Below are 72,089 nucleotides of genomic sequence, written 5' to 3'. Positions count from 1 at the left end.
GACATGACTTGCATCATATTCTTTGAGATGCCCGTGAGGTATTCGCGATGATTTACATCATCTTCTCGGCTGCGCAGATCGCAAAGAGGAGAGGCGGGCCCTGCACACTTTTCTCAAGAAGGGAGGGGCGCCAAACAGTCTTATGCAAAACATCGCTTAGCCTTCAGGACACTTAAGTGGTTTACACATGGTGACGGCAGCTGCTTGAGACATTTGAGTACTTCTTGTACGAGTGGTGACAAAGGAGAGCTAGCTCACAGGACTGTGCCACAAATATTCGAGCTTAATTATTATCTAAACGTCGTAATGGTGAAGCACTTTCCGACAGAATTATGCAATTCTAGCCCCACCTCTAGCTTACAGTAATCTCATCCTGAAACTGTGTGTGCGTGTGCGTGCGTGCGTGCGTGTGTGCGCGCGTTGTTTCACCTTTTCTGTTAAGCCACAGCCGAAGTAACTTGGTCGTGGGCTGAAAGCTTATCAGCTTTTTAAATAATTGGGCTCTTGAGCCCCTTAGCGGTGAATAATGAAAGCGACCAAGCAAGATGAAACTTAAACTATCTTTGGTCTGCAGTGTTTGATGCTCAGTCATGTGACCAGTTGACTGCCTTCTGTCGAAAAAGTCAGCATGGCATGTGTTTGGAAAACATGTGAAAAAGGTTCCATCGTTTTGCTGTCATCCCCTTCTCATCTCAACAGCGCCAGTTCGGACAAAAGCGCTCACCTACCCTAATAGTAGGCGACCGGGTGGATAGGCTTTGGAGACTGTTATAGTCTGCATAAACAAGACCAGCCTACTTACTTATAGACGCACCAAAAATAAAGAACCCTTCCGCAAGCTGCAGTGTTCGTGACGATGCTCGCGTGCTGTCCGAGTCGGCAGCAGTGGTTGACTGATATGCAAAACCAATTTCAGGAAATGATTCGAGGGGTAATTTCGTGTCATTTTCGGGAGCTACGGTTGATTCCAAACGAAAGTGTATACATCGCACAATGTCCGGTTAAGGTGCCCTGTAAATCCGGATTTGTTTCCCTAGAGTTTCTTTTTTTTTTTACTTCTTGATTCCAGCAAATATCTGCGGCCTTACCGTCACTTGCACCTTTCAGCCTTATATATTCCCATGATTGAAAAGTGCCAACAAAACTAGGACAAGGGCAGCATAATGGCAGTACTCGTCGTTTTCTTCTGTTACCACATACTCGTTTCTTTTGTTCTGTACATGTAAGAATCGGCAGCACTTAGCTTAATTTGCCATCTCAGCGCTTGCAAGGGAGAAGATTGCATTGTGTTGGTGGGGTGAGGCCAGAATTTGGCACTTAACGTTGTATGTTACTGAGCTTAATAAAGAATGGAAACGAGGCTTTAACGCTTTACTTCGTTCAGTATAGCTTATTAACATCCTGATGTTGTTTTTCCACCCTGCGACAAGCCCTTTGATGGGGTTAGCATGATTTGAAATAAATAATGAATAAATAAAGCCACTCCCTCCATTAGTGAAAAAGCGCCGACACAGAACACCTTTGGCCAGATGGATGCAGTAAGATTCCAGCTTCATTTAATTTATTTTTTCCTTAAACGCCCGAAGGCAGTCCATAAGGGGGGAGCAAAATCAAGATCAAAACAGAGAAAGAATAAATGGATAAAAGAGAACAATAACAAAAAAGAACAGTATGAAACAGTTAAATGATCTTGTGACGCGTATACAATGCAAAGTTGAATGCACGGGATCGAAACAGGAAAAAATTTATACATGCAACACTCAATCAATACATGTCACACTCTCAGCTCTTGCTATTTTGTACAAAACGTTCTTTCTAAAACAAAGAAAAGGCGCCGTCCGTGTGTCCCCCCTTGAAATACATGCCGTGACTTCTATGAGAATGGAAATATGTATCTGTGAGTCTAATTTAGAAAATGTTGATATCGCGCCATTACTCGCAAAACGATTTTTCTTGCGACCATCGAGACATTTACGGAAGTAGCGGCCTTCGTCTCCTTGTGAAATCGGAATGAAGAATGTGTCATTTAATACTTATGCAGCGCAAAAAAAATGGCCGTGGCTTAGCTCGGCTATGCCAGGATATACGTAGCGAAAGCTATGGCATAGCTTGGTTAGCCTTGGTTAATCTTGATTGCAAGTCCAGATTAGTCTGGTTGGTTGTTGTCACGTGGTTAGTCACGCGGTTGGTCACGTGGTGCGGTGCAATCACGCTGGGAATGGTGGGAATGCGAGCACGGCGAAACTGCGAGTTCTTGGCGAATGTAGCTTTCGCTGCAGTGGCTTAACTCGGCTAATCCTGGAATTCAGCGAAAAGCTAGCACACTTGCTAAGCGTCCGAGGCTCGTCCATGGCAGCTCCGCTACACGCTCGCGACAGCCGTTCTATATATACCCACACGACCACCAGGCTGTGAAGTGGTATCACATGGTCTTTCGACACCCCCATCGGACGTCATCACGTTGCTTCACATCACCCCATCGGATGTTCTTAAGGTCAAAGGTCAACCCAATGTCAAAGGTTAACTAAAGGTCATGGTCAAGGGCGTAGTCAAGGGTTCGACACCATAACTGTACCACATATGGTCATACACGGCTAACGTGGTTGGTCTGAAGGTCGTTCAAGCTCGCGCCCTCATCGCACGCGCCTTACATTTTGTCTCGACCCATGGCTCCGCACGCGAAAGCTTAGGAGGACGCGACAGCCATTGCTCCGAATGGGCCTCCTACCGCTTGCAGGCCCTGGCCACTGTTTCGCTCGCCGCGTCCTCCACCCGAGCTTCTGCCCGACGTTTTTCCACCGTGCAACTGACGCGAGCTTCACCCACACATGAAAACTCCGGCACTGGCAGCGAAACTTCAGCCTCCACGGCAATGAAGTTGACCAAGCCAACGCCCTTACACATAGCTTAGCGACCGAATGAAGCCACTCTGAGGCTGCCCGAGAGCGGTGTTGCGACGCCACCTGCCATAACATATATGTTGAGACACGAGCGTCCGTCCCCTGCGGAGACTGCGCTCGTTAGCATAAACCAGTGAGGGACGCTCAGTTCACAGCCTGAGCCTCTGCGTCTGGGTTACTGGTAGTTATAAGAAAAGGCGGAGTGCCAGTGTCACACTGGGTAGGCACCTGGTCTATGCCGTGAAGGAAGGAATCGGAATGGCAGACCATGGTGCAGAACGACACTATGAATCAGGCCTGCTTCTCTCGTCGTGTCCTGGACTCCGGCCGCGAGCAACGCTAGTGCAGCCCCTGCCGCAACTGCCGCGTTTCGATGGAGGCGAAATGCACGGAGATGCCTATGTTCTGTGCGATATGTCCGACCCTCAACTGTAATGTCACAGTTCCCCATGTGAGCGCAAAGCGCAGCTCTCCTTTGGCAGCAACGCGTTCGCTTGTACTGGAATACTTGGAAACAGAGTATGCCTGCCATCTTCAAATTTTCACGGATGGTTCTGTAGACAAGGTCAAACAAGCTAGCGCAGCGGCTTTTTACATTCCTTCTTTGGACTGTAAGTGGTCCGTACGCTGTACTGCTGTCGTATCCTCCACAACGGCTGAAAGTGTTGCTATTGAGGCGGCTTTACGGAAGTTAGGGTCTTGTTCGGCTCAACCTGTTGTCATCCTAACTGATTCAAAATCTGCCCTTCAGAGGTTAGAGCGCGGATTCCCTACTGACGCCTTGTCTCTAAGCTCTCTGCGCTTGGTGCAGAATCTGCACAGCAGAGGCTTTACTCTACATTTCCAGTGGGTGCCCTCTCACATAGGAGTCAACGGTAATGAGGTGGCAGACAGTCTCGCCCATAAAGCTCTCTCAAGGATTCCATCAAAAAAAGTACCTCAAGATGGGAAAAGTCTCTGCAGGAAAACGGTGCTCGGTCACTTCAGTACCCTGTAAAGTGCGTCCCACAAGCCATGTGTGACCAAGGGACTGAGAAGATCTCAGGCGACCCTTCTACAGCGAATTCGCACGGCCTCATCTCGCACTCCTGCATGGATGCATAAGACCGGCATAGCATCGTCTCCACTCTGCTCTTTATGTGGTGTGTGCGGGGATATCGAACATTATATTATGTACTGCCCAGAGTACGATGCGGAAAGGCATGTGATGTTCGCTTCCTTCAAGAAGACAGGAACCCGTCACAGCATAGTGCAGGACATTGTCTACCCGAGTGGAAACCAGACATGCAAAAGGGAGGCTGCACGCCTTCTTTTAACATTTCTGCAGAACACGGATCTTGTTTTTAAATGGTGACAGCAGGAACGGACTATGGCCTACTGTGATTGAATGTGTGCGTAGATGGTGTCTTCCGGAGTGGACTACTTTATACTGTGAGTGAATGTGTGTATGGAGTGTGGCACTACAATGGCCTATGTTCTACTATGACTGAATATGTGCATAGATGGTGACTTCTGGAGTGGACTGTGATGTGAACTGTGTGGATTGATTGTGTGCTTAGATGGTGACTGCGGGAGAGAATGTGTGCTATTAGAAGAGACTGTGCGCTTAGCGGGGTAGATGCGGCATTGTTAATATCGAAGGGACGCTGCGGTGGAGCAATTGCCGGCAGATAAAGCAAGGCTAACCCCACCTGTAGCATTCAACACCTCAACCTCAACCTGTGCGATATGTCAGTGCACGATGAGGAGAAAATCACCTTTGTAGCTCAGCTCGTACAGAGCAGCTCAAGCGACATGTGGATTTTCTTCTGTAGAATAGTAATACGATTCAAAATACCCTTTGTGTTGCTTGGTTTGAAAGGCTGTTCGCTTCTTTCGTGCACGCACTAATGAGTCTCTTATTCTCGTGCAGCTTCCGCTTGGAAACATAAAGAGATTGCAGCTTTTTCTGAGCCCACAATATACCAGTCCCATCAGAGGACATCGCAGAAGAATGCATCATTGTTTCTGTAATACTCCGTATTTGTATTGTTTCAAGTGTTCTTATACCTATGCATACCAGACAGTTCCGTTGCGTGGTTATGAAGAAAGAATGTGCAGGTGTATACGTACTACGACTAACGAGGTGTGACATGCTTTTTTACTCTGTTCGACGCAGGACAAGAAAGTAGTGCGTATTTTTAAAAAATTTTTATTTATAAAATTGCGGCAGAGTGATGGATATTTGTTTTTGTAAGTCGGAGTCGAGCAGCCGTGCCAAGGTGCATTCACTGATTTGTAGTGTAATAGAAATCCCGACGTGCCTTTCTTTCCACGAAAACTAATAGGCACCATCAGGAAATGTGTGCCTCGTGTAATGGAGTGGAAATATGGGGGGACCAGCCTACCGTTCCCCCCCCCCCCCCCGCACTCCCACTCCGCGGATGCAGCGTTCCCGCTCGCTAACCGCGGATGGGGTTCGTGCTCGAGGGAAACAAAGGAAGGGGACGACGAATTGTTAACCCTTATATGCTATTTATTACACTTGCAATTAATACACAGAGCGGGCCAGCTAGCTACAAAACATCAAGGAGGCATTCCTCGGAAGTAGAAGGCAACGTAAGAAGGACTTCCGACTTACCGGCTGGGGCAGCGGCGCGACTTCGGAAGTATCGGCGGCGAACATTTGTATGCGCCGACAATGGCGGCCGGGTTTTCCCGTGCGCGCCGCATTCTTGGGGCAAAGCGATCCCCGAACATTTGCTGGGGAAGGTGACGAGAGCGCGCGTTTGCTGTGCTCGCTTCGCTGCCTGGAACCAGAAGTCTAGCGGCAAGGCACGACGGGTCTCCGTGCGCCTCCCGCGGAAGGTGACGAGAGCGAGCGGCTGCAACCGCTCGTGACGCTGGCCGGATCCCGAAGAGCCTGTCCGGTTTCGCAGAATTCCGCGCAACCTACGAGGTGGCGCTCCTGTCACCGTTTCCTTTCCCCCATGAGGGAGACTTCCCTCCTCGCCTAGCCGGTGCTGTCCTGACGCACGACGATGGAGATGGTCGGCCGCGTCGAAATGGAGGGGGGAAACAGGTTTCCACAATGGGCACTCCATACTGTACTGTCATATCTTAGTAGCCTCTACAGAACCGATGAAATTTTATTTTGAATTTCAGGGCATTCTCTATCCCGTTTCTGCAAAAGTCTTGGCTAAATGTAAACGCCACCACAGAGGCGTTCTTTGTTTTTCCTGCGAGCATCGATTTTTTCAGTGCTGAGTGGTTTACGAACCATGCTTGACAGCGCACCGGGGACATCCGCTTTTCGGAGCCATCCATGGCAATCGGCGGGAAGTGTTCGCGCTCAAACAAGAGTGCGCGATTTCTATGAGATTATTCGAAGTGATTTTCAGGAGATTCGCTGTTACGCTTGCTTCGATCCACCCATTTGCTTCGATGAAAAGCGAGGTGTGCAGCTGGAAGTCAATGCACGCACTGCCGAGCAGCGGGTGTTGTTCTGAGAAGAATTTATAGATTATGTAGTACCACTGTGCACGGGATGCCTCCGGGAACTGGCATTGCAGGCAGTTTCGGCAACCTCTTTTAAAGTGGTCACAGCGCTCAAAAGTTGTTTCGCGAGTAATTTATTGCCATCATGTTCAAGAGCCTTTCACGAGGCGTGCCGTGCGGATTATTATGCTTTAAGTCTTCCTTGCCTTCGGAGTTTTTTGCTGTAGAGGAACTCCGGCGGCTGCAGTGTCATTGTTGCATTTTTTTTCTCTTCCACACCTATTGTGAAAGAGAAGTCTTATTTCTGTAAAAAGAACAACAAAGGAGGCACACCGGTTGATTAATTGGCCCGATAATAAACCTAATGCCTATCTATAAGGAGTGCCGCATGAACTAGTTCAGCGCACGTCGGAACCAAGCGATATGGTCGGGTTCAGCGCTACTCCTACCAGCATAAGCTTTTATCTGACCATGAAAACTTCTCATAAACGGATCGCAAATTTCTTGCACAAATAGCGCGTTTTGGGCCCGTGTTATACGTTTATTGCTCACTAATTACCTCACATGTTGGCAGTGTGAAAAAGTATCTCGAACGTTTAAACTGCTTAAAGAGAGGGTGTGGACGTTGAAGAGAAGATATTTTTGCGAGGTGAGGGTGCTGGAGGGACAAAATTTTAAAAGTGAGGAACCAAAAGCAGAAATGAATGCATTTGCTCACCTGCGGCAGTAAGTCGCGCCCTCGACCTGGACTGGTTACGAACACGACTTTCAAGTGAATGCAAGGAACTAGCTGAGGTCAGTGTGATGACTGCGCGAATAATGTAGAATGGATGCGAGGAAGAAAAAAATGAGTGAAGCTTAAAAATTCGCGAGATGATTCGAAGTTTGAAAAATTTAAATTGCAGAGGATTATCAGTACGTTTTCTATTAGAAACTCCGTACATGAAAAATGCCTTCACCATGAATCCGTTGGGAGTGCCCTCTTGCTTTGAGGTTGAAAGGGCGAAAGGCATACTTGCTTTCAAGGCAACAAATCGAGGTGCATACCTAGAACAACAAACGCCTGCTCTTACTTTTTTATGCTTTTTTTTCAGTGGCCTGTAGAAGATGGTACCCAAGTAACCGAATCTGACAACAGCCTAGTTGTGAAATGCATAGACGGGTAACAATTCATACAGGAGTCGCTTCGAAGCACGGGCAGACAAGAAGCTCTGCTGAGCTACCAAGACGGTGTGTGGGATCCCCCAAAGCCCTGGTGCACCGAAAGTAAGTGGGTGCATCTAATTCATTCTCCTGGCACACGTGCAAATCAGAGCTGATGACGGTGTTTATAGTTTGTGTGCACAGTTGATAAATATTTAAAAAAATCACCTTATGGAAGCCGTGTAACACTTCGTTTGTGAGCAGGTAGTCAAGAACAAGGAATGCCGGAAGTTCAACTTGCACGTTTATGCTTATATGTCTTTATTTTATGCTTATTTCATTAATTTATGTATGTAGTTTTTTTTATTCTGAGGTGCCCAGCAATACAAAGGTTAAATGAAGTGGCGCACGCGGTGACTAATACAGAGAAGAAACATGAGCCGGACCAAACAAGATAACGATAATAATAGTGAATAACAAACAGACAAGTATTGCCGCCTAACGAGGTCGGCAAGCCTCGCTTTGAATTCGGCGAACTCATGATGGAATATATCAAGATTAGCTGCCACCACAGAGGCGTAAAGACACATCATTCGCACAACGGAGCTCAGGTTGCTCTGAGAGGAATTAACCCACTATGAATTGGGGATGCAGCGATGGCGTAGAGGTAGAGCATCCGCCTCGCGTGCAAGAGGACCGGGGCTCGAATCCTGGTGCCGCGCAATTCTCCACCGGCTTTCAAAAAAAAAAAAAAACCGCGTGTCGATTGAATTGCATAACCAGGCCTGGAATCCGGCCTCATCTCGGTGACCACAACCGACAACGCACTCTCTCACCAGAGCAGGATTTGGCCACCCTGGTGTAGTACTTGGCCACAACCTTCTATGATCAAACCAATTAACCCTCGGCCCTCAGTCCCCAGCGGCTGCGGAGCAACTGACAACGGCGGCGGTCAGACCTGTGACGAAGCGGAGGGTGCTAAGAATCTCTGGCTCCGGACAGGCCGCCATTGGAATCTGAACCTGGCAGTGTTTAACGATAGAACTTCATCTAGTGAGGCTAGCCTAGCAGTGCTGTTCGAGGAACTAGCGGGAATTAAATGGGATGGGATAGGGCTTAGCGAGGTTAGGAGGACAGGTGAGGCGTATACAGTACTAAAGGACGGGCACATACTGTGCTATCACGGAATAGAGGATAGACGAGAACTATGTGTGGGATTCCTCATTAATAAGGATATAGCTGGCAACGTAGAGGAGTTCTATAGTATTAACGAGAGGGTAGCAGCTATAGTAATTAGGCTGAATAGGAGGTACAAGCTGAAAGTGGTGCAGGCCTACGCACCCACATCCAGCCATGATGACCAGACCGTTGAAAGTTTCTGAGGACGTAGAATCGGCAATGAACAAAGTAAAATCACAGTACACTGTACTGATGGGCGACTTCAATGCGAAGGTGGGCAAGAAGCAGGCTGACGACCATGTGGTAGGTGACTATGGGATAGGCTCTAGAAATAGCAGGGGAGAGTTATTAGTCGAATTCGCGGATAGAAATAATTTACGGATCATGAATACCTTCTTCCGCAAACGAGAAAACAAGAAGTGGACGTGGAAGATCCCCAATGGGGAAACTAAAAATGAAATCGACTTCATACTATGCGCTAAACCTGGCATCATTCAGGATGTGGGCGTCCTCGGAAAGGTGCGCTATAGCGACCACAGAATGGTAAGGTCTAGAATTAGCTTAGACTTGAAGAGGGAACGGAAGAAGCTAGTGAAGAAGTAGACCATTAACGAGTTAGCCGTAAGAGGGAAAGCACAGGTGTTTAGGATAGCGCTGCAAAACAGATATTCGGCTTTAACTGAGGAAGACGATCTTGATGTTCATACAATGAACGATAATCTGACATCAATAATTACGGAGTGCGCAGTAGAAGTAGGCGGTAGGACAGTGCGACAGAATACCGGGAAGCTATCTCAGGGGACGAAAGATCTGATTAAGAAGCGCCAAAGCATGAGGGCATCTAACCCTACCGACAGAATAGAACTAACAGAGCTATCAAAGTTAATAAATAAGCGCAAGGTAGGCGACATAAGGAAGTTTAATATGGAGAGAATCGAGCATGCTCTAAAGAACGGAGGTAGCCTAAAAGCAGTGAAGAGGAAACTAGGCATAGGTAAAAACCAGATGAATGCATTAAGAGACAAGCAGGGCAATGTCATTAGCAATATGGATAAGATAGTTAACGTAGCCGAAGAGTTCTACACAGACCTGTACAGTAGCCAATGTAATCAGGGCGTTAATGAGAAAGACAGCAGTGCACAACAATGCGTCATCCCGCCAGTAACGAAAGATGAAGTAAAGAAAGCCTTAGAAGCAATGAAAAGGGGAAAAACAGCTGGGGAGGATCAGGTAACAGAAGATCTGTTGAATGATGGAGGGGGCATCGTGCTAGAAAAACTAGCCACCCTGTATACGCAATGCCTTATGACCTCGACTGTACCAGAAGCTTGGAAGAATGCAAACATTATCTTAATTCATAAGAAGGGAGACGCCAAGAACTTGAAAAATTACAGGCCGATCAGCTTACTATCTGTTGCCTACAAAGTATTTACTAAGGTAATCGCTAATAGAGTCAGGGCAACGTTAGACTTTAATCAACCAAATGATCAGGCAGGCTTTCGTAAAGGATATTCCACAATAGATCATATTCAGACTATCAATCAGGTGATAGAGAAATGCGCAGAATATAACCAACCTCTATATATAGCTTTCATTGATTACGAGAAAGCATTCGACTCAGTGGAAACCTCAGCAGTCATACAGGCATTGCGTAATCAGGGGGTAGAAGAGCCTTATGTCAAAATACTGGAAGATATATATAGCAACTGCACAGCTACTATAGTCCTCCATAAAGTCAGCAATAAAGTTCCAATAAGGAAAGGCGTCAGGCAAGGAGACACGATCTCGCCAATGCTGTTCACCGCATGTTTACAGGAGGTATTCCGAGGCCTGAATTGGGAACAGTTGGGAATAAGAATAAATGGAGAATACCTAAATAAACTGCTATTCGCTGATGACATTGCCTTGCTGAGTCACTCAGGAGGTGAACTGCAAATCATGATCAATGAGTTAGACGGGCAGAGAAGAACGATACGATTAAAAATTAACGTGCAGAAACCAAAGTAATGTCCAACAGTCTCGCAAGAGAACAGCAGTTCATAGTTGGTAGCGAGGTGCTGGAAGTGGTAAGAGAATATGTCTACTTAGGACAGGTAGTGGCCGCTGATCCGGATCATGAGAGGGAAATAACTAGAAGAATAAGATGGGGTGGAGCGTATATGGAAGATTCTCTCAGATCATGAATCACAGTTAACCGATATCCCTCAAGAGAAAAGTATGCAGCAGCTGTATCTTACCGCTACTCACCTATGGGGCAGAAACGTGGTTGCTAACGAAATTGGCTCAGCTTAAGTTAAGGACCACGCAGCGAGCCATGGAAAGAAAAATGATAGGTGTAACGTTAAGAGACCGGAAGCGGGCATAGTGGGTGAGGGAACAAACACGGTTTAATGACATCCTAGTCGAAATCAAGAGAAATAAAGGGGCTTGGGCAGGGCATGTAATGCGAAGGCAAGATAACCGCTCGTCCTTAAGGGTAACGGAGTGGATTCCAAAAGAAAGTAAGAGTAGCAGGGGGCGGCAGAAGGTTAGGTGGGCGGATGAGATTAAGAAGTTTGCAGGCAAAGGGTGGATGCAGCTGGCAAAGGACAGGGTTAATTGGAGAGACATGGGAGAGGCCTTTGCCCCGCAGTGGGTGTAGTAAGTATGATGATGATGATGATGAAGGAAGGGTGTCAGGCAAGGAGACACGATCTTGCCAATGTTATTCACCGCCTGTTTACAGGAGGTATTCCGAGGCCTGAACTGGGAACTATTGCGGATAAGAGTTAATGGAGAATACCTGAACAATCTCTGATACGCTGATGACATTGACTTGCTGAGTCACTCAGGAGATGAACTGCAAATCATGATCAATAAGTTAGACAGGCAGAGAAGTACAGTGGGTCTAAAATTAACATGCAGGAAACCAAAGTAATGTTCAACACTGTAGCAAGGGATCCGCAGTTCGTAATTGGCAGCGAGATACTGGTAGGGGTAAGGGAATACGTCTACTTAAGGCAGGTAGTGACAGGTGATCCGGGTCATGAGAGGGAAATAACTAGAAGGATAAGAATGGGATGGAGCGCCTATGGCAAGCTCTCTGAGACCATGAATGGCAGTTTACCAATATCCCTCAAGAGAAAAGTGTGCAACAGCTGTATCTTACCGGTACTCTCCTACGGGGCACAAACGTGGATGCTAACGAAAAGGGTTCAGCCTAAGTTAAGGACAACGCAACGAGCCATGGAAAAAAAATGATAGGCGTAACGTTAAGAGACCGGAAGCGGGCAGAGTGAGTGAGAGCACAAACGCGTGTTAATCACATCCTAGTCGAAATCAAGAGGAAGAAATAGGCTTGGGTAGGGCATGTAATGCGAAGGCAAGATAACCGCTGGCCCTTAAGGGTAACGGAGTGGATTCCAAGAGAAGGCAAGCGTAGCAGGGGCCCGCAGAAGGTTAGGTGGGCGGATGAGATTAGGAAGTTTGCAGGAATAGGGTGGGCGCAGCTGGAAAATTTCAGGGTTAATTGGAGAGACATGGGAGAGGCCTTAGCCCTTCAGTAGGTGTAGTCAGGCTGATGATGATGATCATTATTTGTAATGTTCTTTATCTTTCTAAAACTACTACTATGATTAATTATCGCTATAAAGCCATCACTATCACTAACTAATACTGTCGCGTGTAACGTCTATGATTCATTGCCTTTGATCACCCACTGCTCTCTTATGGTGCACTATTGACGTCGTGCGAGATCTTAGCCTGGCAGTCTCGTAGCCTGCCAGTCTGCCCTAGAAAAATCATGTAGCCACAAATTAGAAGAAAGCTTTAGCCAGCAAGTTCAACGTTTTCGCGCAGCTGGTTATCCGTTTCACCTCATCACCGCAGCGTGTGAAAGCCTGTTAGAGAAGCTTAAAGGCCGTAAAAAGAATGAAAAGACAAGGAAAAGCCACTGGCAGGCCACAACATCAAAAAAGTGGCGAACCGATATGGTGTCTGGATGGTATTTTCGGCACCGATCAAGCTGAGCAGCGTCTGCCCTTTGCTGTCGACACAGAAGAGAACCAGGCCTCAATGCTATATCAATCACGAAAAGAAGTTCACAACGTGCGATTCAGGTCTTGTGTACAAAATTCTCCTCACAGGCGTTAGAGTTTACATTGGGTTGATGGAGAAGCTGGTAAATGAACGCTTATCATGGTGGCTTGAGGACAGCAAGGCACTGCCATCCTGTATGACAGGATTCCGCCGAGGTCTTAGTGCCCAAGATAGCGTGTTAGACTTGATCAGTTACATTGAACACCAGAGAGCTTTCGGCCTTTCAACCTTAGCCATTTTTCTTGATGTTGCGAAAGCTTACGACAGCGTGGTTCAGAGCTCAATTCTAAACAGTTCGCAAGGCATGAGCATACAGGGCCATATGTTAAGATTCATTTACAAGTTTATAAGTGATCGCGTGGTTCGTGTAGGGTTAGGGAGTACGTTAAGCACCGAAAGGGTTCTGTCATGAGGTGTGCCTCAAGGAAGTGTTCTTTCCCCCACGCTCTTCAACGCCGTAATGGCTGGCCTACCCGATTCGTTGAAAAAAAGTTGCAGGCAAGTGCGTATGTCACTTTATGCTGACGACATCTGTATTTGGATTACTGGCTACCAACACAAGCGATTAGCCCTGATAGCTCGACAGGCTATACTTTCGGCACAAGCCTACCTTCAAGGTGTGGGGTTGTCTCTGTCAGTGGACAAATCCGGCTTTATTCTGTTTCCAGGTGTAGGAAGACGTCAAGCGCGGTTGAAGATAGACCTCGGTCACTCTTGCATCCGTCAATTCAACCACGCGCGTTTCCTGGGCGTCATTATTGACTCCCGTCTACAGTGGCGAAAAGCTGTAGACACGATTGTTTCATCTCTATCTTCTCGTCTCAATGTGATCCGTAGAATTGCACGTGAGCAATGGGGGAACCATCCTTCTTCAATGGTCAAACCTCATGAAGCGCTGGTGGTCAGCCGGATAATGTATCAATTACCTTTAATTTCCCCCTCGGCATCACAACTCGATCGTCTCGAAGTTGTCCACAGAAAGGGCCTAAGAAGAGCCATTGGGGTTCCCCAGGCGGCTGCGAATAAGGCAGTACTTCATGAGTCCCTATCGAAACCTCTTAGCCTTATCGCTTCTCAGAGACTATTAATGCATCTTGACCGCTTAGGAGAGACGGCAGCTGGGCGATCTCTTCTCCAGCGGCTCTGCAAGAGATATGAGTCGAAGGCTTACTTGGCACTCAATACTCTTAGTTCTTTAGGCATTAATGTCCGAAGGCAAAGGAAACGGATGAAACCCCCCTGGTCTTTTCCGACCCTCGACTGTAAGGTCACAATTCCCCATGTGAGCGCAAAGCGCAGCTCTCCTTTGGCAGCAACGCGTTCGCTTGTACTGGAATACTTGGAAACAGAGTATGCCTGCCATCTTCAAATTTTCACGGATGGTTCTGTGGACAAGGTCAAACAAGCTGGCGCAGCGGCTTTTTACATTCCGTGGTCCGTACGCTGTACTGCTGTTGTATCCTCCACAACGGCTGAAAGTGTTGCTATTGAGGCGGCTTTACGGAAGTTGGGGTCTTGTCCGGCTCAACCTGTTGTCGTCCTAACTGATTCAAAATCTGCCCTTCAGAGTTTAGAGCGCGGATTCCCTACTGACGCCTTGTCTCTAAGCTCTCTGCGCTTGGTGCAGAATCTGCACAGCAGAGGCTTTACTCTACATTTCCAGTGGGTGCCCTCTCACATAGGAGTCAACGGTAATGAGGTGGCAGACAGTCTCGCCCATAAAGCTCTCTCAAGGATTCCATCAAAAAAGTACCTCAAGATGGGAAAAGTCTCTGCAGGAAAACGGTGCTCGATCACTTCAGTACCCTGTGGAGTGCGTCCCACAAGCCGTGTGTGACCAAGGGACTGAGAAGATCTCAGGCGACCCTTCTACATCGAATTCGCACGGCCTCATCTCGCACTCCTGCATGGATGCATAAGACCGGCATAGCATCGTCTCCGCTCTGCTCTTTATGTGGTGTGTGCGGGGATATCGAACATTATATTATGTACTGCCCAGAGTACGATGCGGAAAGGCATGTGATGTTGGCTTCCTTCAAGAAGACAGGAACCCGTCACAGCATAGTGCAGGACATTGTCTACCCGAGTGGAAACCAGACATGCAAAAGGGAGGCTGCACGCCTTCTTTTAACATTTCTGCAGAACACGGATCTTGTTTTTAAATGGTGATAGCAGGAACGGACTATGGCCTACTGTGATTGAATGTGTGCGTAGATGGTGTCTTCCGGAGTGGACTACTTTATACTGTGAGTGAATGTGTGTATGGAGTGTGGCACTACAATGGCCTATGTTCTACTGTGATTGAATATGTGCATAGATGGTGACTTCTGGAGTGGACTGTGATGTGAACTGTGTGGATTTATTGTGTGCATAGATGGTGACTGCGGGAGAGAATGTGTGCTATTATAAGAGACTGTGCGCTTAGCGGGGTAGATTAGGCATTGTTAATATCGAAGGGACGCTGCGGGGGAGCAATTGCCGGCAGACAAAGCAAGGCTAACCCCACCTGTAGCATTCAACACCTCAACCTCAACCTTTACATTGGGCAGACTGGTAGGTGTTTCAATGAACGGGCACGTGAACGTAACTTGGCAGTGAAGAACAATATGGGAGGTCCTCGGGCACATCATTGTAAGAACTGTAAAGGGAAGGGCAAGGGCAAGAATAAAGTACCTTGCAAGCCAGCTTTGCGCAACACTAACTTTTTGTTTAAATCGAGAGATAAGACGGAAAGGGAGGTGGTTAAAGCCTATCACATCTTAAAAAAAGGGTGAAAAATGTGTCAGCACTCCATCTATTTTGCTTTCAGTGAGTGAAATCGCGTTTTTAGAAGGCCACATATAATTGTTTCATTTGTCCTAATTTTGTTCCTGGATGTATGTACCCCAAGGCCGAAAATGTAATTTATGCTCACCTTTACAATTTTTATTTGTTGACGTCCATGTCATGCTTGTTTTTCCATACCTCATTCTACTCTTTTACCTGCTTTTATTCACATTTACACGTGTTCTTTGTTGTTTCCATGCTCTCATGCTGGTTTTCCCATAGGTCACACCATGATTTTGTCTCGTTTTCATAGTTTTTACTCTTGTTGTCTGATGGATCACGTGTATTCTCATTTCGCGTATTTGTTCACCCTCTTTACTCAGGTTGACTGTTAGGTTGCTTACTTTTATCATGTTTTCATTTTCTTGACTTGCAGTGTCTGGGGACATGTTGACTGAGTACTCGGTCGTGGTTTAGCGGCACTTCTGCAACGTAACAATTTGATTAATGTGGTCTAGATTTTAATCAGGACATGTGTGAATGACAATGATGGTTATGTGCTAAGGTTCATCCCTTATATAGCTTTTGCCTTTCGGTCTCGAATAAACAGTTCGAAGTCGGCGCCTGTATTGTCGTGTTTGTTTCTGTTCTCCTGTCGTGTCTAATTCGCGCAGTACTAACCTTTTTTCTGCAATGAACCAACTAGCCCGCAAGAACGTTCTAAAAGTCACTTTTAGAGCATATCCTCAAATTAAGTCATGTAACAAGTAACAACATTGATAAAAAACAAAGGAGAGAAAGTGACGTCACGCGGCCAGCATTCGCGAGCCAAGTGCTCATGATGCCGTCACTCCCCCGGTTTTTCGCTCTCCTAGTCGGTTCCTAATGTTTTAGTGCGCACGTCTGCGCACGGCTGCTGACGTCACTTGCACGACATGACGTCATATGCGAGATTTCGCGCGAAAGCCTGGCACCGCTGGTCGCTGCGAGGAACGAAAGCGGGAAATTTTTAAAAACGTAGTGTAAGTTATTCGCTCACTCCTCAGATATCGTTCGTGGCGTGAACGCTCGGCGGCCTGTACTCTAGATAATGCAAGCATTTTATAGCCATAGCCAACCTTTACGTTTAACGTAGTTAACCCGAGTAGACAGGAGAAAGCATGACGTTCATTATTCAATTGGCGGGGCACCAAAGCTCCGCCTTAAGGGTATAACGCGATAGCCTTAGTGTGTTGATACCCATATATGAAGAAATGGTCATTCTCTACTTAGCACTCATAGATGGCGGCGAGTCCTCGTACCCCAACCAGCGCAGTGGCGCAGCGGTTAAGTGGTGAGCCACTGCACTGGCAGCAGGTGGCTGTTTCTATCACAGCCACCGGTACGGATTGTGCGACCTCTCCGGATTTACCCTAGTAACTCGGGTAGACTCGGGGTGCTAGGCAACGGCGCAAGATCATACGTAGGTACGTGCACTGACAAGATTCTTGGTCGGTGTTGGTGAGCATATAAGCAATGTTCTTTTTTTTAATTTCAGAACGTTGCGTATGAGTGCTCTCGCACTAACACCACAAGGAGCACAATGGTAGGCCATTTCGGCAGATACTACGCGAGTGGGATTATCCTACGTTTGAAAAAGCGTGCGCTCGATGTAAAAGCAAAAGTTAACTGAGGGAATCGGAAACATGCGGGATCGCTCAACATAAGAGAAAAAAAAAATGTTGTGTGGAAGCGCACCGACTGCTTGGCTAATGCGTAAAACGTTAGATCATCTGGCGAGTGGAAAGGCAACTAACTGAATGAGTGTAGATAATTGTTTCTATTTCCTTCGCTATTTTCTGCTTGTCCTGGATATTAGTGCATACATTGTATCCAAGCGCTGTAGACGTTTAATTGATAGTTGTACTGTGTTTCTGCCCATCTTACTCCTACTCTTTTCGTTGCTTTGAACCAAGCGGGATCTGAAAATGCATTTTAACTCAATTTTACATGTTTTACTCTGGAAGAGCATCAGACGACTGACCCAACAGCGAAATTAGCCGCTTTTCTATGCTCACTCTTTCTCTATTTTTTTTAAACTTCATTTCTTGGTCATGATCTTAGTAACAGGACAATGTGACCAGCGAAGCGCAGATTAGTTAGTTCTTCTAAATTTACTATTATCCCCAACGGTTCCCAAACAAGGCTTCTGAATGCCTCCTGCAAACAGGCGGCGAATAGCATTGGCGAGATGTGTCTCCCTTCCTGACACCCTTCCTTATTGAAATTTTATTGTTGACTTAATGTAGGACTATGGTAGATATGCAATCGTTATATATTCTAGTAATTTCGCATAAGAATCCTCTACGCCCTGATCCGCAATGCCTGCATGACTGCTGACGTTTCCACTGAGTAAAATGCTTTCTCGTAGTCAGTCAAGGCTACATCCAGGGGTTGGTTATATTCTGCTTATTTCTCTATCATCTGATTGATATCGGGAATATAGTCTATTGTCGAGTATTCTTTACGAAAGCCTGCCTGATCATTTGGATGATTGAAGTCTAAGGTCTAAGGGTCGGTCATGGCGTCGGTTCCAGTTCATCGTGTCGGGTGGTCGGGGTGGGGGACGGGGCGGGGGAGCAACGGCGAGGTCGGTTCGGGTCTGATAGGGTCTTACAGGCTGGGGCACTGCCGGGTGACGCAGGCCAAGAACTCAAGGCCGACGAACCCGGCTGACGCAGGACGCCGAAGCTCCAGAACCAGGATGTCGATGACTCCTCAGCACCTCACGCCAAATGCTACGTGGCGGCCAGCCGAAGAATGAGGCGTGATGAACGATGGCAGAGAGATGCTTTAATGGCCACTGACCTAGCGCGTGCTCTCCGTCCTGCGCCACTGCCATGGCTTCGTCTTCTTCGTCACTGTACTATAGAGCTTCTTTTTGTTGCCAGCTGTATCATGGTTGATGAGGAATCCCACACTTAATTCTCGTCCGTTAGCTAATCCACGATAGCCCAGTACGTGCCCCCCCCCCCTCCCCTTAGTACTGATACACTTCATCTGTCCTTCAAACCTCACTAAGCGCTATGATGTCCCATTTATTACCTTCTAGTTCCTCGAACAGCACTGCTACACTAGCCTCACTGGAGAAGGTTCTAGCGTTAAACGTTGCCAAGTTCAGTTTCAAGCGGCTACCTGACCGGAGCCAGAGATTCTTAGCACCCTCGGCTGTGTCACTGGTCTGACCGCCGCCTTGGTCAGTTGCTCCGCAGCCGCTGGGGACTGAGGGGCGAGGGTTAATTGGTTTGTTCATACAAGGTACAGAACCGAACACACTTGTCTAGAGCGCTCGGGCGGTGTGCTGCAGAGCAAATGAAGTGAAATCTTTTCGCACCTGCTTTGCTAGCGGTAAGGCGCTGGTACCTGTGCGGTTCACGTGTCTATTCTGCTGCTCTCCAGTACAACCAGTATCAGTGAAAGTCAATACCTGTTTTAGAATTCCGCTTTATTTTCCCCGGATGGCACCTCGCGAGCACTCTAGACAAGTGTGATTGACTCTGTACTACACCAGGGTAGACAAATCCTACTCTAGTGAGGGAGTACGTTGTCGGTTCTGGTCACCGAGATCAGTACGCCCCCCAGGTCTGGTTATGCTATTCCATCGACACGCAGTTTTTTTTCCCAAAACCGGTGGAGAATTGCGCTGCACCGGCATTGGAACCCCGGTCCTCTTGCACGCGAGACATTTGCTCTACCTCTTCGTCATCGGTGCTTTTGAATAACGTCTACTGATGCTTATTTATAACTGACATCTCCAACGGAATTCGCGCATTGATAGGAGGCCTGTGACGTGGCTTTTAATGGACGCGGATGCAAACTTTCCCGCCCGACTATCACATTTATTCTCGCACCTCTGCATGTGTTGTGCCAGTATTCCATTTTAGCGATTTTTCACACATCTAAAGTCCACCTGCTGTCTATGGCTAATAGAGAAACGAGCGCTGAAATCAGAATTTTAAAAATTACCGCGGCGGCTGCGTTTTTATGGAGGAAAAACGGTAAGGCGCCCGTGTGCTGTGCGATGTCAGTGCACGTTAAAGATCCCCAGGTGGTCGAAATTATTCCGGAGCCCTCCACTACGGCACCTCTCTCTTCCTTGCTTCTTTCACTCCCTCCTTTATCCCTTCCTTTACGGCGCGGTTCAGGTGTCCAACGATATATGAGACAGATACTGCGCCATTTCCTTTCCCCCCAAAAACCAATTAAATAGCATTGTTTGCCTGGAAATTCGCTTTTATACTTTCATGGCACCAAGTTTCAGCTCAGTTTCACAGTTGATATTCTCTTACTCTACTTCCTTCACTTAGTTTTATTTCCTTGTTGACTTGTTTTGTCGTTTGTTTCCTGCTTTGTTGGTTGTGTGTTCGTTTCTGCAGCGCATGCACGGAACCGTATTCCCGCTCCCGACACTGACAGAGAACATTTTACGCCCTCGCGATACCTGTCTGTGGCCTCAGCGAGCTCTCCGGCATGCGTGGTATTCGGGCTGCTGTTTGCCGTCTGTTCGAGGATGCAGTGCGATAACACAGAGGTGCTCGACTCAAGGAGTGCAGTTCGCAGCGTAGCAGCATGCAGTGCCGAGGGCGGCGCACACGGGGAGACAGAAGCGGCGAGCAGTGTGGCTGTCTCGGCGTTTCGCAATCAGTCTGCGAGAACGCGCTCGGGTTGTTTTACCACCGCTTATTTATGTGTTTTACGACCTTGAGCCCGTTCAAGGAACGGAACGGGTTTTCCCTGGGGGCTCTCTAAGACAAACTGGGTGAAACGAAATCGCCGCGCTGCCTCTATCGGCCGTGGTATCGCTGTTTGCGAGACGAATTAAAATTACTCATCGCGCACGCCGCTCGCTACCCCGGCTGCGTCACCGGCTGTTCCGCCGGCTCTGCCGGCATAAAAATACGCCGGGCGCTTTTAAGCGGCGACTGCTAGTCACCCATGCACTAGCGCGAGCTCGCCGGCAGCACGTCGCGGATTTTGCATTGTAGAGTGTAGCGCGATCTTAAGGTCACCACGTTCTTTCTTGCCTAAACAGACTCGCATATTTTTGCTTGAGTGACGGTTAGTTAGTCCGTAACAAAAAATGGCGGTGCAGGATACAGGAATCCTTCAGCTAGCAAAGCTAAAGTATTCATAGCAGGCTTCTTGCCAAAATAAACGGCGTTAGAGATTTAATCCAGGTGGGGTTAACCCTAAAGTGATCACCCTCAAAATCGCGTTAGACTGTACGTGTCCCAATCTGAGCATTGTTGCATGCAATGCTGGCATTTAGCTAGGAGTGTGAAGGCGCGCAGGAGGAAGGTTGCTGTGGCCGTGCGAGTCATTGTTCTTGTCTACGTTGTTTGATTTGTCACAATAAGCAGATTGGAAGCAATGTGATCTGGCATTCACTGTCTGCTTTGTTGTATTTAGCAGTCTTTAATTTCCAGTTTTTCTTTCTTATTCGGCGACTGGAGTGATGAAGTCAGTGCTTGCATCGACTGCTACATCTATATATTCCAGCTTTACATCACAAAATGAAGAAAAAGAAGCCCAGGACAAGCGCTGACACAAAGACCTCAAGTATAAAAATAAATAGGCGACAACTTCACGCGCCCGCGGGGCCAACGTAAGCCTGCCCTTTGTTTCATGTAAAATTCGAATATGCACGAAGCTGCGTAACACATCCGTTTGCCAATGCAGTCCACCGAAAGCACGGCCGCAGTGAAGAGTTTTGTTCGTCGCATTCATGCGCAAGTCGTTTCATTGGCAAGCGTCCGTGGCAAAAAAAAACAAACAAGAAACTACAGAGCGAAGAGACGCCGCACAAACGAAGGAGGCGGACGGCACATGTGTGCGCAGTCTTCCGTATTGAATCTCTGTGCCTCACTTCTGTTTGCTGTTATTTTTCGCGAAGAAATTCAAGGCAGGATTCATAATTTAGACACATTTCAGATGTGGTAGCACTCAGTGGGATGTCTGCGGTTTCGCCTCGCACGAAGCTTCGCGCTTTCATGACGCCAGTACTATGTGGTACGTGATACCTGTTGCCTGATGCGAGGCTGCCCCCGTCACACGGGCAGTTGCAATGCCCAATAAGTCACGGAAGTCGAACTCAATGAGTATCGCCCGCTGCCACATGGGGTTTTTCAATGACCACTGAACTCGAAGGGGATCGACGATGGAGTTTCACGAATGATCTTTGAAATACCTAGGGCCATGTCAAGGACAACTGAGATCAACCTTGCACGCACTAAATGTTGGAAAAAATATATAGAAATCAAAACCAAAGAAGAAAATCTTTTTATTTAACTGCCGAATTTCAAACTACATTAACCAGGTCATAAGCTAATTTTTACTCGGTAGTCAACACCACAGCTTTCCAGACTGTCCTATGCTCATATGTAAACAAACCGGCGTTGTTCGAGTGCGGCTGCCGTCGCATTTCGCCCGTTTTCGCCTCCTAGCGCGCTTTGTGACCACAAAGTTGCCCCAGAGTTCCCACAGAGTGTCCTGCAAGTGCCACTACAGTAGTGGCTGTGAACGCCACAGGGACGGCCACTGATCTGTGACGGGTTCGTCGGCGAAAAGTTAGTGCTTCTGAAACCAAGTGCGCACTGTTGTCCACCGTCGGCCCGCCATTGCGGTCTGTGGATCGTGCCGAACTGTGAAGTATTTCATTCGCTTTTTGCGAACAAACTTCCAATCCGTCTTTTTCACGAGATGTGGCGCCCTCTGGGGAGTGGCGAATATTCGTCTGCTGCTGGTTGAAAAGAAACCCGCGTGGAAGACGCAGGCGCGATTTGGTTGCACGAGTAGCAAGCTGCGCCTGCGAAGTGGCAAATATGTGCTTGACAGCTGCCGCCATCTGTCGCATGCACCTGTCATTAGCATGAACTGCACATTCCCAATGGGAGCTGGCATTTTTTTTCCTTCAACCAGTTTAGCTGGAGAAGAGCCGCGCAGGCGCAGAGCGGCGTTGTGAAAAAGGCAGATTAAAAAATTGGCAGTGGCTTAGCTCGGCTATGCCAGGATATATGTCGCGAGAGGTACGTTTCTCTGGCTGGCTTGTTGTGGTCACTGCGTGTTTATCAATGAGAGGCATTGGGTATAGCCTCCGTGCAATGCGGTTTGGTGCGCGCGAGTGGCGCCATCTGGTTCAGTTTGCAGTGAGCGAGGCGAGCGTTAAGGTGTTTCGTCCGAAGGCGAAAACAAAATTAGCTACTATGGGTGCTCGATCTACTGCTGTGTTTACCACGGTCATAACAGCTATAAAAACAATGCAGTCAAGGTACCGGGTATATTTTAACGCTTAGCTTGGAGATCGTGCATGCTTGCTCATGCACAGAGCGTCCACCGGAAGAGCGTGCATTGTCGAACTAAATTCATGAGTGTTGAAATGGGAAGAGGTTTACACTGACCGGGGGGGTTTGAACGTGCCATCACTGTAGGAGATATGAATTACTTTGTCTCTTTATGTAGAGGGAACGAATGCGAGCTGAGTGAGTCGAAGGAAATGGTCTACGGTGAAGTTCTTGGAGCTAGCATCTGAAGTTTCAGTCATCGTTTGTTACGCTCATCTGTGGTTCAGAGCGTCATGTTGTTTCTAGTTTTTTTTTTCGTGCGTGTGTGTATGCTGTGGTTGCGACGTCGTACATTTCAGAGCGCTTACGTCGTTTTTCATTGTTTCACCTGAGCTTTTGTGTATGCACTTGTATCATTTTATTGCCTACAGTGGTTTAAAATTTTGTATATTTATTTGTTGCATTCCGAGATCTAAAATCCTGTTCTGGATGATTAAAAAGAAAAATAGAGAGTGGTTCAAATTTTTATATATATATTTCTTGGATTTCGCAACATTGCTAAACCTTAATTTCTGGAGTTAATCTTTTGACTTTAATGGGGTATATCGTCCCAATGCAACTCTAAAAGGGGTGCCATAGTGGAAGGTTCCATATAATTTCGACTATGTGGGGCTCTTTAACGTGCACTGACATCGCACAGCACGCGGGCCTCTAGCATTTCGCCTCTATCGAAATGCGATCGAACAGCAGCAGAGCACCATAAGTATTTACCAAATGAAAAATAAGACCAAAATAATTCATTTAATTGGTGCCTTCATGAAATTAATAAAATGAAAGCCCTCTAAGTTTGGAAGATACTCAGCAAAAAACCCATCGTCTTTTTATATGCTTAGAGCTATATGCTTCTCTGAGAGGAATACACAAAGCAAAGCAGTGTCAATCCTGCAGGATGTAGAGCACTATCATCTGATATATATATATATATATATATATATATATATATATATATATATATATATATATATATATATAATATATATATATATATATATATATATATATTATATATATATATATTGCCGCGAATATTTGCAGTGTGTGTGTGTGTGTGTGTGTGTGTAATAAGTTTGCGTTTTTCGCAATTGTAGCCGGCCATTCACATAGTGGATGTCACAGCTGTGGATCTAATTACATAGCTGATTTCATTATCTCGGTCAGTCAGACACTTGTTTCTAAAGCTGTAAGGTACTTAGTTTAGCTCAAGAAGTTGCACTGCCGGATGTTGCAGTGCCGTCGGGACTTCAACACAATCATGGTTGCTCGGATCGATGATCAGCCCAACCTGAAAACAATTTAAACTAAATGTACCAGCGGCTACGCAGCGGTGGCGCCAAGGCTTTCAATGCGTTGAAATCCGCAGAGAAGCAGGCATTGACTCAGAATGGCATCGCGGTCAGTGCTCGTCTGCTATGCGGCCGAGCTGACGCACCGGGCATGGAGGAAGGCGCAGGGCCGCCACGGCCAGTCTCGGGGGGGGGGGGGGGGGGGGGGGGGGGCGCTCTCCCTCGAGAGACCGGCCGTGACTGAGCGTCCGTTTAACGCGGCGAGTGCCACAAGGCGGCGCTGCCGCTGTGGTCGCTGCTAGTGCCACCACACCAGAGCACGGAGCCCATACACATCTTTCATTCATTTGCTTGACAGAGACGAAGACTGCCCGATGATCGTGAAGTAGCATGCAGCGGTCTCAATTTTGTCGATATAGTATTCCGATTTGGTAGAGCCTCGTTAGTATACAAGCTCTATAGTAGTTACCCATTGTGTAGCCTGGACGTGAGGGTCCGAAGCTAAATTAAAGTCAAACTTTTATTTCATACACTAAGAGAGTCCTTTTTCCTGTTGAAATCATCCAAAGTCAATCACAACTTTGAAACCATGCCGTAGGCTGGTATACACGTCGCCAACCACATCAATCACCTGCTTGACAGATGTTCCCGGTGCCACGTAGACTCATTGGATGATAATGCCGCTTTGCAGAAGCCGAACACAGCAGGCTTCACCATTATTCACCGCGATCGAAGGGAGATGTCTGACAGCGGTGATACCTTGTTTCACGTAAAGACTCCAGCGTTCTAATTTGGTTCAAGCCAACTGCCAGGCGACAACCTCAGATCAGAAGAGTTATCTTCTCTTGTCTATACCGCCGTTTAGAAGCCGCTGGACTCTCCTTCTCTGCATGCATGTCAAACGTTGTGAAACAGACGCCCACTACATCTTCGCCGTTTATACACAATCCTGCGCATGCGACGCGGGGTTCGGGTGATAGAGCAGCGCGCGGCGAGGCGGCGACGAAGAACGCGGCGCAGCTGTGGGGTCTCTCTGGTTACCACGGTAACAGCGCATGCGCACAACTGATCATCCGCGTGACATCACGCTCGGCTTTGACGGTGGAGCTGGCGCGCGGCCGCGGTGGCGTGCTCTTCTGCGGTGGCATGGTAACGGCGCATGCGCATAACTGGCCTCTCCCATGTACCGCGAAATGCTCGACCGGTAGCCCAGTGTAGCTCTCGCTAGAAAAATAGAGCTTGCTTCAACAATAGGCTCATTTTAATACTGCTTGAAAATTGGTAATTGGTTTTAAGGAAAGGAAATCATGAAGTAACTGTCTCACATTCTCGGTGGAACACCCACCCGCACCGTAAGGATGCGATAAAGGCAGGAGTGAAAGAAGAAAGGAAGAAAGAGGCACCGTATAGTGGAAGGCTCCGGAATAATTTCGGCCACCTGGGGATATTCGACGAGCACTGACATCTCACAGCACACGGGCGCCTTTTTGCGCTTCGTCTCATCGAAACGTGGCCGCCGCGGTCGGGTTCGAACCCGGTTCAGTAGCCGGGCGGCCTGGCCACTGAGCCACTGCGACGGGTATTTATTACTGCTTCACTTCGTGTTTTAGCTCACTGTTGCTACCCCTAGCGCCATCTGTTACAATCGTATGCTCATACTCAACGATCATTGAAATAGACGATATGCAAAACGGCTCGGCGGCCTGGCAACACCGCGCCCACAGCTTCCGGTTTCCATCTTGGTTCAGTCGAGCTCAACGTTAGTCGAGGTCGTCGAGCTGGTGCGTCGTTTACTATGCGTACTATCTGATGCCGGTGTAGCTGTCGTGAATCTCACGAGGAATTTCAAAAGCCAATGAGTTGCTGTGGTGCTTGCTCTGCTCACCTTTTACCAAATGTAAGTGTTTTTAATCAGCGCCAGCATGCTCCTTCCGCGTCCTCAGCTTCGCTTGCAATTTGGCGCTGATGATGACAAGAATCGGCTCAGGAAAGTGGTTTGGAAAGTCGAACTCTGTGCTGTTGATATAATACACGCAATAAAGTGCCGGTTCAAGAGTCACGCATTATCACCAATATTTTATTTTCAAGTGGAGTTAATTCATCCTCTAGGGTAGCGAGCAGTTATTTCGTGTTGAGTGTGCAAATGTGTTGACCAACTTCTGTGGCACTGCGAACTATCGTGCGCGCTGAGCAGCTGCGTGAATTGCGATACAATCACACAAGACCCTCGGCCAGCTGCGCACTGCCATTCCTTTAACTGCAGTGTGCAATGCATATCCGAGATTTTCGACGTCGCCATTTCAAAGCTGTTGCTAGGGTTGATTCAACCAGGCGTACGCCTCGTTGAAACTGCGTCATAGAGTAAATATTGCGCTGTTAGCAGCTCCATATTAACAAGTGGATATGCTGAAAAAATAATACATTCACATCTCAGTTTCTCTACATAGTGTGTATCACATTATAAAGACGCATTAACACGCATAACATGCGAGCACCATCGCACGCAGAGCTGGGCAAATGCCCTCATTTTTACTTTTCCTGCTCATCCTCACTTTTGAATCCATGGCCATCTCTCGCCCTCACCCTCACTTAAGAAAATTTGCTGGCCCGGATTCCTCGCCCTCGCCCTCACATCGTCGGCCCTCTTTCACCCTCACTAACAGTCATTTTAAGATTCGAGTTATATTTTATAGTCTGGAGTTTCGGGCGATATAGCTTAGTAATAAGTATACAAGAAAAGCCCTCAAGGCTCTATTGGACGAGAGGCTAGGGTTTATTCTGTTGTGTATGTGCGGGTACGTGTGTGTGAGGTGTTTCAAGCTAATACCTGAGACAAAACCGAGACAGTTATGAGTTGGGGCCTAAAATATCACTCTGCCTTTACTTCTGGCACGCACTGCATGCATACACGTGCCCTGCACTTATAACATTTCAGTGTTATCTATATTTATTTTGCTTATACTGCAATCCCCACCGGGGATTTTAGAATAGAAGGGTGGGATACAGATAAGTAAACACAAATAATAACACAGGCAATGAACACAAGAAAAAAGTAGAGCAACGTAGCTTGAAAATTTTGGAAAATAAGCATACACAAGAATTTTTTAAGCAACACTGGAAGAAATGTCGACATAGATGATTTGAAACGTGGTCATTGCTTAGGAGATTCCGTTCAAATTACTGTTCGTGGAAAGAATACTTAAAATGGCTATTACGCGTGGTAAATGGCGTTACTGTGCGGCCATGTCTTTGCCTAGTGGCTTAACCAGATGAAAAAGAAATTATTTTCGTAAGACATGTCTTATAGTGGCCGTTAATAAATTGAAACCGGAATTTTAGTCCCGACACACGATTTTTTTGCGTTAACGGGAGCAAGTCCGCTTTAGTTAACAGTTCTGACACTTACGTACGTCCAAATCTATTATAAATGAAGCGAACTGCTTTTCTTTGCACCATTTCGATCTTATTACTGTAAGTTTCAGTGAAAGTGTCTTAAATAATGCATGCATAGTTCAGTATCGGCAGAATTATGTTTTTGTATGGGAGCAGTCGGGCAGAAGAAGTAGAGTCTCAAAGCTCTCCTCAGAAAGAACAACTTGTGATTAACATTATCCCTTATGTAGTCAACGTGCTTACTCCAAGTGAAGTCATCAGTGGTCAAGATTCCGAGATGCTTATAATGTATTCCGAGAAAAGCTCTAGAAAAGTTTCGATAGGATAAATGTTTAGGTTTCTTATCTAAAGTGGTGCGTACAGTAGTGAGCAGTACCACTTTGTGGTCCGATATTCTGTCTACTATCTGGCTATATGTTTTAGCAGTAATTGATCCGCTAACAAAAAAAGAGGTCGAGCATTGATTAACAATTGCCCTAAATTATGGTATTTTCTTCTACAACCTGCAATAAGTCGAAGGCAAAAGCAATGCCCAGCATAGCTTCACCTTTGGGGCCATGCTTTTTAGCTGAAAAATTTGACCAGTTTATTTCAGGCAAATTAAAATATAATGACAGCATAATACAATAATTGGGTTTAACACTCATGCGCAAATATTGTTTCAGTTCCTATAATACGGCAACGGTAGAGCTGGGGGGCCTGTACATTGCTCCAATAATATATCTAACGTTTCCATAGTACGTTGTGCAAAAAATGCACTCTACATTGGGTACATCAGGCGTGGGTAAAATTCGCAGGGATGATTTAAACCGAATGCTGACATCTCCACCTCTACCATCACGATCCTTTGGGTGCGAACTTTAACCAGTGGTAACGAACTCACTGTCGAACACTGTATTGTTAAGTCAATTTCCTGTCAAAACCGCTATTTCAGGGTGATGCAAAAGCCGAAGAGCCTCTAACTCTGTTGTCTTGTTTATGACGCTTCTGCAATTAACATTTAGTATTTTCAGGCTCTGAGATCTCTTAGTCCGGAGTGAGTTTGATTCCTTTTTTTGCCTAAAGAGAGGAGCTCTTTTTGCATCCCAATCATACAGTGTGCTAATAACGCTTAGCTTATCATAGAAAAGCTTCAAAACTTGTCGCCCTCTTTCCCCTCTTCTTCAGAGCTTTTCTACTGTTGTTTCCGTATTTCCCTAACTCGTTCAGAAAAATCCTCAGCTAATAATTTTCAGCTTTTTTGTGTTTAGATTTTGAGCTGATTTTGGTGTTTTTGAGGAAATAGAATGGTAGTAATATTGAAATTTTTTCACAGAAGTGGAGGAGTGTCAAAACGACTGGTCGCGCATTATTAATTTCCGTTTTGCCCACCCTGTGGCATCTTTCAACACCACTCACTGTACAACCTTGTTCCAGGAAAAAAAACACCATCAATTGCTTCCTTTTCCAGTTCCTCGCTGTCTCCTCGCTTAGCTGTTTTTTTTTCGTACGTGATCAGGTTATTTCTCCTGCCTCTGTTTTCTAAGTCGTCTATCTGGTTCCTAACTGTACTAAGCTGCTCCTGAAGTTCCGATATTGCCGATTCCATGTGTTTTACTTTCGTGGCTAAGACATTTAGGGCCGACAACTGTTTCTCAGTGCCATCAAATCACTGAGTTAAACCGGAAAGTTTATTCTCAGTTGTTTTGAGACGCCTGCAGGCCCCCCATTGTTGAATTTATCTTGCTCTGGCCTTCTAGCAATTCCGATAACATTTGTTTTTCAATCGGGCCAAGATTGGTTTCAACACCGCCTCAAGACAGCAGATCTTTTGATAATGCAGTCACGCAAGAAAGGAAATGCTGAACACAGTGGGCAGGGCAGCGGCAGTAGAAAGCGGTCGTAACTCCTGTAGCAATGTGCAGATTTGGAAACACTAACCTGGATAGCAAGGCAAAAAGGATTTCTTAGCATGGTGCCTCGTTTGCTGCTGCCATTCCCACTGTGCTAAAATGGACTGCTAATATTAGCCAGCGCATTGTTGTGTCTGTGTACATAAACTAATGTACGCCAGGAGTATTTAGAAAACAATTCAGTAGTGTTTACCACGATAATTACAATAAGTGATAAGCACAGAATAGATTCAGAACAAGGAAATTTTGCAGGTCGCTTAATTACAATTACCCGATGACATTGCAATTGTACTGAGTCTTCTGACTTTCACTGCTTCTAATCTTCCGCCATTTCGTGCGGTTTGCTACATGCTCGTATGATGACGCTTCCACGCGCACGGATGGAAGATGATGAAAACCACGCTTTAAAACTACAGCGTGAGAGACTGGCGCATTCAACAACTCTCGTGAACGCGGCTACATGAAGAAGACGATGACATTGCAAGCACAGCACGAGAGCTTGGCAGTTCGTAGAGGCAGGATGTTAGGATTTCTCACAACTGATTGTTCAAATTAGGGAAGTGTATGAACCGACCGACTTAAAACCGGAGTGGCACTCTTTTGTGATGCGTTCAGCCTATACCTCGCGTCTACTGCTCTGTTGCTGTCTTTTGCGATGTGTTTCGTGGCGTATCCTAAAAGATTTGTAAATAATTTAGTTAATGTGAATAGAACATACTTTAAATCTTACAAATGTCATACTTAAAAAAAAAGCTGTGGCGACGGCGTAGGGGTCTGAAGTAGCGGCTAGCGGAACTCATTCTTTAGTGCCACCTAGAGTTCGGATCCCGCTCCTCCACTATTTCGTGCGGTTTGCTGCATGCTTGTCTGATGACGCTTCCACGTGCACGGATGGAAGACGACGATTTCAAACTACAGCATGAGAGACTGGCAGTTTAACACTCGTGAGTGCGGGTACGTGACAAAGACGACGACATTGCAAGCACAGTGCTTGAGCTTGGTAGTTCGTACAGGCAGGATGTTAAGATTTCTCACAACTGATCTGGGGATGATTGTGAACCGAACAACTTTAAGCTGGACTGGCACTTCCTCTTGATGATGTGCTCAGCCTTACCTCGCGTCTAGTGCTCTGTTGCTCTGTCTTTTTGCGATGTGTTTTTGGCGTTTCATAAAAGCTTCGTAAATAATTGAGCTAATGTAAATAGAATATATTTTAACTGTAATAAATACCATGCTTAAAAAATAGCTGCAGTGATGGCGTAGGGGTCTAAAGCAGCGGACAGCGAAACTGATTTTTTAGCGTCGCTGCGGGTTCGGATCACTCTCCCCCCAGCTATAAAGTTTTTTTATTTCTTTAGTGGCTTTCCGCTGCAGTGAGGCTCTTATGCTGTCGCTTAAAATAAAACAATATTCAGGCCACTTCAAAAACAAACAGCTCGCTAAAATGAAGCATTTGGGCAGAATAATGGTAATCACTGACTCCCCAAGCCAGGAGTGAAAGATTCCTGTGGTTGCCATTTTAGTGCTCCAGTGCTTTCAATCCGCCGAAAAGTGGTTGTCTGTCTGTCCGAAGCCTGCTTCTAGCACGTGGGCCACCTTGGTCACGTGTCGTTGTGACGTCATCACAAGGTGCCCATCGGATTGTGTGCAAACTGCCCACCATGGCAGTTCAATTTAATGATTAGTCGCGAGAGATTCCTCAGGAACAACATAGGTCTCACAAGCCCCACCGATGGCAGCACCTGCCATCGATCGCAGGGCAGTGGCGCGTAGCTTAACCGCTGCACCTCTGCGCCTGAAGCGAAATCAGGACTCCCATGTATCTGTGAATGTAGAGAATGAGCAATTCTACCGCAGTACAAGTCTAAAATGACGCAATAACATGCAAACTTACATCATATGACATTTCAATTGAACTAAGCATGTACAGGCCAAGCAACAGCATAAAAAGAGAAGATAAACCTTGCGAAACAGGACTAAGGGTGCTAGCACACGATAATTTATGGTTAACCCCAAGCGAAACCGCCCATGGTTTTTTTCTTGCACGGCCTACTGAAACGCTGAGTGCCAATTACCTACCATGCCTGCTAGAAAGTTGGTTCATAAAATCAGGCGCGCGATTGCGCGGTCACAGGTCTTACCAGGGACAGAAATAAACCAAGAGATGCTGATGTTATTTGGAGAGCAGTACAACTTTTTCTTTTCTAGCAAATCGTATGATGCAAGGCGGAACGAGCGATGATTCAGACCAAGGTGGTTAAGGTACTGCTTTTTTTTTATTTCATGGTAAGACTACAGGGGTCGCCTTTGCCCACCACACTGCGGCACCGCTTTCCTATACCGCAATTCTAGAGAAAATAGAATATAGAGAGGATATGACTTTACTGAACTACTCACAGCGTGAATAAAAAAAATTCCACACCAACGCCGCCAACAGGCTTTGATTTGACAGTGGAATTTTGCAAAAGCATTTTTTGCGCTTCTGCCAATTCTGTGAAACCTCACTGATTTGAAATCTGACTTCGTTCCGGAATAGAAGGCATAGAACTTGGGAATTCAGCAGCCTTACTAGGTGTAATTTGTACGTGTTTTACTCTAGACTCTGATCATCCGACGACTCGGGGCTGATAATGAAAATGTTGACTTCGGTACCATGGTTCCCGTTGGACTGGCAGCCACCCGAATGGCCCGGCCAATGGCCCCTTGTTATAGCATATACAGGGTGTTTTACCGAATTCTTTACACAATTTAAAAAAGTTTTTCGAGTTCGAAAGCTTTTTTCGGCGGTGTAGTACATCACGGCGACGGAGAAGGTGGGCTGCACCCGCTTTTCATGTTCGCCTCGTGTACCTCCAGAGTGCAGAAACTACGTCTTCCCCGGGATCTTCACCCTAAGAAGGAGCGCTTTAAAATGGGAATTCATAAAAGGCGGCACAGACAAAAGCCTTAGCCCGGAATACGGTTCGGGCCACCACCCTCGCCCTCAAACAGTGAATTTTGCTCTGCCTCACACTCTCCTCATCCTGTATTCCCAACCTCGCCTTCACCTTATCATGTCTTCCCTCCCTCGCCTTCACCTCTTCTTGTCTTCTTTCCCTCGCCTTCACATCACCATCTCTTTCCTCCCTCACCTCACCGCACGACATTAGAGGAAAACAGCGCGTGGGACTTCGCAACAACTCCACGGTCGAGATAGCTTTCTAACCCTTCTAAAAGCAATTCAACTCGAGAAAACTCAAGCGAACACTCAGAAAATTAAACAGTAATCGACGTATTTTTCTTTGGGTGCAGTTAGTTCGCCACGGCACGAGCGACCGAGGTTCGTAGATGAAGCGCACTTAGTGTCTATGGCAACGATTTCCCGGCAAATTAATGAACGCGCTTTTTCGCAACTGGACTACATGATCGAGCAACACAGGCCTAGGCCGGCTGAAAAAAATTGCTTCCTCTATTACGTTGTTGAAGTCCGCGTCGACATGTTCACATCCGATCGGCTATGCTCTATCGAAGAGTTAGTAAATGCACGAAATCGACTCCTAATTTTGATCAGAGAGTGTAAAGACTGATCCGTAACCTAGTTTGAACGCAGATCACCTGTAAAGCTTTGCGAAAAATCAGCGCAGAAAGCGAAAGGTTAGCACTGGTCAGCGTGCTGACACATGATACCTCGCGTGTCATTTTATATTGTTAAAACGTTCCCAGAGTTAAAAAAAACATTAAAAATCGTAACGCAGAAACTTGCCTGGTTCCCGCAAGCATCGTACTGTCCTTGCAGAGCGCACAACGTAGCGCCGCAGTGTATCGGCATTTCCCATTCCAAACTGAGCGCAGTCGTTTTAACCGAACGTGGGCAGCGATTTTGTTATCTCTACCGAACCAACATGGCGGGCCTAGTTCTCGGAGCGCCAAGAGATGGCGCTGCGCATTTCGCATATCGTCTATTGGCCGAGGGGCAGCTATGGGCATCGAAATTTTGATGGCCATTGACTCAATGGACATTGAGATTACCCGTGGGACAGGGGTAGTCACTCGTGGTGCTGAGAAGTTGAGTCAATGGCGCAATAATCAGGAAGCGCGCGCCCGCGAAGCCGAAGCCGCCGTTGAAGGCAAGAGACAGGCGAACCACGATGGTGCCATTCGGTCGTTTGAGCGTCAGTTCATCGCCACCTCGTCGGGCTTCATGTGTTCGGTCGGCGACACACACTGAAATATGCTGCGAATTGTAGCAGTAGCTAGCTCTACGGTTAATTGCCTCATTCTTCAGCGATATCATAGTGCAGGCGGCGTTAAGCGACCAGCTAACGCTGAAATTAGCAGCATTTTTTAAGGAAGGGTGAGGGGGACTACTCTGGCATCTCTTCTTCAGTGAAGATTTCGGTTGATGAATTTTTGGTGTAACCTGTTTTCAATAAAATCAGTTAACTGTTCAAAACGTCGGCGTGAACTGCGTTTCTCTAATTTTTTTTTTACGGTCTGGTATATGTTCGTTTTCAGTTTCGTTCGTACATGCCCATCGCCAGGGCCAGTCGCGACCTTCTGATCCGTTCTGCAGTTGGGAGCCTGTTACTAAAGATTAGAATGGCTTTCGTGGTAAGACCGGCGAAGGCGGCTAGGTAAATGAAAACATATAAGTCTCTTTGAGGTTGAAGAGGCAAATCTTTCCTTTGGGGCAGCGACGCCGTGCTTCTACCGCTCGTCAAAAGGCTTTGTGAAATACAGCCCCTTGATTTCCAAACTGCTCTCAATAAGCGCTCTTCGTATCAGACAGAAAACTATATGACAAAGTTCCGAAAATTGGGCGCCATAATTATCATATCGTCTCACCATGCTTTACCAACTACTGAGAAATTCCCTGTGTTGCAGAGTGAACCAGAAACAAGCCCGTCCATCTATCATGTAGCGACAGCTGCAATTGGGGTACTCTTCCTGTGTTAAACCATCATGTGCTTTACCGTTGCATTGTTGGTTCATGGAAGACCAGAGTATTTATTTTCCCTGCTCACAGAACAAATCTGTTCAAAACAATTGTATATTTTTTTATGGTGTGCAGGACAAAAAAAATGCAGCCAAGCTTACACCCGCCGAGTAAGCCAATATAAAGAAGCGAGAAACGAAGACCCAAAGTCATAAGCTCAGTTTATACACTTAAGTTGAAAGTTTCTTTATTTACACTATTTGTACACGCACCATCACAATATGCCACGCACACAAGGAGACTCATGCAAGAGCGCATACATCGACTTGAATCCTGAGAAGCATTAAATGGGGACTTTTGTAAATGAAAGGTACCGCTACTCATATTGACTTCATCAATTTGTATGAGTGGCTTTAGGAAAACTCCCGTATCACGTAACTAAATTTTACTCAGGGCCCCGCACATCCTCTTTTAAGACACAAATGATTTAACATTAAAGTTTGGCCTTGGACTAAAGATGAGCGCGTTAAAATACGTTTCTTGTCACGCTTTCGGATCTTTGAATATATTTACCGAAAAAAGGCGTCAGAATAACAGAGCCGCCTGAAATTGTCTTGCCGCCAAGTGAAGCGTATAAACAAACTCGATTTAGAGCTCACTGAAGTTAAGGGTAGTTTATGTGGATTTAGCCCTTCAATGATTGGCTCACGTAAACGTTGACGCACTGAACTACCCTGAGCCAATGAAAGTTCAGTTCGTGCGTGCATACATAGCTGTTCGCTCTGGACTAGCGGCCATGAGCCTTCTGAGGACAATATAAATTAGAAAGCATAGGAGTGATCGCCTGGCTCTACTACTTTAAGCTTTGTGTGTAGTTTTGTCCTAACAGGCTGGTTGCATTTATTTTGCTATTGCTGGGGCGGTGGAAGATATATATTTGTGCCAGAATCATTGCAACTTCTCTTCAACAGTGGACGCAGCGTTCGCACATAAAACGCAACGGTATTCATGCGCTCGGCGCCTAGGTATTATGAGGGATGCGAAAACACAGGCACAGTGAAAAAAAATACTTTGCTACAAGCGGCTAATGTCGCCCAGAGATATAACAGCGTCCATGCACGTCTTATCGTTCACACCAGTCCGCCCAGGAACATTGTTGACCGTTGCTCCGTTGTGTAGCATTCCGTTTGTGGTCGCGGCTTTGCGTTTTTTGGAATCGTGCGGTAGGCTGGAGGGCATTAGGGCTTGTTTTTCCAAGCTGCCCACGGGTGCTTCGCAGGCGATGAACGTGATGAAGCTGAAGATGTTGCTCAGCACAAACACTCCAAAAGAGAGCATCACCTGCACATGGCGTAGCAAAAAGGAACCAGCACCGTTATGCTCACAGCAAACGCATTACGGCGGAAGGCGAGTAAATAAGTATACGCAATAGGCTCTGAAACGCAAGGGCTACGAGCTGAGAACGAGAAGCAAGCGAGGTTCGGACTTATTGCAGCTCTTTTTTATTGGCCTGTGTTTGTCCAAGCTGATTTATTTTACGTTTCCAAACTTCAGGCTTGTACGCAGGACGAACACCCACCATACAATTTATGAAGTCACCACGGCGATGCACGAACCATTGAGTAAGGCGACGAAATACGATTACGCTAAAGCTTGTTGCAGGCGAGACTGGGGGCTAGCTATTGCCAGCATTTAGGAAGGATAACACTGATTGTTGCTAAAACTCTACTGTTAGTTCTCTACTACAAGTTATCATCATCATCATGAGTCCCACTACGTCCACTGCAGGTCAAATGCCTCTCCCATACCTCTCCAATTAATCCAGTCCTGTGCCAGCTGGAACGACAGTTACAGAAGGTTAAACTCCTTCTGAAGATGTAACTGCCGCAAATGGCTGCCATGACAGGAAATCTGAAGAACTGAGTGCTAAGGTGAACAAAGTGAATTCTGTATTAAAAAATGTGCATCGGTTTGAATGGGTCGACAAACAGGGTTATAGCACATTTGGTTTTGCTTTATAGGATCAACGTCCTAAAGCGACTGGGGGAATAAGGGACGCCGTAGTGGAGGGCTGAGGATAATTTAGATTGCCTGGTGTTCTTAACGTGCACTGAGAAAGCACAGCACACGGGACTCTAGCATTTCACTTTTTTGCTTTTTGTCGCATTTTTTAGAATTTGGGCCGCCGTGGGTGGGGTCGAACGCCTGTCTTCTATGTACTGTGGGATGTCAGTGCACTTTAAAGGACCCCAGGTGGTTGAAATTACCCGGAGCCCTCCACTATGGCATCCCTTATTGCCTGAGTCGCTTTGGAACGTTGACCCTATACAGCCAAGCCAGGTGTGGCATAATCCTATGCGCTGGCCCATTCAAACCAATACATATTTTTTAATAGGGTTCGTATGTACGCTATTCCTGTAAAGTTAATCAAATTTCTGGATCTGTCTTGTATAGGCCTCGGAGTTTTATCTTCTCCGTGGTGCAAGGACGCCAAGCACGCGCCCCAACAACAAATGTGCTAATACGTCAGTGCTACTGCGAGTTTCGTCTCTTGAGGACCTCCCAAAAAAAATCTCATCAGAGCCACGAAGCACTTTCTCAATCACAGTCCCGACCCGGCCTGATGGAGCCATGTGCTATAACTTGAGTGCCTTCACAGTGCGATAAACAAGCACATCCTCCTTCGTACATTTGATTCTTTCTAAGCCTGAATGACGTGGGCGCAATGCAGGCGGAACTCACCAGAGTGAAGTGCGAGTAGAACACCCTCTCCCGGCTCAAGGCGAAGTAGTAGTAGTAGATGGGCACATGGATGCAGTAGACGCCGAAAGAGAGCCGGCTCAGGGGAACCAGTGCTTTCCACGACAGCAGCCTCGACGCGATTCCTGTTTGAGCGCGCGCGAGAAACGTGCACATTAGTCAAGGCATATAAGCGGTAAAACGCTGCATCTCTTATAGCTCCTATAAGACGTCCTCTAACGGCCCCGGATTTTCGGATCTCAGAGAAAGTGACTGGAGCGATTTTTCGCTATTATGTGCTGCAGGAGGCAGCCACTTACTGACGCCTGAAAAAAAAATACTTGTTCAGGCAGAAGTGGTGAGAAAATTGAGGATCCGGTGTTTTCTCTTGTTCTGACAAATCGTATTACCTTGCAATTTTTGCTTCACTGACAAATGCCGCAAAAAATAAAGCATTTACTAGCCAGTACTTGCGCAGAGCTCACCTCCTCTTCCAGTGGCGCAGGCGAATACCAGCCACCCCACGAAGATAGCGCAGCAGAGTAGGTTTGCGACGAAAACCAGAAGCTTGACCCACTCATCAGTAGGGTTGCGACCGCGACACCAGTCGTATTTAATGAAGAAACATGTAAGGCCGCAGAACACACACAGGCACCATGTAGCGAAGAGCTTCAGCTGCAAGAAAACCGAACACTTCTATCAGTGTTTTTGTGAGGCGTTAAAAAACAAAACAAAAACAGGTGTACCCCATTCAGCGTATAATTTTTGTGCAAAAAACCAGCTCCTTCTGATGTAAACAAACGAAAAACAAACGATAAACTACTGGAAATTTCAGTACATGGACAATCCCACCAAAATGGCGTTCTCACTGTGCAGCATGTGACGGCGGAAGTTTTCAGCTGCAACAGACTGCGACGACGCCAACGCTGCCTGCCGCGGAGAAAGTCCGCTGTATAGCTGTCGATCTAAGCTGGTCACTCTGCGTTGAGGCTCAAGTAATTCTATCCTTCTCGTAGGCTACTCTCAGGCGACGCGTTCGCGCGTTAGTTCAAAATTTTCAAGTCAGTATACCTGAAGTTTTGTCATATTAATAAGGAAAGCTTAACAAGAAATATACATGAAGTTTATAATAAGTATACAAGTGACCAGCTGTGTGCAAAACAAATGTCTCGGATTTGGCTGTAGTGGCGCAGGTACCTGGGCATGAAGCCTGTGCAGCTATTATCAGCGCCGTACAAAGAACACGTTCTCCATGACATGCTCAGTCCTAAAGGGTGTTCTACAACCACTGCTGCGATAAACGGCGCAGAAAATAAAAGAAAAATCGAGGTTGTGCGCTCTGTCTAACAGTTTGTTGGCACGAAAGGAGAAGCTCAAATAGCGAAAATGATACATGGCAGAATTGTTAAAGCATCCCACGTAGAAGTGCGGTTCTTGGCGGTCTCACACCTGTAACTCCAACAACTGACCAAATGCGATCGAAAACCGTGAATCGTGAATCAGGGTACTACAGGCAAGACGCTGCTCACTCACGCACGGGTCTGACGCGTGAACAGCTTTGAGGAATCAGCCCGTAAGCTGCTAACGCCTGGCGAAATTTCCGCTTCAGAGCAAGTAAACTGCGGTCTGTACGTGGTATACGGCGTCGACTTTTATGCGCTTGATGCCAATGGAAAGGATTGGTTATTTCCAAAATAATCAGAGCTCCACACGCGAAATGAAAAAGCCACTCACCAGTCACGTTTAGCTTCTATTATTTTTTTCTCTCTTTAAAATGTTTTGCCATAAAAAGCCCCTTCATAGAATATCGGACTTGACGCGCTGCGCTTCTTCTGTATTTTGTTCTATTTTTTTCAACCTCTGGCCGACTTTGATAATTAATTGACCGCATCCTCATTGCCTAAATTACGCACGCACTTATAAAAAAAAAGTGACCTGACAATGTTTCGGTCGCGTAAGAGAGTATATGTGTTTTTGTGAAATGCGGGCGTCATGACCAGGGCGAAATATTCCTGCACTGTTTGCAGCAGTGAACACAGCTAACACCTGCAAGTGTGATGACTGTAACCAACCGTAGAGCAACGGCTTCATATAAGTTTAGGAGATATTACCTTTGAAATCTTTGCATGGCGAAATTTCTGAACGAGGAGGCAGACTATACAGCCCGCAAAGTAACACAATCCGTGGTGAAAGGGCCAAACATAGACGTCGCTGTAGAAGTCGTTGAGCACCCTGAGAAAGAAAAAAGGAGCCCATTTACCTAATGCTTAAGTTGTCACGGGCTACTGCTCACCCGTTTGGTGGCAGGTGCGAGCGTGACTATTATTTCGTTTCCTGTTGAATTCTTGCAGCATAAAAGTTAATCATTCGCTCGGTCACCTCTTGAACAGATTAAAAGCGACGCGGTTTGAAACTATACTGTATAATTACAGACGTGCTTGTTGTGGTAATCAGCTGTGTTTCGCGCAGCATGACACGCAGTTCGGGACACTTCACTGAATTTCTTCAAAGTTAGGAAGAGAAGAGCACCATGTTTGGGTATCTGTTATAGGGCACGTTTCTCCTTTCCGCCCACACACAAAAAAAAATTACTGCAAAAAAATCATTTTTCTATCCCATTGAAGAGGCAGCATCTGAGCCCGAAGAATATGCCCGGTAATTAATGGACTAGCAGTGCAGTTGAGGGCAGTCCACTCCTCCACAAATTCATGTCAGAGCAGTACAACGAGGATGGGGATTTACTTACTTGATATCAGTGACGAAGGGCATCATGAATGGAGGAAACGCAGTTCCGTGCAGCTGCCAGACGCCTACGGCCGAGCACACGGCCCCCATGATGCCGAAAACGGCTATTTTACCCCAGTATGACCTGGAACGAGACGTGTGCGGAACAAGCCCGATAGTAAGCACCCTCTTTCATCCTGAGTGGCAAACAGCCCGATGCAGCTAAGTGTTTTGCTAATTTGATGAACTGATCATATGCTCTAACTATTGATTGGTTGCATGTCGAGTTAAAAGGTTACAGTTTCCGTAGCGCAGTGCGGTAGTCGGTACGGTGTTTTGCTGTGTGCACGAGTTGGCACCTTCTTAATCAAAATCACATTTTCTATCTTGTGTTTCTCTATCCATTGCTTTATTAAAAAAGAAAAAGAAAGGAGATCGTTGAAGCTACTTACGTTATTACTCATTTCCTGCAAAAGTGCACGTTCAGACGTGCCGCTATTACCGTGCACTGCTGAATCAGAGTACATTAAATATTAGTGACACCCCCGACTTCCATCCACAGTTAGATGCCAAGCGCTTAAAGCGAGTGGATATTGACTCTTTACTATTTCAATTTAATTGCCAACAATTCTCATGAAGGATGCAGTTTGTAGAGGTGTTAACGAATGCGGGTCGCAAATCACTCGCTCATAGTATAGGTCCACCTCTGAGCTAGTTACATGGGTAGTACACGCGAAGGATACTCACCGTTTAAGTATTAAGACTGTTGGCATCGCCACCATAAAAAGCTGGAAGTCCGCAGATATAAACCACAGCACTCCAAGGAATCCCTAGAAAAATTACAACATAGATATTCTGTTACGTTCATGCCTGGGTTCACAAAAATGAAGTGAGCACGTCAATCTCCCGTTTGAAGCCAAAGTGCAGACTGACAGCAGATGACATGCTCTGTGACGTTAATTGATTGCCTGATTTGCTGCGCATCCGGCACTCTTTAACTGACACCACCCAGTTTAAGAAAGTGCTAAAAATGAGACTTGCGGAGAATTTCCACTTACGCACAGTTTTGTACCCCTGCACGAACTGCGCTCGGTCAACAAGGAATAATAGTTTTTTCTCAGTATGATAAGTATTTCACACCGTCTGTCCTTGATCCGTGATTCACAGGCCTCCGCGCGTGACCTCCACGCGTTGGTGGACTTGTAGCAGAGGTCATTTTCGCAACAAGTGATCAAGGTTGTTTTAGAGAGAAGTAATATGAACGGGGGGTTCAAGAAGAATGTGTGCTTGTTTTAACTGCAACATTCGCGCTCATAATTGAAAGCGGAGCATGAAGCAGGTATGCGAGAGGCAGAATCATCGCTGAACTAGCCCTGAAGTGCAGATCGACAGTCCGAAAACACACGATTAACGTGCCAGCTGTCATTCGTGTACGGTACGCTACGGTATGGTATGGTATGGTATGGTATGGTATGGTATGGTATGGTATGGTATGGTATGGTATGGTATGGTATGGTATGATATGGTATGGTATGGTATGGTATGGTATGGTATGGTATGGTATGAACATAGGGGTTGGACTTTTCGGTTTGGATCGAAAACCACCGATAAACATACGCCGAATTCATTTTTTCAAAATCGGTTTCAACCGAAAAAGGTCAGTATTTCTGGCATGCATGTCACAACTAACTGGCTATTCAGTTATCAGTTAAAGCAGGTCACTGCAGAAAACTAAAGTGTTGGAACCAGAATCGTGGTGAGACAAAGGTATCTTAGGAATTTAGTACAGTAACCGAGTTATAAGGCATTGCTCCGTGAACTCAGACACGCCGTTGCAGATAGGAAAGCTCGACCACTGGCAAGCGTAGTGCCGTCTGCTCAGACTTATCACGGCTTGGGGCCATCGCGTCCTTAAGTAGGTTTTTGTACTGAATGTAAGGCCATTGAAAACTTTTGGAACCGTAACAAGCAACTGTCAATGCGAAACCGTACACCAACCGCACGAAGGTGTCATGTTCTGGCTTCCGCGACTGTTAAGCAGGAGTTCAATCGCTACCTCAGCACGCAGAGCATATGATGCGCAGTCCTCTCGTTTAGCGCAGAGTGCAATGAGAATGTAACAATCAAGTTTTAGAACCAAACCTCCGGTCATGTTTGGTCTCGTGGCCCAATCATTGAACTTCGGCATTTTTGCTCTTTGTTAGGACTGTACGACTTTCTTCTGCAAAGACAGCTCTTCAGGCGGCCAATTGTACCTACTAAACCGAAAAGCCCAACACCTAGGTATGATACATGGGGTTTAACGTCCCAAAGCGACATGGGACATGAGAGATGCCGCGGCAGTGGAGGATTCCGGATTAATTTCGGCCACCTTGGGTTTTTTAACGTGCGCTGACATCGCGCAGGACACGGGCGACTTGCGTTTCGCCTCCGTCGAGCCGCGGCCGCCCCGGCTGGTATAGAACCCGCGTTCTCGGTCAGCAGCCCGGCACCCTAATAGCTGAGCGACTACGGCAGAGCACACGCCATGGTACATTTCCGGCCGGAATGTAGGCACTGGTGCGTGTTCCTTGTAGAATGCGCGTAAAACAAACCTCATTTCAAGTTATCAAACACACTGCGTCCATTCTCAACACGCCTTCATTGTATACCCTCTGGTATTTAAGGCAGAAAGCTGGGCTAGTTGGGGTTTAGATGGAGAGGACATAGTAGTAACGCTAAAAAACAGGGACGGCCTGATAGAAGAAGACAACACAGGCGCCAGACATCAACCGGCTTTATAATCGGAAATACCACGTATTTATAAGCTAAGATCAAGTGCCAGAAAATCAACAATCAAACCGCATGCGTGACGGCACTTCCCGATACAAGAACTCCAATTCCTTAGTAGAAAGATGAACATTCCGTTTGCTAACGCCCGATTGCCTTTCCACGTATTTAACAAAGGCTTCCAATACCTCCCGCTCCTTCTGGCCTACATTTACATACATCACACCTGTCTGCTCAGAAAATGGGGTACTAGTTTTCTCATTATGTTCACATCGTTTGGAGTGTGCCGCCAAGTGCCCAGGGCCTGATATAGCAGCTGCCAGAGTCTTGTGCTTCATGAGGCAAACGTTGATACAGCGGCCAATTTGGCCAATGTAGCATTTTCCGCAAGATAGCGGAATTCGATTGACCACATTGGTCCTGCAGGCCAAAAACTGCTATTCATATACGATGGGGCATGAAAGTTTTCCGTTGGAAACATCATTAACAACTTTGGGGGGTTTGCCGAATTTTCTGGGTGCAGGAAGCACAACCCGCCTTAAAAAGGTGGAGATGAAAGGCAATATCAGGGTTGCGCTTACTGCACCCAACAAACTCGGCAAACTCTGCAGAGTTGTTAATGATGTTTCCAACGGAAAACTTCCATGTCCCATCAAACATTAAAAGCTGTTTTTGGCCTGCAGGACCAGTGTGGTCTATCGAATTCCGCTCTCTTGCGGAAAATGCTACATCGGCCAAACTGGCCGTTGTATCAACGTTCGCCTCATGGAGCACAATACTCTGGCAGCTGCTATATCAGGCCCTGGATACTTGGCGGCGCACTGCAAACAATGTGAACATGATGAGAAAACTAGTACCCCATTTTTTGAGTAGACAGGTGCGATTTATGTAAATGCAGGCCAGAAGGAGCGGGAGGTACTGGAAGCCTTTCTTATACACGTGGAAAGGCAACCGTGCATTAGCAAACGGAATGTTCATCTTTCTACTAAGGAATTGAAGTTCTTGTATCGGGAAGTGCCGTCACGCATGCTGTTTGATTGCTGATTTTCTGGCACCTGACCTTAGTCTATAAATACGTGGTATTTCCGACAATAAAGCCGGTTGATGTCTAACGCCTGTGTTGTCTTCTTCTATCCGGTCGTCCCTGTTTTTTAGCGCTACTACTATGTCCTCTTAATACCCTTTGGTGCATAGAGCCAATGGCCATATAGCTAACTGTAGTCAAGGCTTTAAAATATACCGGGGTGCAGTATGTGGACGCAACTTCAATCATGTTGTTGAGCCACTCGCGTGTCACGACAGAAATGCTCTGAAACGTGTGCAATTCGTGAACGTAACAGCGCTCCAGGGTGCTACTAATGTCACAGGGCAAAAGCGGTGGTGTGGCCGCTGATGGCAAGAATAAAAGTAAAACTTGCGACCTGGCTACGTTCAGCGCTAAAAAGAGCAGGCGCGTTGGTTCGCGGCAGTGGTATGCATGCCGAAACACTAAGCAACATTCCAAGCCGTCGGCCGGAATTTCGCGTCTGGCGTTTCGCATTTAGCGTCTTTGCGCCTCGACGTCATTCTTTGATCCTGAGATGAAACGCCCGACCGACGACTAGGAACGCTGCTTAGTCTTCCGGCCTGCATATCGCACGCCAACCGCTGCGCCCGCTTTTTTCCGCACTGAACGTAGCCAGGCCGCAAGTGTTACTTTCAATATTGCCATCAGCGCCCACATAATTGCTTTTGCCCTCTCACGTTGGCAGTGCCCTCGAACCCCGCTATTTTCGCGAGTTTCACTTTTGGCAGCACTGCTGCCGCGTCGCGCAAGTGGATGGTCACGTGAGATATATTGTCACGTTTTTTCATAATTCGCGGGTTTTCTTTTTAACGCGGGGCAAGGTAATCCTATTTACATATGAATATGAAAACTGATGAATTACAGTTTCGTTTTTCGGGACATTCTGCTATTTGACGCTGAAATTTTCGACCGAAGCACAAATCCGAAACATTAATTTTTCTAACTTATTTAATTGATCAACTGAACAAAATACAATAATTCTCTGGCTCTATACAGTAGCGAACAAGTTAAACCTTGGATAAACTTATCTGGCACGCATTGTAAACTTCCGCCTACTAAAGCTTTCTTGAACCTTCGGCCTCGCAAGACTGTGGGTGCCAAGGCATGTGTAATGTCTTCACCTGGTCATCCCGCTCGCCTTCGTTTCTCACTTGTAGCAGTATTTTCCACCACTGCCTGCTGAATTCGTAGTGAATTCTCTCCATTAGTGGCTTGAGATTAGGACCAGATGCAATTACTGGCCCCAAGTAGCAGCACATGATGACAAAAAACACTGGGACAGTAGTTCTGCAACAAAAATAAAGCACATTTCAGAATTACTGCGCCATAAGAGTAGCTGCGATGTTTAACGGGATAACTGAGGTTAGCACAACAAAGCAAACAAGAGCATACAGTTTTATGCGTACCTCAAATGTCGGCGAATGATTGCTACCACGTATATATAGAGCCGGTTGACTCGCGTCTGTGCTTGCTTGTCGATATTGTACAGCATCAGGAATCCACTGTTAAAAAAAAAAGAAAAAAAGAGGTGCAAGAACGTTTCATAAATGTTTATGTGATAAGCATGCACGAAAGCTTGAAAAAGAAAACAGCAGTTCTTTTATTTGTGACCACACAGTGTTTAGATGCATATAGTTGGTGCCTACAAATGATCTCTTAATGAAACAAAAAACAACCGAAACTCCCTTCGGAGAGTCTGTCGTGCCCAACGACAAGCCAAATACAGCCTCAACATGCAAACTTGTGTCACTACCGGTTTCAAGATACTGCGCCCTTTTGATGTTTTTTTTTTTTTGTGACGACCTCGAGGTATCGGTGGCTTGTAGCATGGCGTGCACAGAAAAAAAACGCACTTGTAGGTTATTTCCTTCCGCAGTTGTCCTCGCCTTCTAATCGCCAAAGTGAAAGAGCGGCGTCAAATGACAGTGGCTCAAGACATCGACAACATCGTCATAAAGACTAGTGACGTGAGAACTGTGCACCTTTAAAGCATGCACAAAAAAAGAGGGATTTAATAAAGCTTGCTTTCTGCTTTTTTTTTCGGCTGCCATATCATGCTCTTTTTTTTCTTTCGTATCAATTTGTTCTACTCCTGACAGCACCATTCCACGGTTTTATGCCCACTTATTTGTTATGTTTATTAGCAAGATGTCACCTTCGAGGTAAGGTTTATGTCTTACTCTATACAAAAGGAAGAGTTACTAAATGACGCATTATTTAGACACAAAAGTTGCGGTGTTAGTGCTACAGTCACTAAGTCAATTAATTACGGAAGAAACGAGATCACGCTAAGCATCGCTTTTTTTTTTCTGAGGGAGTGCTTTCCGGCTTTCTTGTCATGTTGTTGTTGTTCTTTCCTTCATGTATAGGATGCCGAGACTTTTTTTTTCTTCCTTCTTTTCATCGAAATCTGTCAGCGGTTCCTTTCGTGGAAAAGCGTCTGCCCCAACCTGCTCGTGATATTTTCCTACCAAGTTCTTCAATTAATTTCTATCACGTTGCATAAAAAAGAGGCCCATGGAAAAGATCGATTTCGCTCTGAAGGGTGAAATCAAGAGCTTTGAATTGTTGGCACACCGTCATTACTTTATGCAGCATTCATTCGCGATGTAAGCAATTTTTAAACGTTATTAAAAGCGTCTGAGATCCATTCTTACCTAATGAAGAAGAAAACGTCGACGCTATTGTAAGCCGTCATAATGAAATTGAAGCCGAGCATGTCGGCATAACGAAGGGCGTTGACTGCCCTAGCTGGGAAAAAAAAACAGAAGGTGCGATTCTCATTTAATTAGAGCAGCAATATATTTCAGAATAGTTTTCTTCCAACAATAACTCTGCAAGTAGTCTTTACAAACGTAACCAGATGGCTGCAAAATAAAAAAAAGGAGCAAATGAACGCAATGCCGGAAAATTGGAAACCATGGAAATGAACCATGATTTTCACTAAAAAACACAAGTAAAAGGACAAAAAGAGAAACACCGTGCATCGGCGTTATGATGAAGGAGGTTTTTTGTGCGTGTCGGATTAAATAATGTATCAGAGCTGCGCACAAGAGCTAATGTTGGTTGTTTAACACAGCCGTAAAAAGAACCACAGTTTATTATAATTTTATTCGTTAAAGCAGCAAGCTCTGTGCCTTAATTTTGCTTCCCGACGAAAAGCAAAATCCCTTTTACCGACGAATTTTAACCACTCCACAGTATACTCCGTCTCACAAGATGTTTGCAGCACTACGAAAGGTACAGCTCTCTCGTCCAATCAGGATGGCGCGCACTACATTAGTGTGTTCCTACGCGCTTGTGGCTTGATCCACCTGATGTCCAGGTGGCTTCTTTCTACCTCTATTTATAGTAGCACCGAGCCACAGGTGTTTCACCGCGCAGCGCCGCGCCTTTCCTCAAAATCCAACTTTCAATTTTCAGTTTTCTCTCGCTTCTTTCCCTCCTTTATCTCTTCCTTTACGATGCGGTTCGGGTGTCCACCGAGATATTGTCTTTCTTCTTTCCCTCCCTCCTTTATCCCTTCCTTTACTGCGCGGTTCGGGTGTCCACCGATATATGTGAGACAACCAGGGTACTGTTCTCATCAGTTCCTCTGTTGTCGCGTCGCAGTAAATTTCAGTAATCGTGTCATGTGCATATAAATTTATTTACTCCAGCGTGCCGAGGCAGCCGAGTGTCGATGGTGGCGAAATGCAAAACAAGCCCATGTGCTGCGCGAGAGGCAACGCACGTTAAACGGGTTCGATCATCTCATCGTCCTCATAACAACTGAATTCAGCACTGCTGGTTGTGTCGTCCTCCAGGTTGACAATGGCCGGTCCCTGGTCAACAACATCGTCGATGATGTGGTCCAGTTTTCTCATCACATCTTCCTCACTGATAATATGCTGCACGTAATTCTTCCATTTCTCAACAGTCACTTGCGTGATGCCTTGCCAAACCAGAGGCTCGACGTCTTGGAGCTTAAACGTCTTGTTTTGGCTGGCCACGAAACCCTTGACGTCGCTCCAGACAAGCTCTATCGGGTTCAGTTGGCAGTGGTACGGTGGCAGGCGCACAACAAGATGGCCAGCAGCTTTAGCAATGCAGTCGACACGGTATTGCTCCCCACCTGTGTTCACATTGCTGACAAGCTGCATGAGCTCGGCCTTCACCATGCCGCTGCTCCACGCGACACCTTTTCCGGACAGCCAAGCCTGTATGTCCTTTTTGAGGCTACTCATCCGCGGCACTTTATCCTGCTTCACAGAATGATATGGCGCGTTGTCCATCACTATAACGCTGCCGGGTGGTAGTAGTGGGAGAAGTCTCCTGGAGAACCAGTTTTCGTAGTGTTCCCCGTTCATTTCCTCGTGGTAATCGCCCGAGTTTTTCTTCGCTCGGAAAACTTCCGCTGCGCCTTCGACAAAACCTTGCTCACTACCGCAATGCGTCACAATAAGCCTGCCATCTTTGCCACTGGGGTTTTGTAGACCAGTCGACAGTCCGGATCGATGCGCTTGGTGTGCAGATTGGATGGTGCAGTCAGTCCACACTCGACTTCGCGTGTGGCCGGCGTTAACCCACGTTTCGTCGGTGAAGAAAATAGGCCTACCCTGGTGTCGCAGCTCCGCTATCTGGCGCAGGTACCGGCGGCGACACTGCGCAATGTGCGTCGCTTCGATTAACATCGCATTCCGAGAGCGCTTCTTATATCGGAAGCCAAGTTTCTTCAACATCCTCTGCATTGTCGCTGCGGACACGGTCGGTAGCGTTTCGTCCTCTTCGAAATGCGCAACCACCTTCGCGATAGTTGGAATTTCCCCTCTCTGGAAAAAGGTGTGTACCACCCTTCGCAACACGCTCAGGTCAAAATCGTCCAGCTTCTTCGTCCGCTCGCGGCCTCTTCCGCCAGCACGCTTCTTCGGTGACAACACTCGGCCCGCGTTCAACGTCTCCGTTGTCCACTTGCAAAGCGTTCGCTCGCTCACCTGCGTGAGTTTTGCCGTCCTCTTGATGAGCGCATTTGTACTCCAACTGCCCCCGCACTCGACGCGAAGCGCTTCAAGAACATTTAAAGCCACCTGCTTCGCCTGCTTGGGGAAACAGCGCACTGTCGGTGTAGAGCACACAGGAGACACAACAGACTCGTCCGACGCCATGTTGGAAAGTGGCGACGCATCAATACCTCGCAGCAGGCCTCCGCAGAGCTGTGTCCGTACGGGCTTTGTCTGGTAATTTCACCAGTGATTGAAACACTCCCTACCATTTAAATATACCTGTCCAAATCATGTTTTTAGTTGCAATGCTTATTGTTTTGATTAATAGTCATACACTCCTCAAATATTCGAGGGACTATTTTCTGCGTTTCTGCAGCCCTGATTGGACGAGAGAGCTCTACCTTCCGTAGTGCTGCAAACATCTTGTGAGACGAAGTATAGAGTTCCTGTATATGCTCCAGCAGAGAGCAGAGTTGCGCGAAGGTCCGCCATTTGTTCCAAGCTCTGCGGGAGAGCTGCTTCTCGTGTGGCAGGAGCCTGACGAGAAGGCTGCTTAGAAGCACCCCTCCTCATCCCTCTGGGGGCTTCACAATACCCCCTCAGTCGGATAACAAAGGAGACTGTGCTCAAGATGGGAGCTGCTGTCCCCCTCCGGCTCATGTGCTGGACATGAGCAGACACGGTTTGGAATAAAATACGTCCGCGTGATCACGTGATCGCCGCTCCGCGAATAGTGTTACGAGCGGCGCGGGGAAAACATTCGCGCAACTCTGCTCCCTGCGGGCGCATATATAGGAACACTACTCCACACCTGCGAACATATGCGATATTATCGTGACCGTAGTCATGTTCATTTAAAGTGAGTTACATGATATCTTATATTCAAAGCAAAAAACGAAAACAAAACGTTGATTTCTAAACGCAGCCCTTATGATATATGGCATTCAACCAAATTGTCTCGCAGGAACATAAAATCTGTACTTACACATTGCTAAATAATCGAAGAAGGCGTAGGAATGGCCAAGAACAATTGAGAATATGGATAAGAACCGTATGCCATGGAGAAACCTGTAGGTGCTTGCGTCTGAGTCCTTGTCTTGTTCGATGTTCAACAGCAGCTTTATATTGGTTTCTATCGAAAAAGCACTCAGTGCTTTTTGTAGAGGCCCTGCAGTAAGAAAAACATCCATGTAGTCAGCCTCATGAAGACGGTGGTTTCCATTAATGCGACTCTCTGGTAATATTTCCGCCTTAGAGAGATGGAAAGAGCTCTGTAATCAGGAAGCGCAGATGCTACTCTCCGTAGGGAACAGGGATGGGGCGAGGGTGTAGGAGAGAATGTGGACATACTTAAAGGGGAAAAAAGTATAAACCACGGTACTGAGATTTGGGGATCGACATCGTGATGGGGGGATGTACGCCCAGTGCGTGCCAAGCTGTTCAGCAATAAAAGTGTCATTGAAAAAATTAGGCCACGTGCAGCTTTCTAAAAAAACGTTTTAAAGAAAACTTAGAAACGTCCAATGCAACTTTGTCAAAGGCTATTCAACTTTCTACCGGACACATTTCGCGCACACCGGCTATTCAAAAGAATTGGCTAGAATTGTTACTAGTTAGTAAAATCATTTTTATAAAAGCGCTTCTTACAAATACGCGACTGCTGACAGTGCCATCTGCTATTCCCGCAGTTCGTGTTACGTTTTTTTTTTACCATTGTCTCTCATTACATGGGACATCATGTGTACCGTGATAAATAATCAAACAGAAAAGAGAATTCGGTTCAGTTCAAACGCCAAACGCCTTTCTCGCATAGCGTCATCAAGCATAGCACCATAAGCGAACTACTATAAAAAATTACGCAATATGTACGATATATTTGATTGCATCGTTAAACTGGGCCAAATATTGCCAAGTAGTGCCCTAGTGCGCAGCACCCCTTGTGTCTACAATGCCTCACACCGCTCCTTTTATCCATGTTGCGACGCGGTATACTCTGTCATATCCATAGCGCTGAGCTCATGCAGCTTGACCAGCGCCTCTACATGCGCCTATGGAAACTCGTTCGTTCCTCGCTTTTAAAGGTATGACGTCGGTAGCACGTAAAGACCTGAGTGCACGCTCATTAGTACACAGAACGCAGGCACATAGGTTGCTCCCGTCACCTCTCATCCTCCACCGCAGTCATGGTAAGGCACGCGCGGCGCCAAGCAGGCGCATTAACCCCTCGCCTATACGCTCCTTCTCCTCCCCCTCACCCTCTCGTTTGATTCCATCCACCTCTGGGCCTTCAACAATTGCTCGAGTGCCCAAATTCTGGCTAGGAGTATAACGCACCCTTTAGCGTCAGTTAGATTGGAGCGAACCGTCGCCTTGAACAACGCGGGCGCAACCGAATAAGACGACACAGTGGAACAAGTGAACCATTCAACTTTGCACATACACTTGGGTTATTTCTTAAAATGAGCTTAGTGTATGCGTCCTATCTTGCGCAATGCGCTTTTTTCGTGAACTTTTAAGCCAACCTGAGCAATAACTTAGTACTGCCACCTATAAATTGAGCAGAGTATGTTTGCAAGTGACACGTGTGAAAATGTCACGCTGTTGTCCTCGCAACGCCTCTCATAAAAAGCTCCTGGTTTTAATATCTACAGGGACCACCGATGACTGTCTTTCAGCAGAGTTATGAGAAATTGGCAATCAAAAGGGGGTGAGACGTCATATCTCTGTTTTATTCACTGTCTGCAATTCAGAACGTTACTAATCTGGGAATCAGGCACAAAAATAAACGATTAATTCCTGAGCGACCTCTGATTTTCCGCATTGTTTTCCTCCTAGTTAACTCAAAGGGGGATCTCAAGAGAATGATCAAAAACCCATAAAAGCAGTGTACTGCGGTAGGCTTAAGAGGTGATAAGAAGAAAAATAAAACATTGATTAGCAGTCTGAAAAAAAATGGTTTTGGAATTAGCGCAGGAGTTGCGAGGTCCCGGCCATGAGAGAGAAATCAGCGGGAGCAAAGCTTTCAGGGGAGGAGAGTGCATTCGGGGCATACCGCAAAGCTACTGCCAGTAGCTTACCGATAGCCGACTCTAAAACAGCCTGTTACCTACGTATGCTGCTAGCACTCACCTATAGGGCCGGAACTACAAGACTAACGAAACCGCTTGAAGCAGGACCACGGACGTTGTGGTGACCGATGTAGGGAAAAACTATAAGAATGGTGTAGCTAAGACGGTAAGTGTAACGGCAGCACCCTTATGGGAAGAAAACAACGTGGGTTAAAGAGACAGCGAGAAACAACGACAGCTTAGCTGAAATTAGGACGAGTCAATAGACTTAAGGCATGCGTTACGTAGAGCAGTCATCCAGTGTTCTATTATAGTAATAGAGGGGGACACCGAAAGAAAGGGAAGCATAGTGAAGGCATCCAAAGAATCAGGCAGAGTGTCGTACACAACATGAACTGGTGAACGAGTGGGCGAGACACTGGGAAATTCATTCGCAGGGGCTGCTGCGAGGCATATAACTGGAAATCACTCGAAAACTTTGGCCATGCTAGACCACTTCAAACCGCTGTTGATACTGACGACGAATGTTTCTGAACTGATCGGCCGTCCTAAAAATGCAAGTCCAGAGGGCAGTTTTCTGCTGCAGGACAAAAACCTCTTCCACTTATCTCCACACCAACTATGCCTAGCATCAGTGGCGGCCACCCTATACTATATGTGTATTTAATACTAATAAAAATTGTTTTACTTTAATCAACTTCTTATGCGGCGTTTAGGCATAGTAACAATTATTTATCTGAAGTGTTAACATAAAATGTGATACCTTTTTTTATTTGACGCTTCGTAATGCAGTAGTCAAAGACGGTACTCGCAGCAATTACCACCGCTAGAGTGCCAAGGAATGCCCTGAAAGGGAAAATAAATTACAGTGGTTAGCACGAAGGAAATCAAAGGTTCCACATTGTGCACCGAAAACTTCTTTAATGCGTGCTTTCTTTTGGGTACATGTAATATTATTCACGATATTTGCGTGAAGGAGGCTAGGAAAAAAAAAGAAAAAAAGGCAACGCGTCTAGGATTCATAAGAAAGGTTATGCAACTTCGTAAACAGATTAGAAGAGGAGAAAGAGCAACTGGCAGCACGAAAATAATTGGAAGTGTCTAAGACTTGCGACGAAAGCGTCTAAACATTTTTAAAGCAACTAGAACTCAAATTCCTTACTTCCTTTGGCGGCTTCTTATAAGCGCAGCTTAATTTCTTAGAATCCAATGGTAGAGCTTACACTATCGATATCTGTGCCGTCGTCCACGGTTGGGGCTCGTTGGTGACGCAGTCCTGGACCCTCAACTCGATGGTTCCACCAGCCACTACAGAAAGCGAAATTACTAGATTTCTTGAGTTGTGCTGCGAGCGTTGCGTATTGCATAAAATTCCATATACAGTCGAACCTCGTTATAACGAAGCTGAAGAGGCCCAGCGATTACTTCGCTATAGCCGTAGTTTCGTCATAGGCCGTGTTGACTGAGCTTCCAAGGGGAATCGTCATTAGTTCGTTATATCCACTATTTCTATATAAACCGCTTCGTTATAACGAGTTCCGATTGTAAAACTAAAATTTGTCACCATAGAATAAAATGAGCGACTCCTAGCGGTTTACAACTAACTTTTTTTTCGGCTTGAGTGTCCAAGTAATATCCGCTCAACCCTTGATTAAGAGAAATGTCTCCACCTTTCTTTAGTCATTTTAAACCTTTGCGAGGCCATCGCTTGGAGTCACAAGCGTACACGTTCAATGGGAGCGAGAGAGTGGTGTCGATTATGTATATGACGTCACGTAAAGCACCGCCGTCCACAGTAAAGCCCAGCTTGGGTTTACGTGCGGTGTTTTTTGTTGTTTTATAAATGTTTCGTTCACAATTTTAGGAAAAGCTCTGTTGTACCAAAAGTGGTGAACCCCTAAGAAACAGTATGGGCCCAATAACTCAAGCTGACAAAAAAAAAATCAGTCCGGTGTTGCCATAATATGGAGTAGCTGCATTGTTTAATTTTTTTTAAATGGTCTGGAACAAAAATTGAGCCAGCAACCTGCATGCGTTTCTACTAGAAGCGTCAGACATTTAAGTTTGTGAAAAATGCTAACGAAATCCTCCAATGAACTAACTTCGTGGCTGAGGCTAAGCGTGTTCATCACGCAAAGACCAAACCATACTTTTCATATAAAGTAATGTAAATGACGGAAGCCAGCAGTCACCGAAACCAAGGAGCGTAGGGGATGTCTTCTTTTTTAGTTCTTATCAATAGAAGATTAATAAAAGCAGAAGAAAAAACAACCAAATGCTGACCTCCGAATTTCGTGTTCGGTGCTCTACCAACTGAGCTACGTCGACAGCTGTCCACTCCCACCGGCGGCATGTGGTTGTTTTTTCTTCTGATTTTATTAATATCTCAATGATGCTCCCATATGTTCCTTGGATTCGGTGACTGTTGGCTTCCGTGATTTATGCCGTAACGAGCACCTCTTTCATTCCCTTGTCTGCTGATTATAAGGTGATGGTTACTCGTAGTGAGGTGTTTATGTTTCTACTTCACTCATCTCACCATTTTAGTGATCATGTGGAAAGAGAGTTGATGCGCTTTCAGACTCACTTTTCAGACGCTCGCACGCGGCGGAGCTGGCTTGCGTGCCTCTCAAACCGAGATGAGGCAATCTGAATTCATTCATTGTTATAAAAATTAAAAACCTTCCCGGAAGCCAATGAAAGAAAACCTCAGTGTTTGTTCATCGTGTCTTTCCGATTGGATTTTCTGCTAATCAGAAAAGCCCGCTAACTCAGTAAAGGTGCCGGAAGTTTGCAGAAATGTTGGAGGTAGTGTGCCTAGCTCGCCCGACTAAAGTCAGACGCTTGGTCAGGGCTATTCAATTAATAACCCACTGACATTTTTCTTTTAATAATTTCAGACATAAAATTACTCACAAGCATTGATAATCATCTGAATGTCCTCTTGGCTGCAGTCATTGATGAAGCAGATACCGAGGCGGAGTCCTTCAACCATGGATGAATCTGAGCTGCTAATTGCAAAATCTATCATCTGTACACAAGGAAATAAAACAGAAAGAGCAAAAATATTATTGTATCCCAGATGGCTGAATGGCCTGAAGGCGGTTTCAGGCACAAAAAAGCGCCGATAGACTCATGCAAAACTACTGCAATGGTCTCTTACTACTTTAGGTTCCTTACTATTCATACTATACATGAATGACCTTCCTAATCCTATTAGCCCAACTCACTGTGTCTTATATGCTGATGACGCTACCGTGTCATTATCTAATACGTCCATAGATGATCTGACTCTTGAATTGAATGCCGTTATAAGCAATTTAGCCAAATGGTGTACTGATAATCAGTTAGTGATTAATCCCTCTAAAATGAAATTCATAGTCTTCAAAAGTAGCCAAAAAATTATTCCTTGTCCTCCTACGTTAACCCTTTTTTCTTGTAATGTTCCGGCTTCTGATAGCACCAGCTTTCTCGGCGTTATTCTTGATTCAGCTCTTAAATTGTCTGTCCATATCACTCATCAAAAAAAAGATATGTGTTTGGCATCAGAGCGCTAATTGAGGCGCGTCCATATTTTCCATACAGCCTACTCCTATCTTTGCATTATGCCTTCTTACATAGTCACATCACTTATGAGCTTTTTGCATGGAGAAATACTTATCATTGCCAATTATCGTCTCTGCAACACTTACAAAACAAGGCCATCCGCATTATTACCCGTAGCCATTTCTCTACTAATGCTCGTTCTTCATTGCATGAGCACAATATTTTATCAGTCCACCAGCTTCTCCAATATCACCTTCGAATCATGTTCTTTAGGTTACTACGTGGCACCCTACATTTTCAGTTTTTAGACCCCATCCTGCTGATCAATCACAACCCTACCCGATTTAAAGCAAAAAACAATTTTCTGCTCCTCAAAGTCCATAACAATTATGGTAAAACAACGTCGTCTTTTCAAGCAATTTCATTTTGGAATACATTGCCGCCCACTCTAAAAACATGAATTTCCTTGCCTGCTTTCAAGAATAAGCTCAAGGTATTTTTGTTGTAATGCTGATGTTTTATTTTCTTTTTATGTATATTACCTGCGTTACTGTGCTTTTAGACTGCTTTTGTGATGAAGTATTGATTCGTTGTTTTCTATATTTTATAATTATGCGCTAACTGTGCTGTAATTATTTCTTGTATTATTGACCTATCGAGGGTCTCGGTACAGTCTTTGACTATGGGACCCTTGTCTGTGCACTTACGATCTTTTGTATACATTCTGGAACCAATAAACAGTCTTAAACAGTAAAAAAAAGGCTGTTTTAACGTGAAATGTTTGGAAATAAGGGATATAACATTACAATTTCGTCTCTTGTGTTGACAGCATGGCGTGCTATGATTGCAGCTTTTTTAATTATTATTGGAAGATGCAATATTATTGGGAAAAACCGTCAGGATGCGCCCAACAACAGACACTGAAAAATATTTGCGCGCAGAGGTATGCGCAGCCCGACGAAAGACATAGTCGTGGGACTGCATACAGTTCGTCATTATTATGAAACGGCCAGTTACGTTTGACAATGACGTCCATAACCTCTACCTTTGTTTAAGTGCAGTAGCACAAGTTTAGACTAGGAGGTATACATGTTCCTCTTTCTTTTTTTTTTCACGCGCAGTTGGTGCATTGCGTTAGAGAAACGCAGGAATCGATACGCTATACATTTCCTCTTCCTAGCCCTACTCAGTGTCGATAATTTATAGTAGGTCTCCTTGGTAACTCCCTACCATTTAAAATGAAACTGCATGCAAATTACGTCAGCTGGAGTTGGTGGTTTGTCACCGAGTACATACACACGTCAGGCGCGTTTTCGCTTGTTATGCTTTCTGTAAAGCTTCGCACTAATAACTTCGCCTACTGTCCCCGACCGCTTCAGTTCCGGTCGTGGTCGAGCAGGCAGCGTTTGAGTGCATCGGCTCTGGTTTGAGTAGCTTACCCGTGGATGAGACATGGCGAGACCCGAGGCTACATACTCCAAAAGCTCCGAGTTGTTGGCCGCGGGCAGGTACAGGTTACAATACTGGCCCCGTATCTTTTCGTTGCCGTATTCGTCGAGCACAAGGGTCTCGACACATTCGTCGAATGCTCCTAGGTCCGCCATGCTGCCTTGAAAGAGGCCTGTTGGGTACTTCCCTGAAGCGTCGAACACTGCGGCGGGCAAAGACATCTCAGTGGCATGCATTTTCTTTGCTGCTTTCGGCGTAGCGAACGCCTTAGATAATCGCAGTGTGCAAACAAGCATGTTCAGTGGTCTCAGCCTTATGGAAGTGTTAGGTTAATTTAATGGAAAACTACAACACAGTTTTATTTCCTGCTGTAATTCTACACAAGCATTCTTATGGTTTCACCGCTGCCATCAGTGTAAGCAAGTTGACACAAAGCACGAAAAAAAAAACGTTTGCGCGATGCGGCATGCGATTCCCCACGTCAACACGTGACCGAAACCGTAGAGACATTTGAGGTGGCTAAATTGCTATGGCGTTCTGCTACTGAGCACGATGTCGCGGGTTCGATTACCGGCCAGGGTAGCCGCACTTTGATGGCGCCGAAATTGAGAAACATTCGCGTGCTAACGGTTGTGGTGTACGTTAAACAATCCCAAGTAGGCAATACTGCGAGCTCTCACTGCCCATACTGCTTCTTCTGCACTAGAAAATCTACAAATTGGATGAAACATATCAAACCTGGTCATTACTGAGGCAGAATTTAACAACTTTCTTTATAAGGGGCTACCGACTTGTTTCTATGATGTGTGCTGCAGTGTTTTACAGTAAAGTTAATGATTAAAAACGAAAAAGGCTCATGAAACTTGTCCAATTTTTTTTCTTTTCATCCAACCTAGGTGAGCATCGGCAAGTTAGCTTAATGAAGAAAAAAAAACGCAGCCGACAATAACGCGTATACACTTGAAATTTTCACGGCGTTAGAACGAGCAAGTCCACCTTGCTTGCTCATCACATTTAATTGTGAGGCAACTGGGGAGAACATTGTAAGATGCTGTTGGGAACGTTTTGATGGGACTGTTCTAATCTTCTGATGCGCAGTAAAATCTTGGTTCTAAAGTTTGTCCTCTTCTCGCGCCGAGTAATAACGATAGCCACAGAAAAACATTGAGGTGCGTTTTTGACAATAAATGTATGAGAACTACAAGCGTCTGCATGTGGGATTTGCGGGTATATTGATTGCTGAGATGAAATCTTACGATATACGAAATAAATTTCGTTCATAAACAACTTTCGGTGTAAAAAATGCTCTTGTCCAGGATATCTGCTTATGTGAATTCTGGAAGTATTATATGTTTCGAAGGACATGTGTCACAGTTGCAAACTTGCTTGAGGAAATTATAGTCGTCAGCAAGTTACAATACTGACGAAGGTTGAGTAAAGATGTCGATGTGATTTAGATTTAAGTTCTACTGTGAATTTAATAATGTAAGATTCCTTCCTGTAACGTGAGAGCGCGTCAACGTGCGTCTTCGCTATGCATATCGAACTCTAGTTTCTTCCTTCTTCGTTTGGACATAAGGAAATTTTATGTGCGCATGGTTTTTTATATGAGGTGATTATCTCGTCACCAGTTACGTCGTACTTGCCATAGCTTGGACGACTAGCCCTAGTTTCAGAATCTAGTTATTTCCAGACAACGGTTTCATAGCTCCGTGGCTAGCTTCTGCCTTGAAGCTACAGGGGCCCAGTGCAAAATACAGGCAACGCAAAAGCCACCTTGATTAGTTCGTGTGCCCACTGATGGACAAACACCTTACTCACAGCAAAAACACGGCCATTATTTCAATGTATAGGTGGCTGCCAAAAAGAAGGTTTTATTCGAGGATAAGCTTTGCAGAGAAAAAACAACAAATTTAATTTTGAAAACCACGAGCCTAAAGCACACAACTCTAACCATAGAGCACTACAAAGAAGCTAAAAATTTGTGTGCGGTTATTTCTTTTAATTGTTTCTACACTGTTCTGAGGGCTCGAGCGTGGGAAAAAGTAAACGCAGCACGCAACTGTCGTCGAAGATTTTTCACGCGCTGCCGAACTGAGAGACAAACAGACGACCGGAAAGGCACTATGCTGCACTACACGTGGAAAGGGGACAAAATAGAGAGAAAAAGAGGAAAGAGAGGAATAGGAGATCAGTACACAGGGTACATAGGAAACACAGGGTACACATCAGGCTACAGACAAAGTTTATAGCCTGGAACTCAGCCCTGAGTCCTTTAAGAAGATCATAAGCGCTTTCACAGCTTTCTTCTGAAAGGAAGGTTCTGTCCAAGGCCCCAGAATCTTGGCTTGTGGAAATGGACGAGGATCCAAGCGGCGGAGAGTGGCAGCCAGGAAGACGCGCTCACGCTCAGACTGAGGGCAGTCGCAAAGTAGGTGGCCAATCGTCTAACCGCAACTGCAGTTCTCAAGCAACAAGTAGTCAGCCATTGCGATGAGGTGGGAATAAGCATTTGTAAACGGCACATCCAGCCACAGGCGGCACAGTGCAGTGGTTGCAACGGTTCATGCGCAAGCAAATTCGTCTCGCACGTGTTTGAAAGCACGGGTGTGCTTTAACGCAGAAATCCCAAGAAGAGTGCTCTGCACAGTTCCGCCATTGACATGAACCGACGAGCCCCATGATTTTCCGCCAAGAAATATGAGTGTGTGAGCGATAAAGGTTAGCTTTTTTTCTCAAAAAGGTGCAATGCGGGCAATAGATTGCGGTCTATCAAAGCCCCTAAAAATTGGTAAGATGTACAATAGGAAATGGTATGGCCGTCGATTAATACTGGATATGGAGTCATACATTCGCGTGTAAATGCTGCTAGCGCGCACTTCTCTGCTGAAACGCTTAGACCTTGCTTTCAGAGATAGGAAGAGGTTATGGCTGCTGCCCGGTGACCTCTGGCACGCACCTAGAGATGCGTCACAGTGGCCCAAGCGCAGATGTCATCGGAGCACATAGAAATGTGAATTGAAGTTTCAGCAATGGCATGTGCTGGCTAGTAGTGAACGCTGGTGCGCGTTCTCATTGACAAACAATGATTCATCCTTTGCAATACAGAAGGCGCGATTGCACATAGAACGGAATAGCGTGCTCCGTTTACTTATGTCCGCACCTGTACATATTCGGCCCACACAAAAGGCACTCAGAATATGGAAAAGGTAAAGAAGAAGTTGTACAATAACTCCGATGTACTGCTACCGCTGCATTAATGTGCAAATGTGACACCACACTAATCATATCCTTTCATATAGAGAGGACGCCCCATCTTGCACGCTCTTTCATGCGGTTGCACATGGACGGTTCGTGAGAAGGACGTCGGTAGTGCGTATGCAAAGCGGGATCCCGTTTCTTAGGGGCGCCTTTACCGGTAGCTCTTTCCGTGCCGCCAAGGGCGCAACATCGAGACGGTAAGGCGGCGGTTTAACTCAGCGGTACCTTGGCAATCAGTCACTAGGGTTCCCTGTCCCGGTGGTGAACGAGGAAAACCTTGATCGTTCGTGATAAGATGACGCACTGAGCGTCGGGTTTTGTGGCACGTTTGGCGGGGAACCTTGCTCTGTCTGTACATAAGGTTTAGGCAACTGCTGCATTCAAGGAATGGTCGCACTACGGGGAAAAAAGACAGACGCGAGAAATTCATTAACCTTCGCCACGAAGAGACCCTCCACGATAACTTTGAAGCTGACATTCCCGTCCCGGGTGCCAGAGAGAGGCCGAAGGCATATAAATTTTTAAGGAACCGACTATTCCATTAGGAGCGTTTGTCTTTTCGGCAGTGGCGTATACGTAGGAAGTCGGCAAAGATAACACGGCACAAATGATGGCGAAGTGGTAGAAAAGCGAAAGGATTAAGCAGGAGTAATGCGGTACTGCCTGGCTAAGATTTCCTATCTTGTTTTATTTGAAAAGGCTGTGACGCACTACACAACTGCCACAGCGTCGTAGGGTCCTGGATGGAACGCTAGGAATAGATGCCTACTCACTAAAACAATCGGTAAGAGAAAGATTATCAACATGAAAATGATGCGAACGAATCAGACACTTCCAGACCTCTTTCGGAATGTGTATTTTTGAGGCTAGAAAATCTGAGCCGCGTAAGGCGGCAGGTGAACGTTGGGATTTTGAAACGTCCCCCCCCCCCCCCCCGAAAAAAAAAATGAATTCATGCCTAAGAATGATGGACAAATCCACTGCCGGAAACCTTGCGCCTTTTCTCAACTGAGCCGCCTTTTCCATCAGCCATATGGCGTTCGGCGGCTCAGCCAGAGTACGCGGGAGTTGTCTGCTCAGGGGCGCTGTCATGGAAGCCCACGAGGCTACCTTCTGAAGCTGTCGTCTTTTCCCGCGCTATTTCTTCTTCCTCTTCTTTATCTTGTTCCAAGCTGATGTGGATTATATTGTAATTTATCTGCCTCTAGGGCTAACTGGACCTTGAACATTTTAGTGCTATGGAAGAGAGTCATGGCCGTGACGGGCACCGTGGTCCGCGAAAGTAGGCGTTGAATGCGTTTCCAAATTACCAACGTGACTTTAATCCATGCGTCGCCCAATTGGTGGGGCACGTTTCTTTTTTTATCAAAGATACATCCCCACACTGCTGCTTACGAAAATAAATGTCCTCAAAATAAAAGTACTGAACCGGAAAACTTTCGTCCTTTTCTTGTGTGGTGCGCAATCGGTCAAGAGAAAACGCCTATGCGCACGTGATCGATCCGTGGTCCGGGTTGCAAGTCGACCGACGCAGAACAACGCGTACGCGCGCTTCCTGCTTCACTTTCTACATTCTCATCGCTCCTCCTTCATACCCCTTAAACATGCGCCTGCCTCATCATTTACTGAGCGTAGACGCACGAAGAGCGCCATAGTAATAAGCAGAGCGGAAGGAATGATGCGCACAGAACTACAGGGATATGACCCCGGCTTACCACCGAATTCTAGTTCAATTTTGTGCGCGGGGTGTGTGGTTGACATTGAATCGGAGCTGCACCGACCGTGCGCAGTAGCCGCTGCTTTTTGCATAAATATATAGGGTTTGAAAACACAATTGCGGAGTGAAAGCTGTCAGAATCATTTCACTGTCTTCGTATGTTTTCGATCTCTTACTGAATCACTAACCTTTCTAAACCTACGCTCCCTTAGCCCAGGGTGACCTGTCGCGGTGGCTGAATGGCCATTACCTTCCTTGGAGTTGTAGATCGTATGAGGTCGTAGGTTCGGTCCTAAACGGGTGGCTGCATATCGGCAAAGATAAAAGCAGACATAGACCTGTACTTTTGGACGCACGCCTTTTGAAAACCCCAGGTGGTCGAAATAAACCCGGAGCCCTCCACTACAGCGTCCCTCATAGCCCACGGACCGCTGTGGCGCGTGAAATTCATTCTTTTCTTATTTTTGAGAACACTCTAACCTTCTTGCACTTCTCGAATAAAATTATTCGAATTGTTCACTAGAGTAACATACTTCGAAGACCGCACAGAGCCAAGTAACGCTGATGAGGCCCTTAGGCAAACATGTGTCCAAATAGGCAGGTTGCCAGGTATCGATACGTTTACAGTAGTCACGATAGCTCTCAAGTTCCTGCGAAGTCTTTTAATTAAAAAAGTTAGGCCTAGAGTCGTCGAAAAAGCAATCATGAGCGTCAACGGCACGACGTAAACAGGAAAATGCAATCATGGCCCTCAGAAGTTCCTGGTGCATTTCAGATGGATGGAAAAAGACATAGATACGCATAACATTAGAGCGAAAACACACGGCGGCAGCGAACAGCGCGATCATTCTTTTAAACTTCACTTTCTGATATTCTGCATAATATACCTCGACAATTCTGGAAGGTTATTAATCCATACCCAAAGAAATTCATGACAATACTCGACCAAAATGACGCCCCTATTCCTGATATTGAAGTTCCAACAACACTAAACTCAGCATTTTGTTCAGTTTTCAGCAAATAATCTGCGGGTAATTTCTCTTGTTTTTTCTAACCTTCAACATGGCAGACATAACGTTTTACTTCGTAGCATTTGCAAATTAATCTCATAATTAAAGATAACTTCATCCGCTGGAATTGACATCAATGCGAAAGTGCTCGCAAACACAAAAACAAATTACTAGTGTAATTCTATCGTAAATTTTACAACAGTAACTTTCGTCTGTGGTGGTGCTGCTGGATTAGAAAACAGGTAAATTCATTCACGAACGTGCTTTTGTGTCCCCTACTCCGTCCCTCGTCCGTTATTTTTTTGCGCTTCCTTCTTCAGAGCATGTATCACCAACTAGCCCGGCAGCTTGCTCTCCTGAAAGGTCATTTCAGTCCCCCCCCCCAAAAAAAAAAAAAGATCATCGTCATCATGTCTCAACTACCGGCCAATTTTTATTACTAGAGCTTGCTGTATTGATGGAGCATGTCATTTGTAGCCAAATCATGAGATTTCTTTTTTTCTAACAACTTCTTTCATTCTAGGCAGCACGGATTTCCCAAGAATTTATCTTGCGAAACACAAGTTTAACTTTTCACAAACGACATCACCTCCCGCTTTGACCTTAACGTACCTGTAGATTCACTGTTTTTAGACTTCGAGAAAGCATTTGATAAGGTTCCCCATAATCGACTTTCTTGAAACTTCCGCGCCTAAATCTGCGTCACCTAGTCTATAACTGGTTACACAGTTTTTTGATCGACAGTCGTCAGTTCATTTTACAACTACCACTCCTCTCCACAGTCTCCTGTAATTTCGGGTGTACTTCAGGGTTCCGCTCTTGGCCCACTTCTCTTCATAATCTACATTAATGACCTCCCTAATGTGCAATCTTCTAGCATACGCCTATTTGCTGATGATTGTGTTATATACCAACCCATTAACTATAGCACAGCAAAACGTGATTAATATCTTTCCACCACCGCTACTCTTACGTAGCACCCACGTATTTTTCTTAAGTAGCTCTTCTATGACATATCTTATAAATATCTAGGACTTATTTTAATCCAGAATCTTTCGTCGTCCTCTCATATAGCGAAAATATCTAACGAGGCTAACCGCAGCCTCAGCTTTCTCCAGCGAAACCTGAAATTTGCCTCCCCTTGCGTAAAAACCCTTGCTTACAAATCTCTTGTAAGGCCAAAACTAGAATATGCATGCTATTTCGGGACCCTCATCAGCGCAATCCTACCTTTTATTTGGAATGAACCAACTAGCCCGCAAGAACGTTCTACTAATCTTTCTAATTCCGTTGAATCTATCCAAAAGCACGCAGCTTGATTTATCTCCCATGACTATTATTCCTTTCCTATGTGCCACAGCGCTAGAAACTAATGCAAATTTTCCCAATCTGTAAACAAGAACTAAAAAAGCCAGGCTCATTCTTTACCATAAGTTTTATCATGTTTCAATTGATAACGCCGTTATATATTTCGCTCACCGTCATTCATCTCGGACCAGTCATCCCAAATCAGTATTTTTTCCGTTTTTTTTTTTCGTTTTTTCCCACATCCCGCAAAAGACTGGACTCATCTGCCTGAAGAAGCGGCGCATCATTTCAGTGCAATGAATTTCAGGACCGCCATTGAAAACTTTCTTCTGTGAAGCCACCCACCCCTCATGTAAAACACCTGCCCAGAGGCATTTCAGGACTAAAGAAATAATTAAAACTAAACAGGAAAATGCAACCATACACCGGAAGAGTTCCTGTTGCATTCCTTCTGGATGAGAACGAATTCAGCCTTGGTATTAGAGCGAAAACACACACACATCGCACACAGAAAACAAGTGACAGCGTATGCCGTCTCCTGCGCACTCTGCTGTTCGTGACATCACAAGCCGAATGACTTAAATTTTTTAGCTGCGAGTTTAACCAGGAACGCCTCGCAATACTTAAGAAACAGAGAAAACGATCGTCTTTCAGTTGCTTGAGTTTTGTTGTGGCCCACGCGCTGTGCACAAGCCGTGTTATGAAAAAAAAATCCAATAATCGCTTGATGCGAACGTGATATCTTGCCCCCGATGGAGAGAGCGGTGCTCCTGAAAGCCGTTTTTGCGCTGTAGGACATACTGCCTGCAACAAAGCGGTCACTTTTGGCCAGACGGGGCTTGACATTCGGTAAGCGACGGCTTTGCCCCAGGTGTTCGACACGGGGTATTTAATCAACGTACGTGGCATACTCCAAATGTCTCAGTGAGCAGTAAGTATTAGTGGAACTACTGGAACACAATGCAAATAAGCCTTAACGCGCTAACTTCGCCGAAGCTGCAAAGTTTTGGCTGCAAAAAAAAAAAATGCTTGCTGATGTGTCGGCTTTTCTGAGCAGAGAAACCTACGATCCCTCGGTCCAGAAATACGCGAAAGGTCCTCGATAGTTCTTTGTTACATTATCCACTCCAGGCTTCAGAAAGTTCAGCGATGTTGATAGTTGGCAAGGCTTCTTCGTGCGTTTGCTTGACTTTAGGCGAAAAGTAAAAACATTTCCTAGCTGCTTTTTTTTTGCACTCTAGAATGAAAAGAGCTCGTTGTGGAATTTCTTTGCCGTTTTTTTTTACTTCTAATTTATTTACAGTTTGTTTCTGTTATTTGTGTAGCCTCGCACATTTTAAAGTTTCAATTAGTGTCAAGACAAAAACCGATAGAAACAGAGTGCAGTGTGAAAAAAAAACACTTTATATAATTCTGAATTCAGCATCAAAAATTAAATCACTCATCAAATCAACTTGTACCAGATAACAAACGCCTACCCACTTAAGCCCGAAAAGAAGTGTTGGGGCACATACATTACACGACGGACAAGAAAACGGCGCCTCTACAGTCGTCTTCCTGTTTGTCGCGAAATGTTCTCCCTACAGAATTTCTTGAATAAGTAAGCCAACGAGGCCGACAGCGTGTGGCTTAATCCTAGCGTAGTTTTCCTTTCTAACGCCACGTACAGTCTTTGCCAAAAATATACAGCCAAAGGAGTTTGCTTTCAAGCTATGTAGGGGGATTTTAAGCACATCTGACAGTCCTAAGCTTGGGAGGGTTGAGGATTTAAATTCCTCCCGCCTTCGTGAGATCAGGGTGCCTGAGTATGCAAGAGGAGCCGCGCCGCAGGGCTCGGAAGCAGAGCCTTTGGACTGTATACTTTTGACAAAGACTGTACCTATTCAGCATTTATTGCTTTCAGCAGATCTGCTTAAAGTCAGTTACTGCATCGATTAAAGCACTGCGTCATTTGTGCTACACCAAGCAATGAATGAGAAAATCGGAAGCAGGCCACGTCACCAGACGTGTCCGCGTCTGCGCAAAGATGGAATATAAGATTGCTGAAGCTTACGTCTTAGGGCCCAGGGTTCAACGTTCCGGATGCCTCGCATGAGCTTCAAGAGGCCCACCATGCAGGAGGGAGAGATCTCGGCTCCTAAGAGTCGCTGCGTGAGCGCGCTGTTAGGGTTATTCATCATCTTGGCCACGAATGATTTTATCGTCTCCACGAGCTCTGGCGACTTCTTTCGAGTGGCAGCATCTACGTGAGGCACTGCTGCGCCGAACACCGCGGCAGCCACAACGAGCACATGGACAAGCTTCATGGCGTCGACTAGCGAGACCCCGTCGGCTCAAGTCCAACACGGTGACCTCAGAGGAGATGAACACGTTGGCTACAGTCTGTTGTCGCCAGTCAATTCCGAGCCAACAAGAAGAAACACTTCACGGGCGAAGTTTTGCGCTCGTATGCATGCTCGCGACGCGACGCTAACCGTTATTCGACTATTAAAAGAAAGGAAAGCTGCATTGCCGAAGACGTTGTCTCTTGTGCAGACGGGAAATGTTCACCATCGTGCTTGTTTAAGGAGCAACGAAAGCAAAGCAGCCAACTTATGAGGAGGGAGTCGACGTGTCGATTTCGTCCGCTGGCACGCGCCACTTTCAAAGGATGTTCCTCGGGTGTCGGAAGAATCCTATATAGTCTCTGGTCAAGGGGAAAGGGTCTTTGCCCAGCGCGCGCGACCCTCATGGACTCCTTACGGAAAGGGCGAGAAGTGAGGCGGGCATGAAACGTGCCCTGGGGAAACGCGGACGACGTTGCGGGTCACTCGGCTGCGCAGCTTACCCGCCGGGTCCTTGGCGGCCACACGCCGCCGTGAGTGTGCCAAGCGCGGCAGAGAAGGTGTGTATTTGTTTTCACGTTCAGTCAGGGGCAAGTGGGAGTAGTCGTTGAATGTGAATCCGCCCAAGCGCCTCTCGATGAGTGCGCTTGGGCGGGTCCATCAACGAAGGCGCCGCGAGAGCTTGAACGCGGTTGAACTTTCCCACGAAAAGCGATTCACTGTTTTGTTACATAGAAATCCTTCACTTTCATCGGCGCACCAGACGGGCTTCAAGTAGTGGGTTTTATGTACTGATGCAACTATTCAGGAAGTGGTAAATGGCGTTTATAATTCCAACCGTTTAAATCCCCACGGTTCACAAAATTTATTCTCTTTCCCTTCCATGCTTTGTTGTTCGTTTTTCTGGCTTTTTCTGCCTGTCTGTTCTTCTTTACTTCCCAGGGAACTTTTTCCCAGAGAACTTACCATGTAACGCACTGGTGTATATTTTCTACGTCTGTATTGCCCCAGAAATGTCAAACGGTCCCGATTTTTCATTCGAAGCTTATTCAGACTGATTTCAACGTTTCGTGCTTTTATAGAAGAGAGGGCACGCCTAACCTGAGGTAAACCATCACACATTGAATGCGCGTCTGACGACCATGTTTGGACGCATGCTTTTTTGTCGCAACTCGCGAATAATACAAAACATGCAAGTTTCCATAACTATAGCCGTAGTGTGCAGTTTATCACAGCTGAGCTGACGCATTGTGCACACACTCTTTGGCCTGAAGTCGATGGAACAGCGACAAACATTGGCGTGAGCCGCATTTTATAGAAGCGCTGTTGGAGCATTTGCCGTTGCAATATTAAAGTACCATGGCCCGGGGTGGCAAATCTCGTTGATGACATTAGCTTGTACTAAAAGGAGAAAGTTATTTCGTTGCAGAATGGAAATGACGAAAGAATAGAGCTGGCAAAAAGGGCAGTTCTCTCGCGATGCCTGGGCGCTACTGCAACAGCATCACTAGCAAAAAGGGCGTAAAAGAGCGTTCTTAGCGAGGTGCCGGCAGTTGAGCCCCGCCTCGACGCTGAAAAGGCTGTTAACGCCGCCCTGGGCTATAGCTGATCCGCACCTTACACTCGTACATCGCGATCGCTGTCGCGTCGTCGTCGTGTGTATGCCTGGAACAGCTGAACGACATATGAACTAGGCATACGTCTGTCACTGTTCCTGCATGCCGGGTAGCCGTCGTGTGAACGGCCCTTGGGGGTATTCTGGGCCCAGCATTGCAACAAACTAAGGACGAGGGAAAAGAAATGAACTGATTGGACGAGCTCTGTCCCGTCTACTCGTTTATTCTGCCCTCATCTTTTAGTTTATGGCGATACTGGGCTTCGAAAAAATCGTGGACAAGCGACGATCTCGAACTTCGGTGCTTTTGGGGCGCTTTGGAGGAGCCACTGCACAGTCACGTACCGTGATCACGTGACTCGTGAGCAGCTCTCTCGCGCTGTGCATTACATGTCATCGTCTTTGTCAGCTTCCACTCGTGCGCAATAGATCCAGAGCACACCGCTATCGCACTGCCGTAAGGTGCGTTAAGGGGTCCTAAAATGTTATAGTCGCGACCGCTAAGGTAACCAATCACCGATTTCGCCGATCTTTGCCTGGAACGTGGCCATGAAGCTCTTGCCTCGAACCCAAAGTGAAATGAAACGCGACATGCTAACGCACATACTTCGCATTTGGCCAAGTAGGTTAAATCGGCTGTAATTTTTTGCAAACATTTGGATTAATTTCAACCGCCTGATGTTATTGGACGTGCACTGGGCGCTCTCAATACACAATAAGTAACCCCAGGGGGTCGAAATTAAGCCGGAGCCTTTGACTACGACTCCTCTCTCTCTCTGCTTTCTTTCACTCCCTCCTTCATCGTTTTTCTCATGGCGCGGTTCAGGTGTCCATCGATAATGCGGCAGTTACCGCGCCTTTCCTTTCCTCACAAACAAAAATACGCGGTAGGCTTTTACGAGCTCATAATATAATGGCTTGCTTAACTGCTTCACGCGGACGGATTACTTGGCAGCGCCCTTGGCGCCCTCGGCCAAGTTTCTCGTGGGAGCACTTGGCTTTAAAGTTCTTTTTAAAAAACGCCTCCGATGCGCAAATTTTAGCTAAAAAAATTAATGCTGTTGTGGATTACATTATGTTAAGAACATTGTTTCCCGTTATTGCTTAAAGGGAAAGGTTCAACTACCATGGAGAGGCTCACGAAAGCCGGGAAAATGAGGTTTCGTACTTAGTTTCGCTACTGTTGGGCATAAAACTATAAAACTTGGATGCAGCCGTAGCAGTACAGTGGGACACTTCTCCAAGCAAACCTCGAAAAAATTGTGTGCAACTTTCCATACCAACTCCCGCTTGACTCCCGCTTGCGTACAATTTATTGAAGTGAAAAACCCAGTATTAAGATAATTCAGTCTGCCCACAGAAGAGAGCATGTGTTTGCAAGCAGGATCCACGTTTTATGCCCAACACTAAGCTAGCCAAATACGAAACCTTATCTTCCTAGCATTCCAGCGGTAGATGAACTGCTCTTTAAGAAACTAGAAAAAAAACGATGGCGCCACTTGTCCTTCTACGCAATATTGAGAAACTTTTTGGTTAAGAACCGCAGATCATGCTGTTTACATGCTGCCACCCAAGGGATATAAATAGACCCGGTAGGGAGCTACTGATGCTTTAGCCATCGCTAAGGTTCCGTGCTGGTGACGTGACCAACAGACCACTCCCCAAAACAGATATAGCTCTAGATGAACGCTTATGGTAGCTTTTACTTGGCACTGGTAATTTATTTCGCCGCACAGGGACTCCGGAAATTTGTTTTGAGTGGACGAAAGAGGGGGGGGGGGGGAGATTTCTAGATTACTTTGTTATTTATTTATTTAAGGCTCATTTACTTGATAAGTTTTACATTTTTTTATTTTATCTTTCGATATATTGAAAGGTTGATGCAAATTGTCACGTTGTGGTGACGGCACTCCAGCAGTCAGGAAGACAATGACATGGCTTCCAAAAGAAGCTGTTTTAAGGGGCTGACTCACCCCCACTAAGAACTGAATGACTCGACGGCTATAGCCACAAGCGTGCTAGGCAGTCATCGAACTGAATGCCTGCATTTCTTGGCAGCGCTCAATTTAAAGCTGCAAGGAACCTTCGAGATAAGGAACCAAAAACAACTACAATAATCTGGAAAAATGTGGGAGGATTTGCACGTGGCGACGATCAACGGAGATAAGTCTGGTCGCATTAAAAAACTAAATGATAAAGCCGCGTTCCGGCGGTTTTGAGTGCGAATGAACAAACTGTGCAAAGGTTCACGGCAATATAAAACGAATTGAAATGGGAAGCTTTATAGATGGGAAGGTTTAAACACGAGGAGTGATCAATTGCATTAAAAAAGTTTGTGCATAGTTTGTTTAAATTCAGCTAATTATGATCATGTACACGGGTCAGACAGTCGACTTCGTTTGGGACATGACTGGTTTAGGTTACTCATATACGAAATGCTTTACAACTGGCTACGAAGCCAAATAGCTGAGCCTCACTGTGCTTTGCATGAAAAGAGTCCTAGAACTGAAGTGTTTCAATTGTCAGAAATCTTATCTCAAGTCTCGTGACTGCGCCCCCACTGTTCGTTCCCTCCAACATAGCATCAAGTAAACAGGACACCAAGTACTCTTTGCGATGTCAAGGGATCCGTTGGAGTCACTGCGACGAAAGCTTTTCGTAGTTTCAACGTGAAGTTTTAGGCGTGTCGTCATTGCGCGCCGTCGTTTTGAGTTAGCTTGCCCTAGCCACCTTAACGCGCCTCGTTTTTGTTGTTTAACAAACGAAGATCTTTCTACGCAGACAAGGATCAGGCCTTTGAGTTTGATTCTTAGATAAAAACAAGCTTATTGATAATCAGTAATTAACGGACTCGCACATAAAGTAGAATTCCGCGTTAAATCCAGTGACGCATCCACATTAAGAACATACTAAGCAAGTTGTCGAACTAGCAAAACAGCTGTGACCCTTATCCGGGATTGCCACGTTGGGAATACATTGAGTTATTTTGTTTATTCACTTTCAAAAGGTACAGGAGACCACACACATTTCTCTTTAGATCACCTCGTTTGTATTCAGGGTTTTCAGCTGACTCAGCTCCCTTCTGGCTTTTAATATACGTTGCCACCAAACAAACACTGAACTTCGCGAGACGGAAATCCCCGCCCACATGTCATCGCATGGTATAATAGACGTACTGCTCTGAACACATTAACAGAGATGGCCTCTGCATCTCCCTTGTGATAAATGGGTCCTGCAACGAGATCAAGCCACTTGATTGTATCGACTGCGCGCAGCCTCTGCGTATACATGGCCGCGTGAATGCGCAAGATACGTCACGCTAGGGTCACCTCTGTACTTCATAGTGTGAGGAATCTTTAGTTGCACCATTGTGGGTGAGGCCCAGCTTTTGCACCTATTGTGCAGGCGTTTGCGTGATGAGCGTGAGACACTGAAAAAACATAGAACAAAAAAAGACAAGGACTCAGAAAGACGGATACAAAGCGCTAACACCAAGGGTGGCTTTATACCATCGTATCACATTTGCACCGTCAATATACATTGAGCTATCAAATCATATCACCCAGATACACAAGCTCATTTGGCAACAGTTCGACAGAAGGGCTACTTACACACTCATTTTTCATAAGTTCAATCCATTCAGCCTAAATTATTTCCCGTGTCAGCCAGTTTTTGTGCACTTTTAAAACAGGAAATTTTTTAAGAAGGGTATATGCATTGACCAGCGGCCTAACAGACCTTAACCTCACATGTTCACTTCACAGCCATGCTCCTGAAGCCTATTATTCAGGCAGCTGCCCGTTTGTCCTACATATTGCTTGTCACAGGAAAGAGGTATCTGATACTCAATATTTTCAATGCAATTAACAAATTTTTCATCATGTTTCTCTTTGCCAGCAGGCCGTTTTTTTTTTTACTTTTGTCACATTTTTGGTGCAAAGGTCACCCAGCATATATGGGGCCTAAAAAGCTGCTTTAAACGCCCGCTTGCTGCGCTATTCTTTTTTCAGATTACGGGACAGATAATGAAAGTATGGGAATGAGGGCAACATTTTCTTTCTTTCGCGGAGCCTCCTGATTGACCCCGTCTTCAGAGCGCCTTCCGCG

At 46.0% G+C, this 72,089-nt stretch overlaps 1 protein-coding gene across 1 annotated transcript; it reads right to left on the bottom strand.

Annotated features, from left to right (window-relative positions):
* Window positions 1–34,627: 34,627 nt before the first annotated feature.
* On the bottom strand, window positions 34,628–66,858 carry LOC144114122 (nose resistant to fluoxetine protein 6-like). The gene is made up of 15 exons (XM_077647630.1): window positions 66,097–66,858; window positions 56,738–56,949; window positions 54,669–54,783; window positions 52,976–53,060; window positions 52,516–52,598; window positions 49,670–49,852; window positions 46,360–46,453; window positions 45,109–45,204; window positions 44,824–44,989; window positions 40,615–40,697; window positions 39,890–40,012; window positions 39,255–39,375; window positions 37,629–37,818; window positions 37,147–37,289; window positions 34,628–35,745 (listed from the first exon to the last, which is right to left on the bottom strand). The coding sequence occupies exons 1-15, from the start codon at window positions 66,347–66,349 to the stop codon at window positions 35,479–35,481; spliced, it is 2,214 nt and encodes a 737-aa protein (XP_077503756.1). The 5' UTR covers window positions 66,350–66,858; the 3' UTR covers window positions 34,628–35,478.
* Between the last annotated feature and the right edge of the window lie 5,231 nt (window positions 66,859–72,089).

Source organism: Amblyomma americanum, chromosome 1, assembly GCF_052857255.1.
Source record: "Amblyomma americanum isolate KBUSLIRL-KWMA chromosome 1, ASM5285725v1, whole genome shotgun sequence".
Lineage (NCBI taxonomy): Eukaryota > Metazoa > Arthropoda > Arachnida > Ixodida > Ixodidae > Amblyomma > Amblyomma americanum.
This window is presented reverse-complemented; position numbering and strand designations above follow the sequence as displayed.

Coding starts and splice junctions, on each gene's coding strand:
- LOC144114122 (XM_077647630.1), bottom strand. CDS start 66,349: ATGAAGCTTGTCCATGTGCTCGTTGTGGCTGCCGCGGTGTTCGGCGCA. Junction 53,061..54,668: donor TCAGATGATTATCAATGCTT/GTGAGTAATTTT, acceptor CGCTTTCTGTAG/TGGCTGGTGGAACCATCGAG. Junction 45,205..46,359: donor GACGTTTTCTTCTTCATTAG/GTAAGAATGGAT, acceptor TTTTTTTAACAG/TGGATTCCTGATGCTGTACA.